General features: G+C 42.6%; 1 protein-coding gene across 1 annotated transcript; it reads left to right on the top strand.

Annotated features, from left to right (window-relative positions):
* Positions 1-24613: 24613 nt before the first annotated feature.
* GHRHR (growth hormone releasing hormone receptor) lies at positions 24614-40606 on the top strand (the record flags this gene model as incomplete). Its single annotated transcript, XM_083879565.1, has 12 exons — positions 24614-24701; positions 25263-25370; positions 26548-26648; positions 29138-29235; positions 30679-30811; positions 32242-32395; positions 33786-33846; positions 33952-34021; positions 35553-35644; positions 36123-36252; positions 38076-38117; positions 40484-40606. Exons 1-12 carry the CDS (start codon positions 24629-24631, stop codon positions 40604-40606), a joined length of 1185 nt encoding a protein of 394 aa, XP_083735691.1. The 5' UTR covers positions 24614-24628.
* Between the last annotated feature and the right edge of the window lie 31483 nt (positions 40607-72089).

Genomic DNA, 72089 nt, shown 5'->3' with positions numbered 1-72089 from the left:
AGAAAAGGTGGGAAATTCTCCAAGTTGTTTCTTACTCCCTTTAGCCAATCTTTGGCAGAATTGTCATGGTCCTTTTGGTCACATTTAGGTTGGGAGCAAAGCCTTGGAAACATTTGCTTTTACATGGAAGCATTGAAAAAAAAATCTTCAAAATTTTGTTATTTTTTCTTCTTTTTTTTTTGTCACAACAGACTTATGAACAATACAACCCTGCTATTAAATAAAGCAGAGGGACCAGACAAAGCTGCAAGAATAGAGAAGTAAAATCCAGAAGAAAGCTTGAAGAACTGGGTGTGTGATTCCAGAGGGAGAGGAAGAATCGTGATTAACTGAGGATGGCTAAAATAGATGTTACATAAGAAACAAGCATCAGTTATTCCTTCTCATCATTACGAGCAGGAGAAATGGGTTTACAAGGCAGCAGGGAGGAACTGGATCAAATATTAGGGTAAACATCACAACTACAAAAAAATCTTCATAACTATGAGGAAAACCAGGCAGTGGAGTTGGTTGCCAAGGGGAGGATGTGAATCACTGTCAGTGAAGATCTCTGTAGTTGAACAGCCATCTGTTGCAGAATTAAATCTCCACTGTAGTGTTGGATTCGGGTTAAAATACTTATTGCTGTTATTGCAGTTAGAGAGAGTCTTGCATAACTGGTACTCATAATTATGGATAATCCAAATGAAATCTGCCTCTTTTTTTTTTTTCCAATTTTTTTTCTACTTTTTTTTCTTCCTTTTGTTATGCCCTTTGTCTATGAAGGATTGTGCAATAAAACAGCTGCTGCATTTTGCTTTTCCTCCTATTTATCCATGACAGGACATCAAAATATGGCAAATATAATGGGATAAATGGGGAATATATCTTGTGGTTCTTCCAGTAAACTTCCAAAATTTGTTTGCATCCCAGGAAGCTGAGGAAGGAATTCCTCGTAAGGAAAAGAGGTGCAGATATTCCTTAGTCTAAATGGTAGTAGGAAAAAAAGGTCATGGTGAGCTGTCCCTTCTCTGTTTATCATAGAATCATTAAATTATATTAAAATTTGAAATTTGTCTTTTCTTCCCTGCTGCAAATATGGATGGTTTTTATCCTTACACTGGGCTTTAGTTCAGGAAGAAACAAACTTCTGGAGGGTACCAGGAGATTTAAGGAGCAAGCAAAAAGAGCAGTGATCAATTCTGATTTTTGAAGGTAGCACTTAGGAGTGGGACAATGGAGAATTTGTGGCAGAAACCCCTGATTTCTCATAGAGAACGACTCTGAGTCTCTGTAAGCTCCTGCTACATTATGGAGTTACTCAAGAGTTAGATAAAATACGGGAATTAGATCATAGATATCCTGATCTGTTTGTAGAGGCTGGAAAGGCTGAAACAGAGGTTTGGCTTATTGGGTTAATTTCATATTTTGTCTTTTTACTGAACCCTGAGTTTTGTTTCAGGATACCAAATATGCAATCTTCAAAATTAAAATTTTGCCTGATCTTTCTAGAGGAAGCAGTTCAACCTTGTGCATGAAATGACATTGAATCTGGTGGCTTGTTGGAAAAGAGTCAGAATTTATTCTTCTCCCAAACTTGAGAATGTATCATAATGATCACAGTTGAACCATTTCCACACTCCTCTATAATTTCATTTGTATATATTTCTTGCTGTTTTCCTTCAAAAGCTTTTATTCCAGTTTTTCATGAAGGGGAACAGTTTGAGCTGAGAACTATTTCCATGGCCCTTGTGAAGAGAGAGCACTTCCATGTTATTTTGTCATTTCCTCAAATAAGGGTCTGTGTTGCAAGATAGAGGAGTTAATTATGGTTCTCTTTTCTCTTCAGTCATTCCTGAATCACCACGTTGTGTAATTACTCAGCTACTACTGTGCAATCAAAATAATAATATGTTTCTTTCTTTTCTCATCACTACTGTAACCAGTTCAACCAGAACCCTTACTTTTTGGCCCAGAATGTGAGAGTGTGAAACCACCTGCAGAAAAACCACAGGCAAAGGCTTATCCATGGCCCATGGACCACCAAGAGAGAAGAGCTGACTTAACTCATCTCGTGGCACTCATAATTAACACCATGATCACCACTTTGGTGTCACTGACTTCATTACTGGGCTTTTTTTTTTTTTTTTTCCTTCCAGTCTGGGCTCCCATTCTGATGGGTGCTGTGTGAAGCTGTCTGATAATTACTTAGTTTTTAATTTAATTTAATCTTAATTTAATTAAATTTAATCTTAATTTCTACTGAGTAGAAGTTAAGATCTCTGAGCAACAGATCTCACCCAAATTTTGACTTTTCTTCTCTCCATTTATTCTAGAAGCAGCATGTCATAAGAACTTTTAATTTAGTGTGATGGGTCAACCCTATCTGGATGTGAGGTTCCCACCAAGCCACCCTATAACTGCCCTCCTCAGCAGGATAGGGAGGGAGGGAAGGAAATAAAATGGATAAATCTCATGGGTCAGGATAAAGCCTGCTCCATAAAGTGAAGACCTCATGCAGAAGCAAAGAAAAACGAAACATTTATCTCTGCTTGGAGTCAGAAGGGGCTGTCCAGCCACTTCCTGGGAAGGTGGGCTTTAGTTCACTTGGTGGTTGCTCTGGAAGAAAAACATTGTGATACAAATACCCCTCCCAGCCCCTTCTCTTAACTTTTATTGCTGAGCACATGTGATACGTGTGGAGCGTCTCTCTGGTCAGGTGCTGGGTTGTGACTTCAATCCCTGTACGGGCCATTCATTTCAAAGTAGGAATTGATGATTCTTGTGGGTCCTTTCCAACTCAGAACATCCTGTAAGTAAGGCTTGGATCAGTTTTCCTGACTGTGCCCTTTCCCAAGATCTTGCCCAAACCCTGCCCAGTGGTGAGAGAAATGTTGGAGAAAGTCATAGAATCACAGAATGGTTTCAGCTAAAGAGAAATTAAAGTTCATCTCATCCCAACTCCCCTGTCATGGGCAGGGACACCTTCCACTATCCCAGGTTGCTCCAAGACCTCTCCAGCCTGGCTTTGGACACTTCCAGGATCCAGGAGCAGCCACAGCTTCTCTGGGCACCCTTTGCTAGGGTCTGACCACCCTCACAGGAAAGAATTTCTTCCTAAAATCTAAATCAAGTTTCCCTCTTTGGTTTGAATCCATTTCCCCTTGTCCTGTCACTTGGAGCTCTTGTAAACATTTTTCTTGCTGGGTTCCTTTTAACACTGAAAGGCCACACTGAGGTCACCCCAAACCCTTTTTTTTTTTTTTTTTTTTTTTTTTTTTTTTTTTTTTTTTTTTTTTTTTTCCCAGGCTGAACAATCCCAGCTCTCCCAGCCTTTCCTCCCAGCAGAGCTGCTCCATCCCTCTGATCATGCTGGTGCTTCCCCTGAAGTCACTCCAACAGGTTGATGCTCAGCAGTAGCCAAAATGCTCTTATATCCCCAACACCTCTCCAGCCCCCAAAACAGAGCTCAGCTGCTCTGTGAAAAATTAATTCCACCTCAGCCAGGCCCAACAGAGTCAGGGACAAGATCCAGACTGAAATCTGGGAACCTTTTTTCCAGCACCTAAACATACGTGTGCAGAGGGAGAAATTTCTGACCTGGGCACTCAATGTCCCTGTCCTGACATGATGCCTGTGGACATTTGAGAAATGCCAGGGTGCTGAAGACACCCATGTTGATGGATTCAGAGAACACCTGTGCTATTCCTGACCAGCTGGGAGCTGGGCAGGATGAACCAGAACAGCTCAAATATCAATAACCACATATGTTCAGGTAACTGAATCCTCTCACAGATGTCTGGGTGCCCATTGAAGTCCACAAGGACATTTTCAGTGTGTCAGGAGGCAATTTTCCTTTAGGAAAATAAAAAAAAAAAAAGTCACTGCCAAAATAAAGATATTCAGCCATCCTTTATAGGTCTCATCACATTGCTGCTCACCCCAGGTCATGAGATGGCTGCACTCTGCTCTTGCATTAAAAAGAATTGGATTTGTTAATGGGAAGCACAGAGAGTGAAGCAGAACCACAGAGCCCTGACTTTTCCAGCATCCATGGTTAATCAACTCCATTTTTTGAATGAATAGTACTCAGGTTTTGCCATGAGTCAGGGAGGAAAAAAAAGACTGAAAAAACCTCGGTGGTGTCTGTCATCAGTCCACTTTTTCTCAGCCTCTCCCATGATTATGATGGTCAGGGATTTACTGATTATCTTAACCTTTGGCCAATGATACAATCAAAAGAACAGCCAGTGCCCTTCCCAAAGTAAAAAAGTTGGCAGTGGAACGGCTTGAAAGAAATAAATGTAATTTTGTAAAAGAACAGGGTTATAATTTAAGTAATGAAATTGCTATCCACCTGCTTAATTAAATGTGGGGGTGCTGGAATGGTATCATAAGTTTCTTAGTTGTAGGTTTGTGATTAGTTGTGATTTGGACTTTAACCCTAGCCAGGTAAAGCTACTGTCTTGGAATGTGCTTATCAGAGGTTGATAAGAGTTGCCAAGGCAACTCTAATCCTCTGCCCTGGGTTTCGATCGTCCTATTGTGTTTTCCCCCATCCCATTGTACTTCTCCCCCACATGTCCACCACCCCCCAGACCCCAGACCTTCAGGAGAGGTGTCTGACAGGGATTGGTGAGCCTCCCAGGGCCACATCCCAAACCCACCTGATTTGTTAATGTTGTGTATTGCATTTTGACCTTACCCACCTGGTTTTGTGTGATTGGTCTCTGTAACTGGTGTCCACCCCTGAGATTTGGGGGAACAAAAACCCCCTGTAACCGAGGCCCAGGGTCACTCCCCAGAGGCACAGGTCTGGAACCAGGGACTTCCCCCTGAGTTACCCGAATAAAACCTTTTCTTCCTGAGCCTGGAGTGTCCCCTCTTTCTAACCACGGCCGAGACAGCTAGGGCAACGGGGCTGCGGAGCCAAAAACCCACGCGAAGGTACTGTTGGCGTATCACAACTAGCAGGGCGGCCCAGCTGGCGCTGAGCTGACCTGAGAGACAGATACGCAAAGCAACAGATTGGCGCGCCAACTGTGGGGCCTGCAGACGCCTTTTGACCCGCTGTGCCGTGGGAGCTGACACGGAGGCCTGAGAAAGACTCGGACCCTGTGACCCAGAGACCTTCTGAGAGGACGTCGCCTTGTCGTGTCCCGAGGTCTTCAGCATTTCACGGAGCCACTGGGGTTGCTAAAAAAGCACCCCTGGTGGAAGAAGGGAACAGCTCCTGCCCAGAGGAGTCCCTTCAGGCTCGTGGTTGCCCCAGCAACGTCTCCAGTGTCCCGAGGGCTTGGTGAGTATATTTCCTCTAAGGGAGGGAAGGATACCCACCACAGAGGCTTGGGGAAGCCTCAGGGAACCCTAGGAGGGACGGGACAGGGGGGGACCGGGGGTCCACCCGAAGGAAGCCCTTACCCCTAGGAAAGGACGCCCACAGGGATTTGGGGGGTGGTTTTGCTGGGAAGGGGTGGTGGAAAAGGATAACAGCTAGTCGGAATGGGAAACGGACTAAACACCACCCAGAAAGAGGTTTTTAAAAGTTTAATTGGAGTTTTAATTGTTGCCAAAATTAAATACTCAAAAAAGGAACTGAAAAAGTTTATTAGGTATTTGTTTTTGCATTTTCCGAATGTTAATTCGGACCAAGTGAACAGCATTTGGTTCTGGGAAAATGCTTCTAAAAAGTTGGAAAAATTAGGGAAGTCAGGAGACGTCCTGGCTGCAAAATTTGCATTCTGGCCGTGGCAAATAAAAGCTGCCTTAGAAGAGATCACAGGAATGCAAGATAACAAAGTTGCATTCTCTCAGAGTGTTCTCTCGGTCCCTTCCCCCCATCCTCCTCCCCCTGCCTCTCCCAAGTCCCCCCAGCCCCCCCGGTCCCATCCCCCGGCCTCCCCGAAATCTCCCAAACCCCCCAGGTCTCCCCTTTTCCCCTCCCCGAAATCGCCCAAGCCCCCCAAGTCCCCTAAAACCCCCAAAACCCCCCCAGGTATTTTAAAAAATGCTCCGGCCCCCCACAGTTCCCCCTCGCCAAGCATTTTGAGAATTCCTGGGTCCCCCGCGCCCCGCAGCCACGGCCGGGCTGTTCGGGGCTCCCGGGGCAGTCTGGCTGGCCAGAACGCCCAAACCCCCCCCACTACCCCCCCGATTTCCCCAGCCAACAAACCCAGAGTCCGTTTCTCATTCGCCGAGGAAAACCGCCAGTCCCCAAATACCCCGGGTGGGTCCGGCAGCGAAAACGGCTGTGAGAAACCCCCGAAGGGAGACACAGAGACCCCCCCCTCCCCAGAGAACAAAGGAAAAGGCCTCCATAATGGCGGCAGCCACGAGGTGCAGCCTCTTGGTGCCCTTCCCCCTTCTTGTTCCCAGAATCCCTTTCAGCCCCCTCCTACTGGCCCCTCCCTGTACCCGCCCCCTTTTTCCTCACAAGACTTGCCTCCGCCCCTTCCCCCGCCCCTCCCCACGCCCCTTCCCACGCCCCTTCCCCCGCCCCTTCCCCCGCCCCTTCCCACGCCCCCTCAGAGCCAGGGGTGGGGTTTACCCCACTCCTACTGTGAGGGCACCGCCCCAACTCCGCCCAGAACCTTCCCCCTGCCCGCCCCGCCCCCGGAGCGGGCGGTTCCTTCCTCCGGGAAGACTCCTTATCCACCCCACCCCCTTTTTCCTCAGCCTGCTTTTCCGGAACCGATTTATCCCGAGCCTTGTGGTCCCGAAAAAGCCCTGCACCCCCCACTTCCCCCACCCCTGCCCCTGGGACCGGGAAGGGATCATGGCGCGACCTCAACAGCGTGGGGCTCGCCGCTGCCCCCGGGGCTGTCGGCTGCCCCTCCCCCGCCGGCACTGCCGGCCCCTCCTCCCCCGTCGGGGCTGCCGACTGCCCCTCCTCCCCTGCCAGAGCTGCCGGCGCCCTTCCCGGAAACGCAGCCGCCCGCTCCCCTCCCCCCACCGAATGCCGGCGCTGCAGCCGCTTTTGCCGGGTTCCCGGGACAGTGGCTGAAAAGACCGGACTCCGTGGCCCCCCCTCCCTTTCTCCCCCCGCCGCAGCAGCACCCCACAGCGCCGTGGAGCCCCTTCCCTCCCCCCCACGGCGTGAGCGAGGCGCCGCCCCTGCCCCGGCCCGCGTTCCTGCCGCCCCCCCACGGCGCGAGCGAGGCGCCGCCCCTGCCCCAGCCCGCCCCCCCGCAGCCACCTCCCACAGGGGGAGCCCCACCGGCACCGCCCCCGCCCTACCCCCCACTCGGGAACACGGTGTCCCCGACTGCACCTTTTTCGGGAAATGCCTTTCCAAGCTTTCAACGGCCACAGCCGCCCGTGCCACAGGCAGGCTGGGAGCAGCCCCCAGCCTACAACTGGGAACCTGAGGCAGTGGCTGGGGTCCAAGAGGGAGGGAAGCAGGAGCTCGGAGGTGCAAACACAGATGGGGTACCCACAGTTACTCCGGTGACATACCGAAGGAGCAGGGGGCAGGGAACCACAGTAGCCACCTGGAAAGCGTTGTCACAGACGCTTGTTAAAGACCTCATGAAGGCATTAAAGGAATATGGGCGACATAGTCCTTATTTCGAAGGCTTGTTGTTTACTTCTTTTGGTGGAATCACAGTTGTACCTTTTGATTTGAAGCAGATTTTCAAGTGCCTCTCAAGCAAAATGGAATTTGAGCTATGGGAGGTCACTTGGAGAAAACTGCTGAAAGCTGCATTGCCAGGTTTGCTAGAGGACCCAACCACAGCAACTGATAATGCAGGCAATCCTATTACCCTAAACCACCTGTTAGGGGAAGGGGATTGGAAAGCAGCCTCAGACCAGGCTACCAACATTCCCCAAAATGTCCTTGAGTTTGTAGCTAATCAAGCATGCAAAGCCTTTCTGAAAATGCGGCCCGATGGCCCCTCACAATATTACTTAGACATTTTTCAGGAACCACAAGAACCCTATGTCAAATTTGTGGAGCGACTTGCTTCAGCTGTGGAACAGCAATTTAATGGAGAGGAGGCACAGAAACAAGTGATTCAGCAGTTGGCTTTCTCTCATGCGAACGAGGAGTGCACTGCTGCAATAAATCTGATACCCAGAGAACCAAGCTCGACACCTCCTCTCAAGGAGATGCTACAAGCCGTCAGTGCCGTCGTCCCACGCTGCAGGAAACCAGCCCTTAAAGAGGGGAAAACGCGCCATAAAATCACCGCTGCGGCTGTGGAAACACCTAAAGCACCAGAACCACACAAGAAGAACGCTCCTGCACGTGCTAACAGCCAGTGTTTTCTGTGTGGAAGAAGCGGTCACTGGATCAATCAGTGTCCATTGAAGGGACAATTTGACAATTTCTTAAAACAGGAAAGGGAACATGAGGGGAGGGAGAACAAAAAGAACACCAGGGTGTCAAAAAACTGATTCGAGAGCGCGGAACTGCCCAGCGTGACGATCCCAATCGGGCAGCCCAAACAACCCAAAAAGAAAAAAGGTTACCTAAATCAGATTTGTCTCTCTCTTCACAGGACCTGACAAAACAAGGGAAACCGAGGCACATAGTATTGCCTGAGCCATCAGGATCCTTGACAACAGCGGACAGGTATGAGCCATTCAGGCTCCAGTTGGCTGAGCCTCTTCACCTGCGGGACAGTCAGTGGCAAACAGCCATGGTCTCAAAGGAACCCGGCACGTGGCACATGGTGGAGACAAAATTTGTAGTCATTGGGGACTGTAAGTTCACCCCCTCAGACATACAGGTCGCCCCTGGGACAATCACAACTGACCCAGAGCGATTTGTTGTGTGGCTCCGCAGTGAAAACCCACCCACCTTCCTACCAAAAGGGCAAATTATTGCCCAGGCCATCCCTGCAGTGCAAGGACTTGTAGTAAAGACTAGTCCAGAGGAAAGTGCCACAGAGAGTGGCAAAGGAGAAAGCGACAAAGACACCACTGTCGCTGTGGTAAAAAAGATAGGCTCAAACAGGCCAAAAGATTTCTGTAAGCTTTCTATGAGTGGGGAATCCAAACTCCTTAAAGGAGCTTGGGACACAGCTGCTGATGTGACGGTCGTCCCAGAAAGGATGTGGCCATCACATTGGGAACTGCAGGACATTGCCAAACATGTAAATGGTATTGGAGGCTTGCAACTAGCCAAGCAGTCAAAAAAGGCAGTGACAATTGAAGGGCCAAACGGGCAAATAGCCACGCTACGCCCATTTGTTTTGGATTTTGATGAACCTCTGTGGGGAAGAGATTTGATGTCCCAATGGGGAGTCACGATTAACATTCCTGACCTTCCAAAGGTTTTTCAGGCAGTGGTCACTGAGGAGCGCCCTATACAGAAACTGAATTGGCTGTCAGATCAACCAATCTGGATAGAGCAGTGGCCACTTTCTAAACAGAAGTTAAAGGCGCTCAATGAGCTTGTGGAAGAACAGCTGAAAAAGGGCCACATTGAAGAGACCACTTCACCGTGGAACTCTCCAGTGTTTGTCATTCAGAAAGCAGATAAGACCAGGTGGAGGCTCCTCCATGACCTCCGCAAAATTAATGAGGTAATTGAGGACATGGGATCCCTGCAGCCAGGGATGCCTGCCCCAAGCATGCTCCCCGAAAACTGGAGTTTGACTGTAATTGACATAAAGGACTGTTTCTTTCACATTCCCCTCCATCCCGATGATGCCCCAAGGTTTGCATTCTCAGTGCCCACCTTGAACCGAGAGGCTCCACGAAAGAGGTATCAGTGGAGAGTCCTTCCGCAGGGTCTAAAAGTTTCGCCAGTGATCTGTCAAAGGTATGTTGCTTCCCTGCTTGCACCTGTGCGTGCAGCGGTGCCCCAAGTGATAATCCAACATTACTTCGATGACGTGTTGATCTCTGCACCAACAGATGACCTGTTGGCACATGCCCTTGACCTCACCGTGGCTGCACTAGTTGATGCAGGTTTTGAACTACAGGAATCCAAAATTCAAAAGATGCCACCCTGGAAATACCTAGGGCTGGAAATTGGGAAGAGGACTATTGTTCCTCAAAAATTGGAAATCAAAACCCAAATTCAGACCCTTGCAGATGTCCATCAGCTGTGTGGAGCTCTGAATTGGGTGAGACCTTGGCTAGGTCTCTCTACCGAAGACCTGGCCCCCCTTTTCAATTTGTTAAAAGGGGGAGCTGAACTGAGTTCACCCAGGGCCCTCACCCCAGAGGCAAAAATTGCACTGGATAACATTCAACATGCATTGTCCACCAGACAGGCCAACAGATGCAAACCTGACCTGCCTTTTCGTTTCATCATCTTAGGAAAGCTGCCACATCTCCATGGGATGATTTTTCAGTGGAACAACAAAACCCTCAAAAAATCAAGGGAGGTCCAAGGCAAAGAAGATCCTCTCTCTATTATAGAGTGGGTCTTTCTGAGCCACCACAGGACCAAAAGAATGACAAAGCCACAAGAATTGATGGCTGACCTGATTAGGAAAGCCAGAATGCGCCTTAGGGAACTGGCTGGTTGCGACTTTGGGTGCATTCACATGCCAATCAAATTGAAATCTGGTCAAATTACAAAAGCTATGCTAGAGCATCTGCTTCAAGAGAACGAAGCGCTGCAGTTTGCCCTAGATAACTACCCTGGTCAAATTTCTATTCATCGGCCTGCCCACAAAATTTTCAATTCGGATGCCCAATTTCGATTGGAATTAAAAAGTGTCCAAAGCAAGGAGCCTCTTAAGGCTCTAACCGTCTTCACTGACGCGTCCGGAAAGTCCCACAAATCAGTTATGACTTGGCGGGACCCCCTCACCCAGAGGTGGGAATCAGAGGTGGTTGAGGTGGAAGGATCACCTCAGGTTGCCGAGCTGGCCGCAGTCGTTAGAGCATTTGAGACGTTCCCTGGACCTTTCAATTTGGTAACAGATTCAAGTTATGTTGCAGGGATAGTTTCTAGAGCAGAACATTCTGTGCTGCAGGAAGTTTCCAATGTCACTCTATTTAAGTTGCTTTCCAAGCTAGTCAAACTGATTTCCCACAGAAAGCAACCCTTTTATGTGATGCACACCAGGTCGCATACAGAGCTCCCAGGTTTCATAGCAGAGGGGAACAGAAGAGCCGATGCTCTCGCTGCCCCTGTGGAGGTAGCCCCTCTGCCAAACCGTTTTGAGCAAGCCAGAATCAGTCATCAGCTTCACCATCAAAACGCGCCAGGTCTGGTCAGGCAGTTTAACTTAACCCGTGACCAGGCCAAAGCGATTGTGACTGGCTGTCCGCAATGTCACAGGTATGCCATCCCATCCATGCCCACAGGCGTGAATCCCCGTGGTTTGTCCAGTTGTGAAGTGTGGCAGACAGACGTCACGCACTTTGCCCCCTTTGGGAGGCAGAAATACGTGCACGTCTCTGTGGACACATTCTCAGGAGCGGTTTTTGCTTCTGCCCACACAGGGGAGAAGGCTGGGGATGCTATCAAGCATCTCATCCAGGCTTTCTCTGTCCTGGGCATCCCAAAGTCCCTGAAAACAGACAATGGTCCAGCATACAGGTCCAAAGAATTCTGCAGTTTTCTGCAACAATGGGGAGTGGAACACAAAACTGGGATCCCCCACTCTCCGACAGGCCAGGCGATTGTAGAAAGGACTCACCAGAACCTCAAAAGAGTCCTCAGCCAGCAGCAACCGATTCTCAAGATTGAGCCACCGTCTGTAAGATTAGCCCGTGCCTCGTTCACGTTGAACTTTCTTAACTGTTCCTTTGAAACCATGAACCCGCCGGTGACAAGGCATTTCCGTGGGAGCTCACAGTTGGAGCCCCGGGAAAGGCCAAAGGTCCTTGTCAAGGATCCAGAGACCTTGAGGATACAGGGTCCCCATGATTTAGTAACCTGGGGACGTGGATACGCCTGCGTCTCCACTCCCACCGGTTTGCGGTGGATCCCCTCCAGAAATGTGAGACCCTATGTTCCCAAGGGTTCAGAAATGAAAGTACCCCAGGTCACTGTGGCCTCCTGGAGAAGGAGGAAAAAGGAGGAGGAGGATGCGGGCCCAGAGGCAAGTCCTCCCAGCCCAATTACTCTTCCCTCCTGGGTTTTCTGTCATGAAGGGGAAGCAGAAGAGCTGTTTCCCCCAGAGGAGTGTTTTCGATGGTTGTTTAACTGACCCCTTTCTTCTAAGTTACAGAACCGCAGTCCAGATGATCAGCATGGAGGTCCGCAGCACAGCAGTTTGTGCCCTTGCAGTGCTGCTCAGCTTCCTGTCGATAGCCACCCCCTGGATTGTTCCACAGCCCAAAACCAATGTATGGAAAACGCTCGCAAAGAGTCTAGGACAAGATCACATCTGCCTAGCCTCAGCAGCAGCCCAAGATCCCATGTCATCCTGCCTGGTAGGAATCCCTGTGAAAGAGAAGGAGTTTCCATTCTCACTCCTCCAGATACAACAAAAATACAACCGAAAACCTGTTGAAGCTAACCACTTTACAGAAATTGGTGATGCCCCTTCTGCCTTTGTTATAAATCCCCTTGCTTTTTGGAAAGAGTGGTTGCAGACACTCCCGCGTGCCCCCCAAGAGCCCCAAGAATTAGACCTTCTTGGGTCCTCAAAAGCTCCTTTTTGTGTTCACTTTCGTTACACCCCCCAAGACGAACACACCAGGTCATTTTATCATTTGTTGCAAATTAAGGATTCTTATATAGCAAAAAACTGGTGCACAAAAATTGCACATGTTACCACTCCTTCCACTGATGCTCACAGTCCCTTTCCCCGTTCCCTACCCAAAGGTCTTTTCCTCATTTGTGGTGACAGAGCTTTTACAGGCATTCCTGCTCGGCTGATCGGAGGCCCATGCACCTTAGGCAAGCTGAGCCTGTTTACTCCAAACATGACTCAAATCCTCAATTGGCACAGAAAAAATTCCTCTCTCCATGTACCAATCCAGAAAAGAGACCTAACAAGTCTCGACCCAGATTGTAATTCGGAAATCATCCACTGGTCCAGGGCAAAGGCCACAGCCCTGACAGTTTTTTTACCCTGGGTCTCGATAGCAAAATCCATGGGAGAATTAGGCCGTTTGGAATGTTGGGTGGCCAAACAGGCAAATTTAACAACTCAAGCTATAAGTGACCTCCTATCAGACGAACAGATTACCAGGCAGGCAACCCTTCAGAACCGCGCCGCGATTGATTATTTACTTCTACTGAACCAACATTCATGTGAGGAGTTTGAAGGACTGTGTTGCTTCAACCTGTCATCTAAGGCTGAAAGCGTCAAAAAATCAATCCAGCAGCTGCGAGGAATGGTCGAGTCCATCAAACAAGAAACAGGGGACTGGTTTGATAACCTCTTTAAAGGTGTTGGACTCTCTAACATCGCCAGCTCGTGGATCAAAACCGGACTGTTATTTCTGTTCATCATCTTAATTGTAGCCATTGCTTCTGGTTTGGTCAAAAGCCTGATCATGAATGCAATTTTCCCCACTACTGCCCCCTCAGTGCATTCAGTGACACCTGCCATCGAATTCCCACCGGACTCTGACTCCAGCAGCGAGTGTGAATCAGATATATACACTCCAGACCAGTGACACAAATAAAAGAAAAAGGGGGAGGTGTGGGGGTGCTGGAATGGTATCATAAGTTTCTTAGTTGTAGGTTTGTGATTAGTTGTGATTTGGACTTTAACCCTAGCCAGGTAAAGCTACTGTCTTGGAATGTGCTTATCAGAGGTTGATAAGAGTTGCCAAGGCAACTCTAATCCTCTGCCCTGGGTTTCGATCGTCCTATTGTGTTTTCCCCCATCCCATTGTACTTCTCCCCCACATGTCCACCACCCCCCAGACCCCAGACCTTCAGGAGAGGTGTCTGACAGGGATTGGTGAGCCTCCCAGGGCCACATCCCAAACCCACCTGATTTGTTAATGTTGTGTATTGCATTTTGACCTTACCCACCTGGTTTTGTGTGATTGGTCTCTGTAACTGGTGTCCACCCCTGAGATTTGGGGGAACAAAAACCCCCTGTAACCGAGGCCCAGGGTCACTCCCCAGAGGCACAGGTCTGGAACCAGGGACTTCCCCCTGAGTTACCCGAATAAAACCTTTTCTTCCTGAGCCTGGAGTGTCCCCTCTTTCTAACCACGGCCGAGACAGCTAGGGCAACGGGGCTGCGGAGCCAAAAACCCACGCGAAGGTACTGTTGGCGTATCACAACTAGCAGGGCGGCCCAGCTGGCGCTGAGCTGACCTGAGAGACAGATACGCAAAGCAACAATTAAATACAAATGTTCCTTTCTGAGTAAATTTTGCTTAGTTCCTGGCCAGGATAGCAACAGTTTATTAGAGAACAGTTAGAAAAAAAATACCTCAGTGCTACTATATTCAATGGAAAGATAAAGGCACCTGATGATTGCTTCAGTAGGTCTCTTTAGTTTATTATTAATATTCTAGTGCTATATGTGATTTTCTGTATGGTGTGTCAAGAACACATGGGTTTGTTCCCTACTGAGAGCATGACAAACATTCCTATTTCCACTGACTAAGATTTTTTTTTTTTTTTTTTTTTTTTTTTTTTTTTTTTTTTTTTTTTTTTTTTTTTTGCCAGGAATTGTTCCATTAATTTAAAAAAATAATATCCCTTTTATATCTTATTCCTACGCATTCCTTCAATAAAAATATTTGGTGATTTTACAAGGTTTGGAACATTTGCACAATAGAGCTCATACTGAAGTTCATCTCAGAGACATGAGAGGTAGTGACAGTTTCTATCTGTTTTCTAGAACAAAAATGGGCAGAAAAATTGTCTTTTCTCTCATCATTTTCTGAACTTAAAAAAAAAATAATAGAAGAATTAATTTTTTTTTCTTGCCAGTTTGACTAGGAAATGAATTCCTGGTGATGGAAGAGAAAATAGAATACTTTATAAACTGTTTCCTCCTCTCAAATTCTACTCACTTTGCCCACCCCTCAAGACAACTCTGTTGGCCGAGCACTTCACAGACCTTCTGTGACTGATAGAATTCCAATAAAATACAGGAAAATGGCTTGAAAAGACTTTAAGACACCAACTAAGCCACTGTCCAGCCCCAAGGCAGTCTAAGACATCACTAACATGATGTTTGGCTGATCTTTTTCAGAACCCATCAAAATGACCAAGATTTTACATTTTCCTCTCTTAATTTATTAAAGGTTTTAACAATTTTTTCCTGACACAGAGATTTTTTCCAGACACCCCATCCACAATTTTCCTCCTGCACCTTTAGCCAGTGTCTTTTTGCCCGATCTGACACAGCAAAATTTTTCCTGTTTCCTTTCCAAAAGAAAGGAATAATCCTTTTATAACACAAGAAGTGTCATGTCGCTGTGGTGGAGTGGAAGGTGTCCCTGCCCACAGCAGGGAGTTGGAACTGGATGATCTTTAACGTCCCTTCCAACCCAAACCATTCCATGATCCCGTGGTTCTGTGATGTATCCACTTCATCTTCTCTTTTGGCAAAACCATTGAGACCTTTCCCCTCACTCTGCATTTTCCTGGCCTCTCCTCAAACACTCTGTCACCTCTGGGTTATTCCCTGCAGATCCAAAGCTTTCTTGAAAAAATACTTCCTAAAAAGGCTTTGTCTTAGACTGGTCAAGTTGCTCTGGCAGTTTGACTACTTACCACTGTAAGTATTGCGTTATGTAGGAAATAAGTGATTCCCTCATTTATACACCCAATCATTTTGCCCTTTCTCTGGTATTGTGACATCACTGACATCATTTACTCACTTTGTGTAGCCATCTCAGCCCATGGGTGCTCTCTTGGAGGCTTGTTGATTTTTGCAGCTGTTTCTGCCATATTTTATCCTGAAATTATTAATCTAGAAAGTGAATTACTTTTCCTTCTCTGATGTAAGGCACTGGTTGGGTGTGACCATCATAATGAAGAATTACAAATTTAAGGACCATTTTTAGAACTTGCAAGGTCCTAATGAGAAACTAATTAATAGAGAACCAAGAGAGGAGATATTTTGGACCAACAGTAATCACCTTCCCGTATTTCTGCATCCAAAAACTTCTGGGGTTTTTTTATCCCCTTAAGAGAAGTGTTAAATGCAGCACTCAAATGGCAAAGTCATGTATCTGGAATTATCACCTGCCCTCTCCTAAAACTGACCCCACTCTCCTACCAGGAGCTGCCTTCTCTCTTCCACTGCCATTTTACAAGGTGTTCTGGGGAAATGATCCTGCTGGGGGGGAAAAAAAATAAATGTTTATTTCTAGTCTGGATCAGCTCCCTGCTCCAGTTCCCTGCAACGCCCACAAATAGCTGTGGCAGGGAGGAAGCAGCCCAAAAGAAGTTGAAAAGGGAGAGGGAAGAAGAGCTGAAGCACTGTGTGGTCAAGGAGCTGTGCCATAGCCTGGCTGCCAAGCTAAAAAAGTTATCCCAGTGGAAATGAAATCAATCAAGCACGCTGGTACAGGCCCCAGCATTCTAGTGCTTAAAAAGATTTAATTTCACATGATAAAGAGTTAATGCTCTACATTTTGTGCTGTTTAAGCAGCTTTAGTTGAAATCCATCAGCCCATTTCATACACGATGTGAGCAAAGCGAGCAAAACGATCAACCTCTTACACACTGCAACGAGAAATTAATTTGGCTGCATGGTTATTGGCTCTGCATATTTTTCAGCCCTAAAAAGTGATGATTCAGGGCCTCATTTATAAAGCTTCTTTAAGCTCTGGGTTGTGTAAAGTTTTGTGCATTCCCTTTTTTCCCTCGGAAACGAAACCTTCATCCGTCACGTCTGCACAACAAAACCGCCTATTCTTGGAGCTGTGGTTAAACGATTTAGGCCCAGCCTTCCTCCTCCCCTCCCTCCCCTCCCACACCTTCCCTCTAAATTTCAATAGTATTAAAGACTCATCATGGCAATAAGAGGCTCTGTGAGACAACGGTAGGGATGGAAATTTCCTTTTATTTTCCCTGTTGATTTGCTTCCAGTATTACAGATTTCACCACAGCAGTCTGTGCCCATCAGGGTGACCTTGGTTCCCCACAGAAGTGTTCCTGGGTCCATTTTCACTTTGGACACTGCTGGTTGCATTAATGACTTCAAGAAAAATGCCACCTGTAGCTTTTTTCCCCCAATGTTGAATTCCAATACATTTTTTGGGCATGTTCCTTGGGAAATATGAAGCTGCAGCAATGTCATCTCAGAAGCTGTAACAATTTAACTCAAATTGTTTGCTTTTAGCTTTAGAAGATTCATGGGGTTTATATGTCAGTGAAGTAAGCTGTTACTCCCTTTTTTAGTTAAATTGTGAAATAATAATTTAGATTGACAAGGTTTCCTCCACCTTTCCATCATCATAAGGAAATGAAAATCATGAATCAGGGACTGGTTGATACTGAAAGGAACTTAAAGATCATCCAATTCCAACTGCCTGCCATGGACAGGGACTCCTTCCACTATCCCAGGTGGCTCCAAGCCCTGTACAACCTGGCCTTGAACATCTCAACTGCAGATTAATCTGTGTGTAAATGTCTTTGTAAGTACAAGAGTTTCCCAAGAGAACTTGTGGAAACCCCATTCCTGGAAGTATTGAAGTCCAGCCTAAATGGGGTTTGGAGCAACCTGGTGTTGTGGAAAGCTGGGACCAGATGATTTTAAGGTCCCTTCCAAGCCAAAGCATTCTGTGATTTTGTGATTAATGGAGAAGTCTTGTAGAGAGAGAAAAAGTGGCAGAAAATACCTCTAGAGGTTTCTGTAAGTTTTGGGATGTTGTTCCACGTGTAGAAACAAGAGTGCAGAAACAGGGATGGCAGGACTGGGAGGAGGCAACAAGTTGTTGTGAAATCGGCCAATATTTTGCAAATACGCAAGCTTTTAACAAATACTAAAACCATCCAACAAAAAGCCGCAAGAGAATCCTTGAGAGAGTCATGAAAATGTCAGGTTTTCACCTTTGGACAGCTCACGGGGAGAAAAAGCAGCTCCTTTTACTGCATATCCAGTGTCTCCTCTGCACCTCTGCCATCCTGGAGGCAAACTGCCACCACTAGAAAACTTGGCAGAGGAGCTGCTGGAACAGGGAGTGTGTTGATGGTGGAGGTGATGAGTGGAGAGCAGATGTAGTAATTACTGATCTACTACGTGCCTGCCTCTGCTCAGGAGGAGTGTGGGAGCAGCCTTGCAGGGGTGGTGGTATTCAAGGACTGGTAGGAAGTGAGAAGTTTGTGCCTGTGGAAAACTGGTCCTTCAGATGTGCTTTTATGGTGAAACGAAGCAGCTCGAAGTTCTGGTGGTTATTGTGGAAACTTTTTTGTTTAAATGTTAAAAAAAATAAAAGAAAAAGAAAAGGCATTTTAATGAAATAATATAATAAAAAAAAAAGACCCATGAGCCCATTATTTTCTTTTAGACGTGTCTTTCTCCTTAACCACAAACAGCTGGAAATTTGCACACAACAGCGACAGTAGGAAGGAACTCATTTTAATGGAATGTCTGCACTGCAGAGTGGCAGAATAAGGCTGAAAACACAGAAAAGCCAGGTTTTCCAAAATGATCCACGGAGATCAGGGTTCTTATATGGTAGATTTCAGCATAAAACCCCTCCATACCAATACTCATTCTGCCTGAAAATTTAAAATAATTAAGATATCTTACACTGGACTTCCTCTGTGTTCCCTCCTGGGATGAGAAGTGGCAGGCAATGCCTTCTGTGGTTTTTATAGGCATGACTTCAGCAGCACTGGATAAACACACGAAGGGCTTCAGATGTGGTGGCTGAAGTGGAAAATTCTAATGTGGACACCAGAAGCTTTCTCTGAGGCAACTTATTTTCCTAATACATGGAACAAAAAAGTGCATCCCCGTGGAATGGGAGATGTTGCTCCTCTGAAATGGGTCTGTTTATGATCCTTTTTCAAGGATGAAATGGTTGAAATGGCTGTAGGGGGCATGATAAGTAGACAATTTGTGGGACAACCCAAAGGTTATTAACCTTGAAGCACTGATACATTGCAAGAAAACTGATGGATGTTCTGTCAAAATTTTTTTTCTTAAATCTGCAATGTCTTTGGAAAGGAGGGGAGAGAGAATATGTCCTGATTCTGGCATGAGCTTGTGATGACAGCACTGGTCACTATGGTTGTATTAGATTTTCTAGGTTTATAATGATATTAAATATTTATAAGGCAGCTAAAACTCCCTGTTTTAGTCTTACTACTGAAAGCACTTTCAATTCAGGACAACCTGAATATTTACACTCTCCCCAAATGGGACTACAAGGTAATCAGCAAAATGCAGGTAAGAACTGAATATTGTCACCATTATTTTAAAGGTATGTGTGATGGTGAACTAAAACTTTATAGGTTTAATTTCCCTTACCTGCTTTTTTTCATAACTTTAATGACTGCAAAAGTAGATTTAACATTATGGGCTGAATTTTTTCCATGCTACACCTCTGCAGGGAAATCTTGCAGTTCTTGAGATTCTGTAGCTTCTGAAATGAGTTTAGGAAAAAAAGCATGAGATTTGCCTGTGGTAAATACATTTACAAGTGTTCATTTACCAGTCTAGAGCTTCCTCCTCTGGAATGAGCTGATGAAAACTGACAGGAACACAGCTCTAATTTTGTTTTAGACAAGCCTTTGAAAGTTTGCATAATTAAGAAGAGTATACAGCTTTAGGGGAAAATGAAATAAATCCTTAAGCACACACTGCAAGGAAAACCTTGCAGCTCTCCAAAGACACTTCCTTGCGTTGAATATTCTTTGTTCCCTCCCAGACCCAACCTACAACCAACCCTTCAATCCCACAGATATTCCCAAACAGGTACAGCTGCAGTTCCTCACAGCTGTGGTGGCTCTGGGAGGTGAGAGGCTTCTTTCCAGGCTCTCAGCATTCCCACAATCTGTGCAGAGAAGCAGACTGAAGATACTTGAAATAATTGGAGAAATACGAGCAGGATCAATGGATAAAGAGCAGTTCCAGAGGTGGAATCAGGGTTGTAGAATAGACCATTGTGGGAAGTTGGGAGCTGGGGTTTATAAATTACTTTAAGGAATGGTGTGATATGAGAATAGAAGAGCAGAGAGCAATATTTGAAAGGGACTTCATACCTTGAGTCTCTGGTCCTGCAATGTTGACATTTGCCTAATGTTGATGGGGAATTTGGAATCCTTCAAGATGGTACTAACTGATAGACAAATGAAATAAATTTTCCTTTGGCTCTGAGTGAGAATGGGTATTTCTGGAGTGGGATTCACCTGGCCTGCCTTGAAGCTCAGGAGGAGATGAATGAGCTGAGTGTATTTCTAGACTTTGACTAAAGAACTTGACTCATTGACATTCAGACACTGAACTTTCAGAAGTCTGAAGCAAACTGGGAAGAATCCTCTGTGAATTTTGCCTTCAACACAATGCCCAAACAGGTACACAGCAAAATCTGTGTTCACAACTGTTTTGCCTGTCATCAGGCTTTGATTTTTCATTTGAAAGTGTCACACTGTGGTCACTGCACTCCATGAAAACACCCAGATACACTGGACCCACACTAAGAAAAAGGTTTCATAATAAAAAAATTGACAGTAACTGTTAGGAGACTCTTTCTCTTATGGAAATCATGAGGATTTAATATAGGATTAATTACATTTAGAGCTGTCCACCCCCCCTAAAACCATTTTGTGTTAAAAGAAAGAAATGAGTCTTTCCAGGAGGGCAGAGAATTCCCAAAATTTTGGCATCAATCACTCAATTCATCCAGTCCAGTCACTGAGCAAAGTTAAGAACTTGCACAGCTTAAACACAGTATAGATAATCGTTAATATTTATCTCCCACTTCACATCCCTGTTACGTCACTTCTGTGCAAAAAGATAAAAGCTTCAAATCAGCAGCTGAGAGGAGAAAGAGAAGTCAAAAAGCAGGTGAAAGATGCGAAGAGAGGCTGAAGAAGTGAGGTCTGGCTCTTGCTTTGGAACATGAACTTGTGCTCTTTATACCACTGTGCTCTGCACACCCTGAGTCTGGCAGTGCTTGTAAGTAATTGCATGGAAAAGAAAAAGCTTTTACTTCATTGTGTTTCAATAATTGTTCATTTCCTTGTGGGAGCAGATGGTCAGATATAGCTTTATTTTTAATTTATTTTTTTATGGACCTCTTTTCTCTCTGTTTGCTTTGGATTCCAGTTAAACAAGGCAAGATGCAACGAAAAGTGTGAACAGCAGCAGAAGGGACCCACATTGTAGGATCTTTATATCAGTTTATTTCTCTTCTTTCTCATGACACACTCAGTAAAGAGAAACACATAATTGGCAGAAACCCTTATTTTGTTTGTGTGTGTGGGCTTTGAAAGACAGTGACAAAGAAGAAAAAGCTGGAGGAGGGCTGTTACACCAGAGGAGCTGAGTTTTGACAGAGTTTTCTTTCATTTCAGATTATGCAGGTTTTTTGTTACAATTTCATCTGCCTTGGTGGTTGCCTTGACATTATTTGGCATGTGAGCAGCTGAGGTGCTGCAGGTGACAAAAGAGTGGAACCAGCAGGGATGTTTGGGGCAGATTTAGAAAGATCCAAAGCCATTCAAAAGCTTGGAGAGCTTGGTGATATCTCACTTTGGACAGAGGTTGGCAAACCGAGGTCCAGGATCACACCAGTATCAGGAAAGGTTTGTGCAAATCTGGGGCAGGATATTATCTTTGCTTTAGAGAATAATCACATTTTCAGCAGCTTCCTTTTGTGATGCCACCTCTAAGTCCTTTTTCTTTTCCTGGGACTCTCTTCTCTGTGGGACATTTCATAAGGGGTGGCACAGCAGCTTGGAGTTTTTTTCTTCATTGAGGAAAATAAACCACTGTGAAATGACTGAGCAGACCATTTACTGATGTGAAACAAGAGATTCCTTTGAATCACCTGTGTGACAAACCCACTTTCCTGCAGTAGGATTGCACTTAAGCACAATATCAGGATTCAGTGCTAATGGTTAAAAATATGACTGAAGGTCTCTGTAAGAACCTGCCTCATTTACCCAAGAAAAACAGATTTTTCTTCTACAAAGCTGGGTTGCTTATTATGTTGTTATATACTGATCCAAACCAAATCTGTGTGTTAGTGTACAATGAAACTCTCCTGTTGTGTGTTGCATATTAGAGGATAGATAAACAACCCTCATTTGAGTATAAAATGGTGGGAAAACAATCCTCTGTTTTTCTTGTTGGTGTAATTGGTTCATTTTCTCTGGAAAATGTGAACTCAGCTCCTGGAGAGATTTAGAATTCTTTAGAGATTGAAACTCCTTAAACTGGTGATCTGCTAGAGGTAGTTTAGTGCTTCGGGGTGATAAATATACCTAAAACACAGCCTGGGAGTGGAATAAATCTTTTTAGTTTATTTAACCTGAGTATCTGACATATCAGATCTGGCACTGGCTGCTCAGGCAGCGCTGACTTGAAAATAAACTGTGACAGCACCTCCTAAGGCCATCTTCCTTCTTCTTGAAGGAAGAGGCAAAAAATTTAAATATCTGGTGCTTGATCAGCCTTATCTTTTTATTGAAGATGTGTGTGCTAGATAAAGTGTTCTCACAATCTGGAGACTTAGAAAGTAGAAGAGGAAAGAAAGGCTTTCCTGGACTTTCCTGGAGTGGCGAATGAGCCAAACAAACTTTGCTCTCACCATGAACATTTCAGAGAGCAACGAGAGTTTTGAAAGGCAAAATCTAGCAATCCTTTTTTGCCAGGAGAAACAATTCAGAATAGTGCAAATGGGTGCATTTCCTCCTGCTGAGGTTTTTCTGGGCACCGCTCACTGAACCAAGAGAATGTTGTTAAAGAGATTTTCAGTAAAGGGTTCGACTGTTTTTTCTACTGACTAATAGAGCTGCTTCTTGCCATAGCTGTCAAACTCCGTGGTTAAGAAGTTTTCCTGCCCAGGGTGAGGACAAGGGAGGAAGGAATGGACAGAGGCATCAAGACAGCAAAGCTTTTCAAGACAGATGCCAATTTTCTGTAATTCTGCCTGACATTGCATTTCTCAGTGAAGAGAATTGAGGGTCCTCTAGACCCCCTGGATTTACTGATCTGGATGACATCCCTGGGACATCCCACATGTCAGATCTGCATCTCCTGGGGCAGGGCAATGTCTGTGCTCTGCTCCATCCATCCATCCATCCATCCATCCATCCATCCATCCATCCATTCACTGCCACCCTCTTCTCACACACCCCAAAGCTCATTCAGCCTGGAGAAGGAGCCCTGCTTTTCACTTCTGCCTTAAACTGATCCATGGCACTGCTGTCTGCAAATCTGGCAGGAAAACCACATCCTCCTAAAAGTGCAGTAAATGGGAAGCAGATGATCTTGCAGGGCATACATGTGGAGATTATGACATTTTTAACCACCAGGGCCCAAACCCCAGAAAAACAAATGCTGTGTAATTAATCCAGCGCCCTCCAGCAGCCTGAGAGCCTCAAATTTTTGGTGAATATGCAGTTCAAATGCTCTGCAGGCCAACACGAGACATAGACATTGACATGGAGGGGAAAGACCAGTTTATTGGAAAGGATACAGTCTGCCCTCTGAATGAACTGAAAGCCAGAGAGTTATTTTCCAAATTCCATGAATATTAACCTTCCCTGGGTGGAAGAAAACTGAGCCATATGCCAGCCACCTGTTTGCCATGCAAGTCTCATCTTGGGTTTATTTTCTGTTTAGTCTCCCTGTTTTTATCTATATTCAACACACAGAGCACACCAGCACCAGTGGTCAGGGCTAGAGTTAAATCAGAGTCGCTGCTCATAGATGATCTTTTGGGACTGGGGACAGTGGTTAAGGCTGGGCAAGGCACATATTTTTTAATTTATGTGAAATTAAAAGGCTCAGTAGGTCCATTCTCAGCAGTCTGGGTGTGACAACCTGGGCAGACTTTATCCTTTGCTGCCCAAAGTCCTCTCGATGCCTTCAGATCCTTCAGTGGTTCCCATATAAGTCTGAATAAGGACTAAACAACTGAATTCTTCCAGCTATTAAAACTCTGGGTGTCACTTGTCTTCTTTACACCATCATACCAAACCAACAAATGCTTTGGTGCAGAATGCTTTTCTCTCCCCAATAGAGGAGTTTTGCCTCCCACCCTGCGTAAAGAAAGGCAGATGGCAGAAGGGAGAGAACAGATTCACTCCTTTTGGAGTGAGGAGCTCTTTCAGGAGACAGTTTTGCAGTAATTGTCTGTGATTTCATGATGATGCTTCTTTGGAGGTTGGCAGGGGTTTGTCTGTGCACGGGTTCTGCAGCATTTCCTGCAGTACTGCTCCCTTCATTGATAAGAAAATGAGCCTGACCAGGTGCAGTGTGTATTTCTGGGGTCAGATTTAACAGGGTCTAGCTAAAATCAGGGTGTAAATGAAGCCTGCACTCAAAGCTCTAGCAAAGAGATCTTTTATTATGAATGTAGCCAGAGGAATCTATAAACTTACCAGTACAGAGCTGTAACTACCAGCTTGTGCAGATACAGATAAGGATGAAAACCCTAAGCACTGTTCTATGTCCTTAAACCAGCTCTTAAACATCTCCTAAACTATCTCCTTAAACCAGTTAGATGGAAAAGTGGGTCTTGACTTAATGGCTGACGAGGCATTAACCCCATCCAGCCCCTTCTAACTAATGCCCCAAAACTCTTCTCCCTGCAGGTTGCTGGAAATGTCCACCCAGAATGTGATTTTATGGTAGAGCTGAAGAAAAAGGAGGCTGAATGTCTGGAGGCCCCACAAGAGCGTGGGAATGCAACATCACCAGGTATCCCTCCCTGTGTGAGGGATGGAGGGAGGGAGAGGGGAGGGACCGGAGTCAGGACATGGTCAGGCTGCCAAAGCACATGAGGGTTTTATTTACAGCCCCATGTGCTGTTTTCTTGTCAGCTCTTCTTCCATCTACTCCCATTCCTTCCCATCCTTCTCTTTTTTTTCACAGTCCTTCCCATTCAAATATGGACAGTCAATTTATCAGAGTGGATCCTTGTGCCCTTGTCCAAGTCCTTGGCTTGCTTGTTTGTGAGGATGTGTTGATCTTTAAAAATACTGCAGCCCCTGAACAATTACAGTGATCTGATCTTTCTTCCAGCATCACTCTTCATTTATTGCATTCTTTCTGAAAACTCACCTCAGTCTAGCACAGGGGTCTAACTAAAGCAGATTAAATAGCACTCTGGGGGTGTTTATTTCTCATAATAAAAACCTGTGGCTAAACTATTTTTGTAAGATATGGAAGGGGTGGAGTGGCAAAGTTTAAAAAGGTTTGGGGTTTTATTTTGCTCAATTTTAACCATGCTTAAAATATATATTTCTCTTTCTGTCTGAGGTTGCAAGAGAACTTGGGACAAATTGCTGTGCTGGCCAGAGGCAGATGCTGGAGAGATTCTTGCCTTACCATGTCCAAACATCCTCTTTCACTTCATGAAGGAGCCAGGTGATGTCTTAGCATGGTTACTCCTGTTGTGTGTCTGGCAAGAGCATTTCTAAAAAGGGAGGGTGAAGACAGAGCATTCTGTTCTCCCATGAGTTGGATCAGAGAAGTATTGCAAAGATTTTAGGAGGATCTGAGGAACCTTAGCAGTTCTTCTCATATTTTAAGAATTGTCCATAACTGGATTTGATTTCCATGGTCTCTGATGGAGATGAGGCTTGGATCAAAATTATACCGAGGTACCAGGAGTGATTCCCTTGATTTCCACATGCTTTAGGATCAGTTTGTTCCATGAGTTTCCTACAAAGCTCATCTGGAGGCTGTCTAGGCCAGAACTTAAGCTTGAGGCTTCTTGAGATTTATGCTGTGTTTCTTGTGGGATGAAATGAAAGGCAGAGGAATGAACAATGTGATTATTCTTTAAGACCAAGGTTGGAGATATAAAGCAGAATTTAAGCCTTGGAGCAGCACATGTGTTTCAAAACTGCAAACGAGTTCCTTTGTGCCTGCTCCCTCTCTGGGTGAGTAACAAACTGTGAGCCCACGAGGAGCAAACCACCTTCCAGGAAAGACCTGGATTTGGCAGCTCCACAAGAAAAAGAAACTGCAAAGCCCAAGCTCTGCCACATCCAACACATGCTGGTTATAAAGGAGGGATAAGGAAAATCCCTTTCATCTGTGCAGATTCATTTCCTGCCCTGGGATTCTCGACTTCTCCTTCATCTGACTCATAAATCTTTTTTTATGGAAGCCTTCTGTCCTCGTGGAAGGGGCTGCTTATCCCAGCCTCTGATCTGCTGGGGAAGAGAAAGCCCCAGGGGAGGTGGGGATGAGAAGGGATATGGTAGAAGGGTGAGTGCTCTGAAGAGCAGAAATATAGGGAGCAGTGCTTCCCAACCTTCTCCAATGTGCCTGATATAATTCCTTCTTTAGTCCTTCCCGCCTCTACCCCTGTCACCTTTGTTCTCTGCCTTCTTCCCATTGTTTGTCTATAAATGAAATACAAAGTTTTGTATGTGATGGCCTGAATGTACACAGGAAAATTGTGCTACCAACTCTGTGAGATGCTAATGGTCCTCTTCTCCTGGTACAACTTTGTAGCAGCCAGAGGTCTTCTCCTGCTTTTTGTTTTCCATATTATCTGGCCCTTCATTGAGAAAACAAAATATTTCTTTTTCAGCTGGGATGATAAAAAGAAACTGCACAAAAAAGGGCTGGTCAGACCCATTCCCTCCTTACCATGTGGCCTGTCCAGTAGAAGATGAGATTCCTCTTGAAGAAGTAAGTTTAATTATAGAAATATATGTGAGTGGTGTGCTGAAGTTATAGTATTCCTTTCTATTCCTGAAGGCCACTGTAGAGGGAAACTCAGAAGAAGCTGAAATTTCTTTCTAATTATGGGATATAATTCTAATTTTTACTCGGGCCACTTATTTTGTAAGATAACTAAGAATGTTCTATAATTCAGGTGTAAAAAATGTGCTATGAATAGACCACTGTTCCAAATTTACCAATACCTAAGGACAAGAGGGGTTTTGGGTGTCTCATGCTGCACAAAATATCTCATTCAACAATGAAAAAAAGTCCCCAAATCTCTGTAATCTCTGTAATGCAGATCAGAATTTGACATATTTCTTCAGCCAGATTTTCACTGTTGATGATATCTCAAGGTTACATGCACAGGGACAATGTAGTGCTCGACCCCTAATTAATAAGGATAAAAACATGGCTCATATCACCATGGAGAGATTTTGCACAGGTTCCCAGAGAAGCTGCGGCTGTCCCTGGATCCCTGGCAGTCTCCAAGGACAGGTTGGATAGGGCTTGGGGGAAATCTGGGATAGAGGAAGGTGTCTCTGTCATGGCAGGGGGTGCCACTGGATGTCCTTTAAGATAATTTCCAACCCATTCTGTGGTGTTTCTATTATTTTACCTAGAGAAAACTCCTCAGGTATCAGTTTATCCACTTAAGGAGTTGATTATTTTCTGTTTTACACACCTGATTTGCTGCCAGCTATGGTCAGCCCAGCACAGTTTTGATGTTTCTCACTGAATGATGCATCCAGACTTCCTGGCAAGCTTTGGAGCTCTGAGGTACTTCTGTGAGCTCTGCTGGAATTGTGCAGAGTCAGGGATTTGGGTAATCATATACAACTCACAGTTCATCCACTAGACAAAAAAAGACAAAAACATTATGCCTGGTTTCCACCCCATTTAACTTCATCAATCTCAAAAAAACACTGTGAAAGTTGGAGCTGAGCTCCTCACTGTGGATCTGTATCAGTGCTTTGGTCAGAAGCAGGTGGGAATTTTTCAGGGACATTTCTTGGCTGTGCCCACTTAGTGCATTCACACTGAGGGATGCTCTCAGAAAGGCTAATCTGGTTTCTTGTGGATAAAACTGAGCTGGAAGGCAAATTCAGGGTGCACCTGCTGTGCTCTGACCTGTGATAACAGTCCAGCCCACTGGATTAGACTGTGGATAATCATAAATCTGCACACAGGGATGAAAAGCCCTTGGCACAAAAGGTTTCACTCTATTAATCCAGGAGCTGGAAGTAGATGATATTTAAAGTCCTTTCCAACCCAAACCAATCAAGTATTTATGATTCCATGGCCTGCTGTTTCTAAGGCAGGTGCAGTGATAGATCCTTTTTGTTGGTAACAGAAACCAATAAGGTCTCATTTTCCAAAAGTTTGAATTGTCTTCTGAGAGTGTTTTCCTTCATTAACTATAAGAGAAAAAGGATGAGAGAAAAACTGGATTGTATTAATAATTAACCAGATCAACCCTGTGCCCAGGTACTTCTCATTCCACCACAGACTCGTATTTAGTCAGCTAATTTTTAAGCACCTAAATTAATTAAATAAACCCTTCTTGATATAAATCTTATAATGCCCAAAGTTCCACTTAAGGCTCAAAAATGAGCAATTCCCCTTCCCCAAGTGAACTGTAGGAATGCACTGCACAGCTGTGCAGATTTTGGGCTATAAAAGCATTGAAATGGGACCCAAGAGACAGACCATGTTAGGCTGGAGTTAGATTTGCAGCCTATTTGGAGCTTATTCATTCTGTTTTCTGCTTTCATGTGTGATTGCTGAAGTCAAGTTATCTTGACTCAGGTATCGTGTCTGATGGAGGAGCCACTTAAATTGAAATAGATTTTGACTGTCATTCCAACTGAGCAGCACTTGAGTTTGGCAGCGAGAAAAACTGAGGAAAAAAAAAAAACAACCCCAGAAAAAAAAAACAACCAAGCCACCACAACACAATAAAAATTGAAAGAAGGAATAGATGGCAAAAAATGGAAGTAAGGAAGCAGATAATAGGAAAGTGGAGAAAAATAATGAAAGGCTGACAGAATTCTGTGTTCATCATGCTGCCAGCAGCGTTGTCCTGCTACTGCTGGGGAGAAAAGATGGCATAAAATACAGCATTTATAAAAATTACATAGGATTTTTAACAATGTGTTTCTGAAAGACTGGTGCAGGTTTTTATGTTTTTATGAATGAGGTCCAAACTACCCCGATCAATAAATATTTCAGCATCAGATTGGGCTGTATCCACACAACTGTGGAATGGGACTACACAAAAGAAATAAAATGAGTGATTCAAGTTGAATTTTGCTGTGGAATTCAAAGAGGGAGACAAAAGGCAGTCAGGGATGTCAACAGAATGGAAGCACCAAGCAAAGCAAAACTGACAGTCAGTAAAAAAATCTGTCATTTAACAGCAACTTGCTGTGCCAAATAATTCTCTTCTTTTATAGCAATCCTACTTTTCCACTATAAAGGTCATCTACACTGTGGGCTACAGCGTGTCCATCACCTCCCTCATCATTGCTGTGACAGTTCTTGTTGCATTCAGGTAAAGGTGTCCTCCAACCTTGATTCTTTTCACAGTTCTTAATTTCTTAGGCTGTAGAAGACAACGTTAGACATAACAAAATAATATGAATAGAAAGTCAGGTAAAAAAAAATTAAATTCCAATTATATTGGTTAAATAATATTAAACTGAAGCTGGAAATTAAAAGGCATGAGAGATGGGCAGGAATAAGAAGATTCAGATCTGGGAAACAAACTGTTGCTGTTTCTTGGCAAAACTCAGAAACTCACTTCAATCCTGAAGAACCAACGGAAAAATTGACTTGCTTTAGGCGGGAATGAAGATTTTTTTCATAAACTGTGTGTGCTTGACTGTTACGGGAATTTTTAATAAAAAATATACACAAAGGACTTGATTCTGAATAGAAGTTCCTGTGGCATTGTATAGATTACTATTGTAAAAATTACCACGAAAGACAAGTTTTAAAGTCAGAATTTGGTTGCATTTTATGAGAATTCTTTCTTACTGAGTTATCCATCAATTAGGTATTTTTAGGTCTAATTAAGAGTATTTAAAGTATTTTATCATTTAATGTAGATTTAATGTTTGTCACCATGTGGGATTTATTTTGTTAATCTTTGTTTATTTCTTTAATCTTTGTTTATTTCTTGTATTCCTGTGAGGCAAAAAAAAAAAAAAAAAAAAAAAAAAGGCAGGAGTTTTATTATTATGCTGTGAGAATCAGGATTCTCTAGGGAAAATTTCTTGACCTCTGCTGGTTCCTAGTTCATGTCTGGAAGCCACCAGATATGTTTATTGACATCCACTCTGACCTCAGGAAAACAAACCAGCCCAAATGAGGGGAAAGAAAGAAACAATGGACATAAGGAGACGTAGTAATAGGGAGGAAAAAGTCATAATTAACAATGGGCTTGACATTTGAGGTCAGCAATAAAATTCTGCACACTCCAGGTGAACTTTAAGATTAGGTGACCCTCCGATTACTGGGTCTGGATGGAATTCAGCTTTGAGTGGAACTTTTTGATTATTAACTAAAGTCCTCATATCCAAATGCAAACATGAAGCTGCATAACACCCTCAAAAATCTGTATTTAGTAACAGTAAAAATTTATTCTTAGTTAACTGGGAATTTAAGGTAGATGTGTAAATTGAATTTAAATTAGACGTGCCAAGCTGCCTTAAAGCTCTTCTGTGCTTTTGCTTAATTCATCAAAATAACTTTGGCAGAGTAAGGAAAGAAACTGTAATTCTGGTCAAGAAAGAGATTAAGATGTAGACTGTGGCTGATTTGCTTCACATGAGGAAGTTTCCTGCCTCTCTCTGAAAGAGCTCAGTGGATCAAAATGTTCTCCCTAAATGTGTCTGGAAGTACCTGAGATAAACCAAGGGCTCATTGTTTATTTTAATTACTGAGGCACGAGTAAGTTAATCACCTCAGTGAGACCTCTCTTCTTTTCTTCCAGGAGGCTTCGCTGTCCCAGGAATTTTATCCACGTGCAGCTCTTTTTTACATTCATCTTAAAGGCTGTTGCCATTTTCATTAAGGATGCTGTCCTTTTCCAGGAGGAAGGCATTGATCACTGCAGCTTCTCTACAGTAAGCACATGAAAAGCAGGATATTGTTGTAGTGGATGTTTTTATGTACCATTTATTTATGGTTTCACTTTTCATGCCACTTTTTTAACACTTATTGGGTTTTTTTTTTTCCCTTCTAACCTGGTAATAAAATGATATAATTATTTTATTAAGTATATTTCACTTCCATAAATGTGTACATTGTGCCCTCCTATGTTCTCAAAGAATCAATTTGTGGTGTTGCAGTACTCCAGATGAAATCTGGACTTTCACATAGCAACAAAGCAGTATCATTACACTGTTACATTTCAATAAGCTGAAGCTTAAAATTGAAGATCTCTGAGTACATCAAAGGACAACTTTTAAAGCTCATTCTTCTGGAAACGTTGGATTTCCTGCTCTGGTTGGAATCTCTGATCTGTAAACCACAAAGCACTCAAGGTACCAGGCAATGAACTCAGCGTTCATCCGGCCCCAGATCTTGGCAATGGTTTTCAGAGGTTCAGAGGATGGTTCTGCGTTGCTCACAGCCACACAGAATTTTAGTGCTGAGAATAAAGAGAAAACTGGGTCCTTGAACCTTTATTCAAGAGGCATTTGACACTGAAGGTACACTCAAGGCAGTGCATTTGTGAGAGAACTCACACACTTGAGAGCCCAAGTTACATTTCTAACACAGACATAAAACAAAATGCAGTGGAGATTCCAAGGTGCTAGGATGGCTAAAGCCTTACTACTCAGAAATTCATTTTACTTTGAAGCTCTTTTTGGGATTTTAAGAGAGATGGGACCACAGAGAGACGTTTTAAAGCCTGATTTATTGCTCTTATCTTTTACAGTCTCAGAGAAGGGTGAGAACATCTTCACCACATGAGTCAGAAGTTGGTAATCTGTGGTCAGTGGTCACAAGATCTCTAGCTAAAATGCCTTTTAAAGATTTATTAGCCAGTAAACTACTGCCACAAAGTTTGTTCCTGTTTTCACACCAATCACTGATTATTTTGTTTTACACATTTTGCTGCAGTGTGGATTTTCTTAACCAATCATATAATGACACACAAACCTACAGTACTACACCTAAAATCTTCTTACTACTTTTGTAACTACGTTTATATCCTAAACTTTAAACTCTAAAACTTTCCACTACTGAGTTTGATATGTTTCAGTTTAAACTACAAATTCACATTCTTGCTCCTGGTCTCTAAATCTGGAAGCCTTTTCCAAGATCTTAAATCAAACCCTGAATTCATTTCTTTGTCTGGGCCTGTAGGCACAAGGTTTTGAGAATTTTCTGTGCCTTGATTTCCCACAGCTCTCAGTTTAAACATCAGTTAATAGTGAGATCTTGCTCTTGGTAGAACTCAGCCAATACTACAGGTGTCTACTCTGTGGTCAAATCAAAGAGATGTATCTCCAATCCATGAGTAAACTATGACTTTCCTGTTCCCCAGACTGAATGCAAGATCTCCGTGGTTTTCTGTCACTACTTCATGATGACCAACTTCATGTGGCTGCTGGTGGAGGCTCTCTACCTAAACTGCCTGCTGCTCTCGTCCCTTTCCCATGGGAGAAGATATTTTTGGTGGCTGGTTCTCTTTGGCTGGGGTAGGTATGGATTTTACAGGAAGTTAGTTAAAGGAAAGGTTAAAGGAGTTTGGAGAAGATAAGGCTTCACAGAGACCACAGAGCAACTTCCAAGGGGCACAAGAAAGCTGAGGAGGGACTTTTCCCAAGGAATGGAGTGATGGGACTTGGAAATTCTGTACTGTGAGGGTGCTGAGACCCTAGCATAGGCTGCCCAGGGATGTTATGGATTCCTCATGCCTGGAAATGTTCAAGGCCAGGTTGGATGGGGATTTGAGCAACCTGGGACAGTGGAAGGTGTCCCTGTGGGTTGGAACCAGGTGATTTTTAAGGTGCCTTCTTCCCCATAGAAGATCATAGATCCATTCTATGGATCTATGACTCTGTGACTCTATGATTCCATGATTCCATGGTTTATGATTCTATGAGTCTATGATTCTATGAGTCTATTATTCTACAATTCTATGACTTTGTGATTCTATGGTTTTTTGATTCTGTGATTCTATGATTCTATGATTGACTCTATTATTCTATGATTTTTTGATTCCATGATTCTATGACTCTATGATTCTATGAGTCCATGATCCATTCCCATTAAAAGTACTGGATGTGGAACCCAATTGATCTAACTGAAGTAGAACATGGGTGTCGCTTCCCTTTTATTTTTATGCGAATAGTAGCAAGCAGCATTCAAGTCTTTTATGGCAATAAAGCCCCTGTGAAAGAGGTGGAAAATCCAGTATATTTGAGAATGCACAAGGAGACATCCAGTCTTACCCTTCTTCACCCCACTGAAAACATGGCTGCCTCTAAGGAGTTATCACAAACACCAGAGTTCAGTGTGCCTTGCTCCTGTTTGTGCAGAATAGTTACACAGCTGGGGAAAGGGAATTGTTTTCTCTTAATCAGGAACTTTTTTTATTCCTGGTATTTCTCCCATGTTTTGCAGTGAGCCATCATAGGAATGAAGCACTTCTGTCCACTAAATAACAGGACAGGCAGTGAAACAGCAGCATCTCCCTTATGATTTTGTTGTTGTTTTCTGGAATAAATGGAATTGTTCAGACTTAGAAACCTTAAACCAAGTGGGTCCCCCCAGAGAGTTGCTGCGGGAAGGAAAAAGCAGAGAACTTCTCTATGGCAGGTGGATGCACTTGGCCAGAGGAATTTTTTGTTGGTTCAGGGAGGGAAATCCATACCTGTTGCCACCAAAGGTTAAGGCAGTCCTGAAAACTCAGCAAACAAAATCACTCTTTGTGTTTTAGGGACTGCCTTTAAAACAATTCCTGTTATGGGAACTGGCCCCAAAAGATAATTCCAGCTCTCAAAAACGCGTGATCTGTATCACTGAAACAGAGTTTCAGTGGACAAGGTTTGGATTAATTATACCTTATTTTGAAATTTCTGACAGGTTTTCCAACACTTTTCACCCTTATATGGATATTGACAAAATTCTACTTTGAAGACACAGCGTAAGTCATTGTTTCCCACATTATTCTACAGTCTTGGGTTATATTTTTATTTGATTGCAGTGATAACATACATGTTTTTTTCTAAACTTACTATCATGTTCACAGATGCTGGGATATTAATCAAGGCTCTCCTTATTGGTGGCTCATCAAAGGACCAATTATAATTTCTGTGGGGGTAGGTACTTCTGAATTTGCTGATATTACTTAGAAATAAAAAGGCTTTTGTATTAAAATTGGGTTGCTGTTTGCTGAGTTGTAAGAAGAGGAATGGTGAATTTTTACTTTTAACTGCCTGTGTCCAAGGCAAACTAAAAACCTTGTCTTTCAAACAAATTACAACTATCCCAGAATTGTCAGTTTAATTGAAATTAATAGTGAGTGGACTAAACCCTACTTATAATATTTGAAAACAAAATTTTAGCAAAAGAGCCCAGGGTCAACCATAAATTTTTAATACCAAAACTTTCAAGGGCAATAGATTTCTGTTCAGAGCTGACAAGTGATAACTGATAACATCTCTTGAGCCTGGCATTTGTTGAATAAACTGATGGGCTTTAAATGATTATCATAGATGATTGCTGCCACAAATCATTAAACCCAGTGCTTGAGAAAACAATTAATGGATGATGTTAAGGCCAGCTATAAAAACCTTAATTTAATTAGAGGACAGATGCATGCAGATGAGGGATATGGAATCACAGGATGCTTTGGGTCAGAATGGACCTTAAAGCTACACACAAACCATGTGGGTGAAGAATCTCAAGCTGAATTCTGGTCAGAGCTCACAGTGTCTCAATAAAATATTTCATGTCCTCCTACCTCTGTTATTTCCTCTGCTGGGATGCACACAGAGCATCACTAATGGACAGAATGAGGTTGGACTTTCTGGTAAAACGAGGACATTCTTAGGCAAAATTAAACCTTCAGCCTCACCTAAGGAAGAGCTGGTGTGTAAGACACTCAAAAAACGCACGTGGAGAATCTCTCTGATGGTGGAAAACTGAGCAGCCCCACAGACTTTGCATAAAGCTGTGCCAAATTGCAATTGTGGAAGATTTGATTTGCAAGTCAGGGTTGACCTTAACTGCCTTGGAGCTGAGCTAATGCTCCTCAGAGGCTCCTTCAGAGCCAACAAAGGGAAATATACACGTTTGGCAAGTCATTTCCCTGATTTAAACCAAAGATCTACCTTGGGAGGAGGTGACCTGCCCCCAGCCCCACCTGAAGCTCCATTAACTCTCCTGGCTGGTTCTCCACTGGCAGCAAAGGCAGGACAGGGTGATCAGCTCTGATGGAAATATCTCATTTTAGAGGTATTTAGGCAGAAAATTTCTACTATTAATGCCCAGAGAGATCAGCCAGAATTTAATGCAATATTCATCTCTAAGGAGAATCCAACTGATTGGAGCTACAAAAGGTAAAAGAGAGTTACACAAGCTATTAATGAAAATAATTTGCTGAACAATGCGAAATTCTCAAGTTTTCATCTTTAGTCATTTCTTCAAGTATAAATGCAATTTATTTGAATACTTGAATGCTGCCAGTAAGAATAGCATTAATGACCTTACATTGAAACTGCACAAATTACTTTTGTAACTAAAATGATAATAAAAATAGAAATCTCACCAGGTTTTCACTGCAAAGTTTTACTTCAGAAATCAACCTTTTCTTTTTCTTCCCTCCCACCCATCAAATGTTGCGAACAGGTCAATTTTGTCCTATTTATCAACATCATCAGAATATTACTGAAAAAACTAGACCCTAGACAAATCAACTTCAATAATTCTTCTCAGTACAGGTAATGTATGGAATATTTTTTTAATAAATTATTTTATTAATTTATATATATATATATTTTTTTTTTCTAAACAGAGAAGTACTTGCTCAGTATCACAGACAGGCTCAGTTTAAGTGGTATTAAATTTTAGAATTCCCAACCTTATCCCATTCTAAAGGGAATTAGTCAAAGAGTGAGACTCAAGTCACCTATTATTGGTCAGTGAGATGTATTCAGATCAGCTCAGATGTCTGTGTTCCATTTAAAATCAGTTGAATAAGAATTAAATCTCTTATTTAGGACAAGAAAAATCACCCTCTATAGATGCCTTTCTCTGTATGAAAACTGTAAAGGAGGCCAGCATATTTATTTCTCTTATATATCTTTTTATGTATACTAGTTTATTTTTCACTTGTGTTCACTACTGTGTCACACTGAGTGCATTAGTTTTCACTCAGAAAAATAATATTACCTTATTACTTCTCATGTCCTGTGCCAGACGTCTCTCAAGGTCAACTCTGCTTCTAATTCCATTATTTGGAACCCATTACATTGTCTTCAACTTCCTCCCAGAATATTCCAGCCTGGGGGTTCGCCTTTACTTGGAGCTCTGCATTGGATCTTTTCAGGTAAAATTACCCCAGATCTTTTGGTTCCCTCTCATAAGTTTTTCTATTTTAGCCCTGTGTTCTTATGACAAGTATTGCCCAAAAAAAATCCTCAGTTCCTGAAACCAGCGTCTGCTCACAAATTTCCTGGTTCTTTGCTGAGTTAAAATGCCTGAAGAGGTGACAAATCCTACCCTGCCTCCAGATTTTCCAAAAACAAGGCCAAAAATTTCAGATAAATGTGTAGGTTGGATGGGCGGGGGGGGGGGGGGGGGCGGGGGCAAAGTCAAGTGTGGAAAATATTCCTTGCTACCAATACTTGTCCACCTGCCTTCCCTGACTTCACTAACCAATTCAAGCTGATTTGGGCTGATTTAAATAATCCAGAGGAAATCAAAGCTGTAGGTCCAGCCCCCTTGCTCATTTTTCGTCAAAGAATAAATTGATAATTTAACATAAACATCCAGCAGTGCCTGGGGCATGTACCATCCCAAGGAATGCCACATCCTTTCCCCTCCCTGCAAATATTGTCCTGATGCCCCCCAGTGCTCCGGGGCATGGGCAGCTTGAAGAGCTCGATGCCAACAAGAAAAACTCCTGCTCTGATGTCCCCTCCAGGTTTGGTCCCTGAGGTATCAGCTGGTGTCCTGGTTCAGGGCAAATTTGGGAGCAAACCTCCAAATGGGGTCCCTCTAGAAAACAAATTCAAGTAGCCCTCTCCCAGCTATTCTGGGGAAAAACAAAACAAAACAAAACAAAACAAAACAAAACAAAACAAAAAAAAAAAACCAAAAACAAACAAACAAACAAACCACCTTCCTTAGAAAAAAGCGGAAAAAAAGTATTTATTTAAAAAGCAAAGTTCCCACAAGCACAAAACCAATAAACAATATCAAACAACTAAAGGATTCAGCCTTCTCACCAGGTTCGATTCCCGGTCAGGGAACCAGTCTGAGGGGTGTAGAACTCAATGTCCAGCACAGACAGAACAGACAACTGGGGATACAATCATCACAAAGTCACTCCAGGATAGGGGTGACCCAACTGGCAGGACCCAATTTCCCTTTGCTTCCCTCCCATTCCCTGTGCTGCACCTCAAGCAGCAGCTGTGGAAATGCCACCAAACACCCCAGGGAACAGATCACCCTCTGGATGGTTCCAACAATCCATGAGTTCTGTGCTGGTTTATTCCTCTTGAGAGTTTAATCTATTGTATCAGCCCTGCCCAACAAACCCTGTCCGTTAACCCTGACCCTCTGTACTGGGAGGAGACCTTCACTGAGTTAATGAATAGTTAATGAATAATTTCATAGAATAAAAGGTTGAGGTGTTGAGCCAGGATCTGGTCATGTAGGTCCTTCGACATCCTAGGATTGTCCTGGGTTTATCTCAGCTCAGAATCTTAACAAATATATTCCAGAGGCCAGAATTTGGTCTCATCTGGTACTCTACAAAGCCACAGAATTTAACTGGAAAGCTGTGTGAGCTGCATCCATGGATCTCCTTCTGCAGTCTCTGTTTTACTTTCTTCAGAGTGCAAAAAGAATCAGCTGTCAGTGTGTTGGGCTGGAGTATGGGACCACACTTTCATAATCATCAATTTCATTTGGGAGTTCATAGCATGTGACAGATTTTGATGAAATGCCACTAACCAGGTGTTCATCTTTAAAGCTGCTCAGCTTTATTGGAGATCCATAAACAATTTTTCAACTTCTAGCAATCCTCCTACCTATAGTGATACTCACTAATTCATATAACACAACACCACCATGAAGTCAGACAATGCCAGTGGCTTTTTCAAGCTGTGTTAACCCTCAAAACTTTTCCTTCTGGTCTTTTTTCAGGGGTTTATCGTGGCAGTTCTCTACTGTTTCCTGAACCAAGAGGTAAGGAAGATATATATCAGATATGCCTTCTACAATATTGCCTTCTGTGGCAAATATACAATTAACAATCAGTTTCATACAAACAGATAATCAAATCTTTCATTTTCTTGTGACTGTTATATGGGTAACAGAGTTGATGAATTTCATTTCAATTATCTTCATGGGAATGAAGCCATCTAGTGGAGAAATGAACTTTTACTCCTTTGCTATTCTGTCAAGTATTTTTTATCCTTTCTGTATATTTTAGTCCTATAGCAGGGCTTGGAAAACCCCTGCTAAGTCCAGATGTGAAAATGCAATTTTCTTCAGTGATGCAGAGAGATCTCCATTTACTAAAGGTCTATGTTTAAATTGGGAAGAATTTAAATGCATAACTTTGCCCAACAGTGAAATACAATTTTTCAGTATTTTTAAAAGTCTCATGAAGTATCTCAGTATTTCTTCATGTTGGTAAATCTGGTTTTCTGTTCAGAATGTTTAAGTCAGAATTTTACTGTTGATAGGAGTCTTTCCTTTTAGCCTAGTGTCCAGGTCCATTTACACAGTCTAGATGTGATAATAATGAATCTTAAAGGAATTATACAGAAAACATGAAAGATTATCCTCCATATTTTAGAATATGTTGAAACTCTGGAATTCTCCCTCATTTTCTGACTCCAGAGTAGCTGAGGTTGCTCCTTTGGAATATGACTGGGATTCAGTTTCAGACTAACATTGCTGGATTCTGCTGAAAAGGAGAATCCTGTTCCATGTATGCCCACCCTTCTCTCCAGAAAGCGCATCCTCTGGGGTGTCAGAAGTGTGTTTAGGAGATGAATCCTGTCCCTGATCACTCTAGACTCCCTGGGCTGTGTTGACTAAATCTTCGTTTTCCAAGTTTAAAGTTTAGGGCTGATTAAGCTTTCAAGCAATGTTTAATCGCCTAGATGTGCCATGGGCCAAACTTTCTGAATTTTATCAGAAATTTCCAATATAACAAATTAAATATTTTAAAATATAATAATATTCTTAGCCTTTTGATTGAATTTATGGCCATGAATTACTGGCTGCCCTAATGATTCTTGTGTTTAGATAAAAATCCTGTCATTAGTTTATTAATAACCATAATCCCTTCTAACCACAGACCACAGCTCTGCATCCAGCTCCACTTCCCAGACACACAGCACTTCAGTGCAGAAATTCCCTTCCTACTAAACATCTGGGGAGGCACGTTCCCAACAAGAATCAGATGTGACAGGAGTCTTTAGTGGGTGGCCTGGACCCACTCTGTGCTCCTGTGAACACGCCAGTACACGATCCACAATGACACAGCTGTCAGCAACACACAGCAAACGTCTCCTGACTGCTGCTGCCTTTCCCCTCATCATCTCAAATGGCACAGCAGCATTATTTCCCAGCCACAAATTGGTGAATGCTGATTAAGAAACTTGCTGCAGATTATACTTTTCTAGAAGCAGATGGAACCAAGACAATTTATTTTGTTGGATTGTACCCTTTTCTGACGCAGAGATGGGGCAACTGAGAGGCATTTAAAAACTTATTCCATTTTCAGTCTCGTGTGAAGGGTGAGACAATACAGATGTTATAATTCATGCCATCACATTTAGAAGCCAAACTATTTCCTAATTACAATACGTTATAAACGTTTCTTGGCCCATCAGCTTTTGCCACACAATGCTGTTAATGCCTTAAAGCAAATAATCTAAAATCACCTCTCGTGGGTCTTTCTGCAATGTACCTTTCATAGTTCTATTCCTCCAGAGTATCCAGTCCTATTTACAAGGTCATCCTTTGAAACTTGTTTCCAGTTCCATTTTTCTCTCAACAATGTCTGTCTTATTCCATGGCATTTCTATGTCAGCATTTCTTATCTCAAAGTTTGCACACAGGTACACACTATGTGAGCCTTCTGTTACCTTTGAGAATATTCTACAAATCCATTTCCCACATTTTCTCTAAGCAACTGAGGAAGAGCAGGCAATGTGGAGAAAATATTTTTAATTGTGTAGACTAGGTTGGTGAGATCGATAGTAGAATAAATATTCATGGGAATATAAAAAAAAAAAAAAAAGGAGAAGCTATATTAAAAAAGCTGATAAGACAATTTATGGAGAAAATGGTTTATAGTGCTTGAGACCTCAAGCTTAGTAATGATAGGACTTCAGGAGAAGTTTTCATCAGTGCAGAAAGATGGTCATGCTGAGAGAGGATTCTACTTCTCCCTATCCGCTGGAAGGAAACTAACTTGGACAGAGATGTCTAAAAACTTTATTCTTTTCTAGCCCTTCTTTCTCTGCTTCTTCTTTCCCGCTGGTCTGCTCCCTAGCAGTATCCAACCACAAATTTCCTTTTCCTTTGTTCCTGAGGTACAAACGGAAATCGGCCGGAGGTGGCACGGGAAGAGATACGGAATTGTGCCGGTGTGGAGGAGGACCAGGTGGACTGTGCCATCCAGCTCTGGGGTGAAAATGACCACATCTGTGTGCTGAAAATGACCTCAGGCTCTGGAGAGAAAAACACCCCAACCAACCAAATAAAAAACCAAATAATTAACAAGCAAAACTTTACCAAACGCAACTATTGCAGTTTATCCTGAGCAAATTGGAGGAGGATTCACTTCTACAGTTCTGACCATGGGGCTGTTTTGTAGCACAAGCATTGTCAGACAGATTAAACCCTGACTGACCTTCTAAACACAAAATAACCTTCTCAGTGGTAGCTCTGCACCACAGCAAACATAAAAATCACCTATTCTGGTTCATTTCTACACTTTCACTGATAGAGCACAAAGTGCTCGTGAATGGAAACCAGTAGCACCCTCCAGTGACACCATGGATGACCATCTTTGGAAAACAGAATTAAATTCTAATTCAATGGGAGCTGGAGTTTATATTCAAGTTTTGTTCCATGTTTTGATTCTGCAGACATGCAAATAAGGAACGCAAAGTCTTGCTAAACTCCAACACATTAACTACAAAAATCCTTTAATGTTGTCTTTTTACATTGTCTCTTTGAATCTTTCTTCTATTAAAATTTACAATAAAACGTTCTCAGGTTCTGATGTTATTTCAGGAGTTACATGTTAGAAAATTTCTGACAGCCCAGTAGCAGGGAAGGGAGGCTTTGGGAAGGCCAAGGCTCCATATGATAATCATTAAGGAAATTCTTTGCAAGGAAATGAAAAGAAAAAGACAATTTTTCACAGAAAGAGAATGAGACCCCCAGGAGATGGACCAGGAGACTGCTGGGAATACTGCTAAATATTTTCTTATGTGTGACTGGTTTTGCTCTCCAGTGTTGTAAAAGATTCAGAAGCTTGAAAATAAACTTGGATTCCCAGTGTTTGTACTTGAGCAGTTTTGTTTTGTTTTGTTTTCGGGATTTTTTTTCCACAATGGTGACTGTAACCTGTAGATTAAAAGATTGATTAAACTTTTTGATAGGAACATCAGGGCTTGGAAAAGAGTGAAGAAAGCTAAGCTGTACCAGCCAGTGAGGATCAGTTCATCAATAGACTTTGCCCTGCTCTTCTGAACATTTCAGTGAGCTGCCAAGTCTGATTAAAAACCAGAAATTTCCCTTTGCTGAATCCAGGTAACTACAGCTAACCTGAAGAAATGGAATGTTGTTTCACCTAGCTTTTGTATGAAAGTTGATTGCCCAGGAGGCATTTTCCTCTTCCAATTAAAAAAAAAAAAAGAAAAAAAATGTTCTTTTCCCTTATTCTTCTTCTACCTGTGAAAATTACATCAACAGCTGGATTCAGACCTGAAGGTGGGAGAAGGTGTTTATTTCCATTCCTGAAGTGACTCCTTGGAACACATTTTACAATGCGGAGCCCATAATATTGTTTTTACTGGCTTCCTTCCATTACCCAGAAGAATTCCAGGTGATCTGGGTGGAGAGTAAGGGACCAACAGAGAGAAGCCCTCACACGGCTTTCAGTGTCCCACAGCACCCAGCTCAGGTGGAAAAGTGGCATAACCAGTAAACATGAGCTCTTTCCTGGAGAGGAATGTTTTTCAGCTTCTCAAAGACCATGATCTCTCTCAGCTAAAATGAAGTCTGGGGTAACAACCCAGGAAAGACAGATACATTTTACCCATCTCTCCCCATAAATGTTCAGATAGAAAATTCCTTGCTGCAATGCTGCTGGTGTGAAAATCGGCAAATTTACTGTGAACACTATCATTCTATAAAAGAGTAAGATGAAAAGTAATAAGAACCAAATAAAATTCCTTCTTCTGCTGAACAGATCAAGCACTGTGGGGCTCAGCTGATTTCTGAATGTGTGATGGCACTTTCTGCTCTCCCTGTTTCAAACAGTGTTTTAAAGTGTCATATTAAGACTCTTGTACGTCTTGACCATATCAAATGGATTTTCTGAATTTTAATGAGGGCCTGAAATTCTGAAATGGGATTTCCATGTTGACTCTGACTTTAAAAAGATGGGTTAGCAACAGATATGAAGGCACATGAACACAGGGACTTCCCAGGGCTCTTTTTCTATGCTTTTAGAGAAGTTTGGATTAAGAGATTGACCCCAAATGCCTCTGAATCAAAAATAGCTGGTCTGCCCCAATAATTTTTATTGGCTTTGTATCATCTGTAATAGGCACAATTATTTGGCTGCATTCCAGTACCTGTGGCATCCATTGTCACCTAAACAGGGTTATTACACACTCAGTCTTTGTCCTTCTCCAGTCAGCTCAGCTTCTTCTAGCATGAAAAAGAGCAGGAATCTTAAAGATATCATTTTTGTCTCTTCCTGAAATAAACCCTAGCTACCATCCAGGGAATATTTTCCTCAGGGATGGCTGAAACTGGAAACAGAAGTGGTTAAAATCACAAGATACGACTCAAACTATTTAATTAGAGTATTAATATCAGTTATGACAAGGCATGGAATGGAGATTAGGATTGCATTACATTTTTACTAAATTCTATATTGAATATAAAATGTCGAGCAGGATTCAAAAACTTGAGCAATTCAGCTTTTCAGGATGGGAATTGCATTGAATTTGGATTATTTTTACTGGTCTTAACATGAATTTAGGAGCATGTGAACACTTATCACATAAGATTAATTTTCTACATGTTCTTGTCTGTCACATGCAAGATTTGATAACACAAGTATGAAAAGCATAAGCAGCAGAAACTCCTTAACCTTTGAAGAATAAATTTGACTAAGTGTGATTTACTTTCACTTGAAGTAGGGCCAGAGCAACAAAAAACTGGGTTGAAGACAGAAAATTATTCCCAGGGTGTGCAGATTGCAACAGGGTTTACAATGCAATGAGTAAAGACAGAAATAAAAAGGTTCTTCCAGGTCTGGAGACATGAGCTGATCTGACTGCAGGCTACACAACTGAAAAAAAAAAAAAAAAAAATCTGTTTTAGGTGTTAATTTTCAAGTTTCTGCCAGCTTAGGTACAAATTAAATCACTTGGTCTCCAACTTAGTGCCTTAGCACAACTCATTGTACAATATTGGTTAACTTTTCTGCTCCTATCCTCAAAAACACGTGCCAGACACCTAAAAATAATCAATACCTTCCAGTTAGTTTTTTTGAATGGAAATCTCTCACTTTTTTATGTGCGAGCACTTGATTAGTTTCTTCTACATTCACATTCAGGTGGCATTTTCTGTTGGGCATTTGCCCACTAGTTTTGTCATCATTTTTTCATCTCCCCCCAGTCAGGCAATAACCTTGCTACACTGATTTTTTTCTGTCTAGCTTAGTGCCTTACGTGCTTCCCCACACACTATGACTGTTAAGTTTAATAGCAAATTCTCTTCTACTAACAGTTTTTATATGAACAAAATTAAACAGTGTATCCCATAATGACTATCAGAGAACACTCCTGGTTCTTCTGTCTTTATCTGACATCAAGGAGAGGTCGTTATTATTGTTTTTATATCATGAAATAATTTAAATTTTCAGTGAACCAAGAACAGCTGTTCAATACTTTGTTTTTTTAAAATTATAATTCAATACTCTGGTACAGTACATCCTTGGTACCTCTTCCAAGGGATGTCCCACAGTTATGACACTGACTTTAGAGTAGGACACTAGAGAAGAGAAAACTTAAAAATATTAGAAGTGGCCCAAAGTGCCTTTTAGATTAATTATTGTGATAAAAATTATCTTGGCAAAATTTGCTATCTGAACTAATTTGCGTCTGAAATCCTTCCATGTCAGATTCCAGATCTGCTGTGATGCCTGGAGGTACCTGTAGGAAAAGGGAGCTGTCACTGTCTGTAACGGGTTGGGAACCCATTACCCATCATCCTTTAATGATGATGGTGCTGTTCCCTGCTGCTCAGGGAGAGCTGTCTTGGGTTTTCTAACTAAAAAAAAAAAAATGTTTATTCTATTCCATCTGTTGAAACCCTGTTGGGGAGATGTTTTTCCTTTATCTGTTGTAACTCCAGGAGGGAGAGGGCAGCTGCCTTTCTGATAACAAGCCAGCTGTTAAAACTGGGTGGGGCATTGTTTCTTATCTCTGCTCACCCTCCCATTACCTCCACAGGGATATCTTCTGTTAATGGGCCATTAAAGCTCACCAATGACATCACACATTACATCATCCCAGTGTTCCTTATCTCCTCCATGGGGATATCTCCTCTTAATGGGCTATCAAGGCTCACCAATGACATGACACATTACATCTTCCCAGTGCTCCTTATCTCCTGTTAATGGGCCATCAAGGCTCACCAATGACATCACACATTTACATCATCCCAGTGTGAGATGCTCTACCCAGAGAAGAAGAGCCAAGCCATTTCCACCCAGATAAAAAGGAGCCACAAGTGTCTCCAGACAGCCAGTGTTCCCACAGGACTCCTGAAGGAAGACCAGACCCATCTCTGGACCTTTTTCTCTACGGGACCATCTCTACTTTCAACAGGACCACATCTGCCACTCCAGGAGGGCTTATTTTTGGACTGTTTCCAACATCCTGACCAACAGGGCGCCAGGTTGTATTCTGACTCTGTCAGTGGTCTTTTGTATTATTGCTTTTATTTTATTTTACATTTTTTTTCCTTTTCCTATTAAATTGTATTTCTGACTTGGAGTGTCTCACTGGTTTTGCTTTCAAACCACTACAGACCTCTGAGAACTGAAACTTGTGATAGCAAGAGACAATCACATTTACACCATCACTGTCTAGCTTGAATTGTGTTCTGGTATTATCAAATTAAGATATTAATATGGTGCTCTTCAGTCCTGCTATTATCCCTAAAGGATAAAGCTTTTTAATCAGACCCTGCCCACTGCAAAGTTCATCAGAATGATGGGGAAGTTTTTGGTCAGTGGATATTGTTTTATGATACACTATGAAAATCCTGTAAATCCTGTTAAAAAAAAATAAATTGCAGTTTCTATGAATATTTCATGATTTTTGGGCTTGCAGAATGTAATCATGTTCAGCTGAAAATATAAATATATCATGTTCATATTTCATGACATAAATTAATGACTGGAATGTTTATTTCTACTATATTTTTCTTCAAATACCATCAATTTTTAATATATATTAAAATTTAACAGTATGACAAAAGAATGTTAAAATATTATTTATAATTTCATGGAGCAAGAGGATTTTCCTGTAATTTTGGATGTGATTGAACAAAACCACTGTGTCAAAGTGGGCAATAAATACCTTTCTTAAAGCAACAGGAACACACACAATAAATCTTTAATTTTTTTAACACAAATGTCTGCAATGGGTCAGTGTTTCTTTATTTCCTCTATTACACTCAGTTAATTTTTCAGACCATTTTATCTGTATTGTAGCTGAGCCTGTGCAGAGCTGGTCTATGGAAGGTGTCCCCCACCATGGCAGGAGGTTGGAACTAAACGGTCATTAAGGTCCTTTCCAATTCATTTCAGGATTCTGTGGTTCAGGAGAAATTAAAACCACACCTTTCAACTGGGAGTGGGATTTATCTCCAGCTGTTTTAGCTAAATCAAATTTAGGAAAAGATGAGAGGGTGAGGTAATGCCTCTCCTCCCCTTCCTAAGCACAAGCTTTATTTTCATAACTCGTGTTTCCAACCAGAGAAAGTCCCAAGTTCCAGTGGATTAAGTCTACAGGAAATTGTAGAAACACCTGTTTTTGGTAACAGGGTTCATTTCTGATGATTTGAAGGGATTTTAGAAATTAGAGAAATACCCACACCTAATTCACAGAGTGCTTTAACAAGTTAAGGATTTTCTCCATCTCCTGACTGAACAGATAATGACAGTGAGTAAAACAGAACTCTGACTCCAAATCAGCTTGATGGGAAAACAACCACCAGATATTCTGTTTATTCTGTGTTAACTGTGCTTTCTTAGTCAGTGGGACCTACAGAGATAAGGTAAAATACCATGAGGAAAAATATAAATAATTTTAAAGGAAAATGAACAATGCCAGGGTGGAAGTGAGAGGGGTTTTTCCTTGAAAATTTCCCTCACACCCTGCCCAACACTGAAAGCATTGCCAGACAGGCAGAGTCTAACTGGGTTCATGACAAAGTTGGAGAAATGAATGGAAAATTTGGAAAAGGCCAGAGTGACAAGTGGGAATCTGGGAAGCAGATCACATGGCTGCCCTAAGCCTCCCCTCTCCTCTGAGTGTAAGGTTTGATCATTGTCAGTGATGAACAGAACAAAGTACTGTCAGAAAGTTCCAAAGTGAACTTCCAGCTGAAACATCTGTCCCCTTCCCTAGAAAAAAGTACAGCTGTGTTGCAAAGAGCACACAGAAGAGAACAAACTGGGGTTGGGGAACTGAAATTTCACCTGATTACTCTGCAAACAGCCCAAATTTCTTTAGTTCGAATGAAAATCCTTGTGTGGTTTTCCATGGAGGTGAGAGGGAGGACACAAACTCTTCCAGAAAGGAGTGACAAGTAGTTCTTTTACCTCCTGATCTTTCCTCCCCTGTTTCCTGCCATTACAATGTGGTTGTCTCCCCAGTTTCACTGGTTTCTGGGCTACTTTATGTTTTATTACTTTTTTCTCTGGTCAAGATGCAATTTATCCTACAGATCACAGATTGGTTTTCTGTGATTTGTGCTATCTCTATATATATGTTTAGTCTAAAGACACATCCCTACTCCACTAGATGGCAGCCGGGACCTTCTCAGACTTCATCCCTCTGAAACAGGATTCTCCTTACACCGGATTCCCTCGGCACACACCAGTTAAGATGTTCCACTCAGAGGGTGAATTATCTCACTGCCTTTCCAGTGCCACCCTCGGCATCCCATATCAGTGAACTCCACCATCCACCCTACAGCCAGGACATCACATCTTTCTTTCCCCTTGCTGCTTGTCCATGTTGGACTCAATGATTTGGATCTCTTTTCCAATCCAGACCGTTTTACGGTTGCAAAAGCACCTGGAATTCCCTCTGGAAGGTTGTGCCACCGATTTATGCTGGACATCCCTTGGTGGAGTGAGTCCACGGAGCCCTTGAGGCCAACCTGCCAAGCCTTGCACAGGTTGTGAGATTCCCAGATGTGGATTTAGGCATGGCTGGAGGACCTCCTCCTCCCTGAATAAGATCCAGAGTCTCCTGCACCACCCAGCACCTGTCACCAGCTCGGGGACATGATGACTTTCCACAGCAGCAGATAGACAAATCCAGGCATGGCGGGAATAAATTGCACTCAGCTCCACCTGGGAGCTGATTAGGAGAGCACTGGTTTAGGAGTGCACCCCACACCCAAGCAGGTGTTTCCATATAGGGAAAGGTTTAAGACTCACCCCTTGTTGTTCCCACAAGGTAAAGGACACAGAAATTTCAATTCTCTTATCCCAGTAATTGGCCAGGCACCCAGCAGAGGTAGTGGTTACAGGGCTGGACCTGCACCTCCAAACTTGTTGCCAATTTCATTGGGCAAGGTGCCAAAAAAAGCCCACCTAAACCATTAAATACTTAAAAGACTGTGCAGAACTGTTCAGTGATTTCTTGGACTGTCTTAGCGAGTGCAAGAGTCCTCTCTACACTGTGTTCGACTTGTATTTTTTTTTATTTGATACTGTTTGTTATTTTTGTCATTATTAAAACCTGTTTTTTTTACAAAGCACATCCAGAGAAGTTGTCTCCCTATTATTAAGCCACTCTCTGGGAGGCTGGAGGTCAACTCTCAGACTTGCTACATCTTCAGGGGGTTCATTACACTCTGCCCATGTGTAAGACTGGATTACACTGGTGACTGAGAGCCAAATGGAAGATGTGGCACTTCACTTCTCCAGCCACGCTGGAGCCCACCCTCAGGGACAGGATGACTTTCCATGATTTCCAGACAAATCCAGGCACGGTGGGAATAAATTGCACTCCCTGTGGGAATACCCTGCATTGCTGGTGGTGTGTCTGTGAGGGGACGGTCTGTGGGGCCATCCCCCTCACTCTAGAGAAGCAACAGATGGCGAAGTTGCCAAAGCAAAGGCTGAATCACTTGGGTGGATTAATCAGTGCCTCAGAGCTGGTGTTTGAGTTAAAGCAGCTCCTGCCAGGAGCAGGGCTCTCAGGCTACATCCCCACACACAGCAAGGATGGATTGATTTGGAGCAAAAGCCTGTAGCTCAGTGCAGGCAGCAGGGTTGTTGTGGTTATACAGAGCTCAATTCAAGCTTTAAATCCACCTGAGATGCCAAGAAAAAAAAAAAAAAAAGGAATTAACAGCTGGCCTGGGCTTAGTGCCACAGCTGCTCAGCTGTAGGAAATTCATTCACAGTGTCCCCTTGGTGACTTGGTCACTTGGTTGTGACAGTAGTGAACACATTTATGATGCCAGCTTCAAAAACCACAGAATGCCACCATACTATTGTGACAGAATCTCATCAGTTCCTTGTTATTTTGTTTCCTTAGGGATTTTATGTTATTCAAATAAATTTCCATGGATTTTTGTTTGAAAACTTTGTAGGTTTAAAGCATCTTCTGTCAGGATCAGGTTTGGTAAAAGCTAGACTTGAAGTGAAGAAGGATTCTGTTTTTGGTAGGGGGTTGGATATCTCTAGGTTTTATTGAAGAAAAAGTAAGTGGATTTTTTTGTGGATAGGTGGGGAAGGGAGGGGAAGGGAAGGGAAGGGAAGGGAAGGGAAGGGAAGGGAAGGGAAGGGAAGGGAAGGGAAGGGAAGGGAAGGGAAGGGAAGGGAAGGGAAGGGAAGGGAAGGGAAGGGAAGGGAAGGGAAGGGAAGGGAAGGGAAGAGAAGAGAAGAGAAGAGAAGAGAAGAGAAGAGAAGAGAGAAGAGAAGAGTTTTACAGCTAGATGAATGTTAATGGAAATATTTTCCACATACCGCCGTCACAAACTCCAGAGCTCTTGTATTTTATACAGAGGATTAAAAAATATCATTCCAGTCCTGACTGAAAATAGCTTTGCAATTTCCTCCTGGTAAAAAAAGGGCTGCAACAATGCAGGTATTGGCAAAAATAACTTACTATTAGTCTCATACCCAGGGCTAGATGGAACACTTGGGAAATATTGATATTTTATTGAAAATGAGCATTTTATTTTCAATGATTTTAGAGTCCCTGTAAGGTTTCTGAAGAGTTGTTGCATCTTTGAACAACAGCCCACACCAGCTGTGGGAACCAGATTGACCCATTCCATGTTCAGTGCTGAACATATGTTTAATTCTATATTATTCTAAAGCACTCGTTTGGTTTCATTTTTATTAATATTAAATTTGCACTAGTATTTTTAATCAGGAAATGCAGAAAATATTAAAAATCAAAATACATTACTCATCTCCTGCAGAAAAAAAAATCTGGAGTTCCATTTCGTTGGCCACCTTTTATTTTTTTTCCTGCTGAAGAGATGTCTGGCAGAGGAACTGTGTTTCTCATGTTTTTTTAATAGGATAATAAAACTTTTACCCTTTTTACCATCTAGGAATGTGCAAAGAGATGGGATTAATCTGATAATATTTAGTAGTCTAAGAGGTAGGTGCCTAAATTCAGTCCAGGCAACCCAGGCTGTCTTCGTACTCAGAAGAGAACATTTTGAGGTGTGATTTACCTGATCCATTTTAAACTTTCAATATAAAAATGAGATGAACGGCACAGTAGACTCCCCTTGCTGAGTCTCCTTGGCTTTCAAATGAATCCCATCTGGATCAGCTGTAGATGTTTTGGCAGATGGCCCCTCCCAGCACACTCTGCTCCACATGGTGGGAAATGGTGGCTGACATTGCACCACAGCCTGGAGTGACAGGTCCAAAAAAAAAAAAAAAAAAAAAAAAAAAAAAAAAAAAAAAAAAAAAAAAAAAAAGGCTTCAAACTGACAGACAGAAAGGTTATTTGGGATATTAGGAAGAAATTCTTTGTTGTGAGGGTGATGAGGTACTGGAACAGGTTTTCTAGAGAAGCTGTGGCTGCCCCTGGATCCCTGAAAGTGTCCAAGGTTAGATGGGGCTTGGAGCAGCCTGGGATAGTGGAAGGTGTTCCTGACCATGGCAGGAGTGGAATGAGATGATCTTGAAGATCCTTTCCTGTAGGAGAAAGGAATACAGGTGACCTCACCCCTGATAAGTAACAGCTGTGTTAATTACCCAATTACAGCCTTGCCCCTGATGAGTAACAGCTGTAGCCAATAAGGATGACTGAGATAAAAGAGGGAGTTGGCTGGTGAGGGGAGGATCATCATGGAGGAGGAATTCTGAGGGTTATAGACTAGAGAATCTTGCAGTAGGATTCAGGGGAGAGAGAGGATTGCTGCTGTGAGGTCAGTTTGAGTCTGCAGTTAAAGGCTGTTAGAACCTGCAGTCACAGTCTATCTGGGTAAAAGCCTGCAGTCACAGTCTGCAAACCAACCCCTGCAGTCATAGTTCAGCAGGAAATAACCGACAGTCAGAGACTGCAAAGGAAACGTAAAGTAGGAGTTTGCTGCAGCCAGAGCCAGTGAATGGTTGGAGTTAAGATGACTAAGCCATGAAGAGGAATAAACCAGGTCCCTTTTTATGTGTTTAACAAGAAGTCCATACCTTGGCTCATTTTTACCCTCTAATAAGAGAGCTGCTGCAACACCTTCCTGCCCAAACCATTCTACAATTCTCTGGAAGTTACAGTTTTCCAGACCACCCTGGAGTCTCCTCAAATATTCCCAGCAGCTGTGATCAGTTTCACCAGTCAGCTCTTCTGTTTGGCCCCCACAGGGCCCCTCCTGCATCCACAAGCTCTGCACTAGGATGTGTCAGCATCCCACAGGATGTCTCAGAGCTCACATCCAGGATACTCCCAGAGCCCTGCACGGCCATGCGGACACTGGGCTCATTCCTTTCTCTCTGTCCTGGGTCCACTGCTGCTCAAGAGCCGTTTCTTGGGGCAGCCAATTTTGTCACAGACTAAAAAGTGGTAGCCCAGCTCTCTCTCTCTGTTTTCTGCTCTTGGTGTTGGAGAAGTTCTTTCAACCATGTTAAAAATGAAGTTATGCCCCAGTCTTGGTTCCCAGTGTGGTTGCAGGCTTGTTTTGAGATAAATAGACCCAATGTTCTTTCAAATCCTGATTTCTCTGACCTAATTACACAATCAATCCTGAAGATTTTTTTTTCAGTACTAAATTAAGCATGTACTTACCTGTTTTCCGGCACACGGCATTTGCTTTGTTTTTCATGACATAAACATGGGCAGAGGACAAAACATACTGAAGTGACCAGGTGAAAGTGCTGTCGGTCCTCCTCCCTCAGCTTTTAATGCATCTGTTTCCTGAATGCTCTTTCAGAACCTCAGTAACAAAAGGAAAGTAGCTTTTAACTACTGGTTATATTTTCATCTCCGTCTGCCTGTGCTTTAAAAGCTTTGGAGAAAAAATAGAGTAGCTTTTAATAAAGTAGAAGCTATTGAAACACCAGTAATTTTCTTTCCTCCCAGAGACTCGGTGGAGGACATTTAATTGGATTAATTCACTGTTCACATTTAAAATGTTGGGTTCTTTTTGGTTTTCTTTCTTTCTTTTTTATTTTTTTTTCTGCCATTCCCCCTCCTCTCCTTCCTGATGCTTGCATTTATCAGCTATTTCACAACAATTCAGATGCTTTTAGAAGGAAGTTGTTACCTCTGTACCCAGCAAGAGAACTGCCAGAACATTGGTAGCTCAGCTTCTGATGTGTGATGGACAGGAATATTTGGTGACTCATGTAATGGCAGACTGAGACAACAGGAAGTTAAATTCCTCTAATTTTTCTGCTTTTTTGCTTCACAGGGAACTGCTCAGCTTTTGGTCATGTATGACTCTTCTATGAATGCTCCACTTGTCTTTCTTTATAGCCACATATTTGAGCAATGAAATATAAAATAACGAAAGAAAAATTAAATGTTCCCATTACAGTTCAATGTGTGTGTCAAAAATCCCTCCTTAAAGAAAGCAAGGTGATTTTCACAGATTGTTGATTTTGAGGAAAGGTTATCAAGTCTATGCTGAAATGTTTGATCTGTCTAAAAAACTAGAATTCAGATGCAGATGTCTGACCTGAACAATTCAATGCAATTTAATACCATGAATAATTATGAACATCTTACTTCTGCATTTTCCTTAGGGCTCCTCTGAGCAGTTGGAACAGGTATTTGCTTAATATTGGTTTTGCTTATGACACAAAACCAGGCTGGATGTGGTTTGAAAAAATTTGGGATTGTGGAAGGTGCCCCTGCCCATGACAGTGGCTGGAACCAGATGATCTTGCAGATCCCTTCCAACCCAAACCATTCCCTGATTCTGTGATTCTCTAATTCCACACTGTTCTTCCTTTGTGTGTTTGTTTACCTGAGCATCTATAAAATAATTCCAGGAACTGAAACCACCTAAATGTCTCAATAAAGAGATTATAACCAGTGTGTGCCATCAGCAAGAGTAGATACAAGCAATGATGGAACATATGCTGATAAAAGAGCCTCATAAAAAACACGAGGCTTTTGAGATTTGGAGTGCTGAGGGCTCTTTTTGATGAGAAAAACAAGGCTTTTAGCAGCAGAATTGGGCAAACAGGAAGCAGCTGGTTTCCCACTGGGCAAACAGAGGAATCATCAGCAGGGCAGCCCAAGGCCTCCGTGGCTGCTCTGTGCTCACCTTAAAAGCCAGAGAATTGCAGGGATTGACACATGCTAGGGGAAAACCCAGTGTGAGAGCCCATTTCTGGGGGTGTGTGCAGCAGGGGAGCCTGGATGAGTAACCCAGAAGGGCGAGGAGGCACAAAATGCTCTGCTGAGGATGCTCAGCTGTGGACTTGTGTGGAGGTGTCTTGTCTCTGCCTCAGCCAGCCCTGACACCTCAACAGTAAAGGGCACGGCTTGGTAGCAGGATGAACCTCACCGATCCCTGTGAGTTCTTGTTTGCCCGAAGGAGTGAAGTGATGACATCAGGAAAGAAAGAGGGAGTCTGAACAGGGTTTATCCACTGGCTTTATTCCTTCCCCATTGGGGATAATCTCAGTTTAGGGTATCTGCCTCAGCAGACACCCCTCAGCAGAAGTGACCCCTTGGCAGAAGCAGTGGGAAAAAGAGTGGGAAACTCCCCCAAGTAACATCTTTTATTGGGGGGGAGGAACTCAGGGATGGGTTTAACTGAGGACAAATCAGGGACCAAGGGGGTATGGCTCTGCAGGTAAATGACATATTACAACAAATCAATAACTTGCTTGGGGAGACAGCCAAAGTCTTGTCTAATCACTTGGGGTCCTCACTGGAACTTTCCAGACTTTTGGGAGAGACCCCAAAGTGACAGACAAGGCCCAGGGGCTGGATAACTCATGATTGACATATAACTGGGGTTGGGGTAAAACCAAGAAGGGTTGAACATGGGTGACATGGGGCAAACCATTACACCTTATAAAAAATAATACAAAACAAAGAACAAATACATACATAAAACTGATAAAACCAAAAACACACCACTACAGACCTGATATTTTCTGAGCCTGAGAATTGCTAGCTCTTCCTAAGGGAAACTTTTCAACAGTTTTCTTTTTCCCAGAACAACCTTGTATAAACAATATTTCTTTCCCATAACAACAGGTGTTGTTTGCTATTTCTGTTCCTCAGCCAATGAGAGAGGTGTCAGTCCTATGGACCAATAAAGTGTTTTTTTAGCACGTTATAAAAGGGCTGAATGAATTGTAAATAAAACCTTCTGATTTCTACTGCCTTCTGACTAGAGTCAAGCATCTTTATTTCATGTCCTATTGCTACACTCAGTTGCAGAGCAGGAATCAGCCCTGCAGCAGTGGAGCCAGAGGGGTGCTGGCAGGGGAGCCACAGGCTCAGCTCAGCTCAGGTTGTTAGTGCTGGTGAGCAGCTGTCATCTGCAAGGGGTGATTAAAAATCTGCCTGAGGTAGAAGTCACCAAAAGCTCCAGGAAAAAAAGTCCCAGTCTGGCCAAAGCTGCCTTCCCATTCTCAGCACAGGCACATCAGGGATTCAGCTCTGAGGTTCAGGATGGATCTCTGAGCCAAGGTATGAAATATAAATAAGATCAAGCCTCAGAAGCAGAGTGCAACTCAAACTCTTCCTGGTAAAAGTCAGCCAGGGAAGGCAGCTCAGAAACACAGGATATTCTTCCTTTTGCAGTTTAAAAATGTCTATCTCAGACCTTCTGACTCATGTGTTCCCTCTTCTGATTTTCTTGACAATATTTCAGCAAAACTAAACTACAGTGGCTAAACTTTGGGAACATAATAATTGTTAAAAACCTGTCTTGGATCCTAAATACTGTCCCACATTGTTGGATTTTCTCTGATCCAGATCAAGGTGTGTGTCAGAGGCTCCCTAAGGAGTCAGCAGGGTATACAGGCACCTCTAGAGGCTGGTTGTTTTTTCCTAAGCAAAATGTGTAAGGCAGTGAGATGAACCACACTGCAGATGTGTTATCACTCAGCAGTGGCTTTTAAATTGTTCTCTGTTTAATTTAGAAGTTTAATTTTTAGGCATCTGACTTTAAAAGTGTCTAAATTGCAGCATTTGAATCCCAATTCAAGAATCACAGCTGAATCCTGTCTCTACTGCATGCATATGTAAGTGATTTTTTTTGCAACTGAATTGCAGCTGCAAGTGGGATGGATCTTTTCTATTAAATAATTTAGGAGGGGGAGAAAACCTGCTAAAACGGTTGAGTCCAACCATTAACACAGAACTGTCAAGACCACCTCTAAACCACATCCCCAGGTGCCACATCTTTTTACACACCTCTGGGCTGGGTACTCCACCACTTCCCTGTCCAGCTTGATAACCCTTTCTGTGGAGAAGTTTTCACTAATGTCCATTCTAAACCTCCCCTGGTGGAGCTGGAGGCCAAATCCTCAAGTTCCTCAGGACTGTGGAGGAGAAACTGTCCCACTCTGGCTACAACCTGCTTTCAGGTGGTTGTAGAGAGCACTAAAGCCTGGCCTGATCCTTCTTTTGTCCAGGCTAAACACTCCCAGCTCTGTCACTTGGTCCTCATAAGATTTGTGCTCCAGACTCTTCACCCTTTCAGTATCCCACTTCTTTCTGAAGAAACAGGACATGCAGGATACCAAGAGTGAGAAGGAAAGTTAAGGAAGAAGCAGAATGAAGAACAGAAGTGCTTCTGTGAGAATTGCAGGCACAGAAGCTGAAAAAGAGATGCCAAATGGAGCTGCCCACCAGAAAACCAGAAGAGACAGACATATAGATTATACAGAATATCAGGGCAGTTTCTCTGCAGCAGGTGAACTTGCTGAGAAGCATCAAATCCTTTTCCGTTGCTCCTCTTTTTTTGCTGTGCTGCTTGCTTCAGTCTCCTCTGCAGGAGGCTCAGGAGACAGCCCTGGACATGTTCAACAGGTGAAATGTTTGATTTACTCCCCTCATGTCTCAGGTGTTCAGGGCTGTGAAGAGGAAAAACATATTGCTGCATGCTCTGAATTTTTCCAGAGAGCAAACTAAAAAGATCAAGCAGATCTGCAACACAGTCCTTAGAACTGATTTTTCCAATCTGCTTTTCTCTACAGCTCTGCTTGGTCAGTGCTCATGAAATAAAGTTTTACATGAACAAAAAGCAATCAAAGAAAACCTTATAATCTGTTTTATGAATTCTTCAGGATTTCAGCTGTCTGGTTTCTGGTTATTCTCTAAATTAAAGTTGCCTTAGAACAAGCTTTTCCATACAATCTTTCCCTGTATATTTCATGTATGAGCTGTATCAATTTTCACATGAAGTGAAATATTTGGTTTGCACATGAGGTTTTACTGGTGAGGGTGACAGAGGTGGCTTCAGTGAGAAGCTGTGAAGCTTTCCCCAGGTCCAATGCAGCCAAATTGGTCCAACAGGGACCTGCCACTGTCCCAGGCCAAGCCCACCAGTGACACTGGGAGTGACTGAGTTAAAAAGGAGGCAAAAACATCACAGAGCTAAAAAGGAGGGGAAAACCATCCGCAACTCCATCCAGAGAAAGGAGTGGAGATATGTGAGAGGAACAGCCCTGCAGACCCCAAGGGCAGTGCAGAAGGAGAATGGGGCCCACAGAGACTGATCTCAGCACTCACCCAGTGACACTGTTGTTGCCATGGAAACAGGGTTTTGGTGTTACAGTAAAGAAAAATTTTATTTTATTTTATTTTATTTTATTTTATTTTATTTTATTTTATTTTATTTTATTTTTAATGCCAGTTTGGAGGTTAGAAGCCACAGGCAAGCCTTGATTCCGGTCTCTCTCTGCAGTGTCTCCTCAAGAGAGTGGAAATGAAACCACGGAGACTTCAAGCATTTCAGAGTCTCAGGAAAAAAACAAAGCCTGAAAGAACTGGAACAGCAACACTTGAAGAAGCATCATCTTCTTTTACAAAATGTTTCTTTTAAAGTTAAAAAGCAGCTTTGTAAAGGGAACCAAACATAATCCCAAGAACTTTTGGCTCAGATGATGAAGGAAATCTGTTTAGTGAGGTATGCAAATTGTGGGGGAATTAATCAAAATTCATGGCCCCATAGAGCATCTCTGTAGTGTTTGGTCCTCTTAGCTGCTGAAAGGCCTGAAAGCAGAAGAGAGTTTTTGTGCATATTTATTGCTTAGGTGGAGGGAAAGGTTTTTCAAAGGTGCATAACAGATGATGCATAAATCTGACTGCATGGCAATTAAACCTACATGGCTAATTGCTGGAGCAAGCTTTAAATCCCCAATTTAGGCATCACTGTAACTCTTAGACATTGTCTCAGGGGAGGCTGTGGGAAATGGTGGCAGGAATATGTTCAGGAAGCCTTCAGAGACATAAAAAGAAGTCTCAGTGAATGATGGAAATAAATTAGTGCAGACAAAACAAGTAAACAGATGAAGTTCTCCTGCCTTCTATTAGCCAGCCTGAAGTTAGGAATCAGATCTCAGCTGGTTGTGCAGAAGATCTCTGTTGTCATTAAAATTAAATCCAGTGAGATGGAATCCAGAGCTCCCCACCTCTACTTCCTCCAACCTCTGTTGGCCACATCTCAAGGGAGATTCAACTGACATTTGAAAGAGTCTCTGTGTCTCCTCTGACCACCTACAAATTTAGCTTCAAAAGTTGAGTAGAATGGTATAGAATGGAATGGAATGGAATGGAATGGAATAGAATAGAATAGAATAGAATAGAATAGAATAGAATAGAATAGAATAGAATAGAATAGAATAGAATGGAGTAGAATAGAATGGAGTGGAATAGAATAGAATAGAATAGAATAGAATAGAATAGAATAGAATAGAATAGAATAGAATGGAGTAGAATAGAATGGAGTGGAATAGAATAGAATAGAATAGAATAGAATAGAATAGAATAGAATAGAATAGAATAGAATAGAATAGAATAGAATTTCTCCACTGGAAGTGATCTACAATGATGACCTAGCCCAATCAGCTGACAAATCCACTTCAAAAGACACTTTGCTTTTAGATAAAATTGATCCTATTTCATTTGTCTGCCCCAAACAATGGGTTTTTCAGAAGATGATTGTTCATCCACACGAGCAGTTTGCAGTGCAGAACAGTGGCACATACAGAGAACTCAATTCCTTCTGGGTGCCGGAGAATGTGAATACAGAGATGAAGAATTGACTCCAAGTTTATTGCTTTCACCTTTAGATGATTGACATTTTCCTTCTGAGCTTTCACAGATTTTAAGTTTTTATTTCTCTTAATAAAGAAACCCTCACTGTGTATCTGGAGTGAGAGTGCTTTAGAAGCCAGGAAATTCTGCAAAGGACAACCAGAGGAAGATACATCCATAATTTATCTTCCCCTGGGTGAGAGTATGAACCAGATTAATTACTTTTCATGAGCAACTGCTGGCAGATTGACCCCAGCTATTATTATAACCATTAAGTCTCGAGGAGGAAGATAATCAATCAGTCAGTCTCTTACACTTGGCATCAGAAACAATCAGGCAGCAGCAGATCTATTCATCTGCTGCCTTGTCTGACTGTTTTCCTACGTGTTCATCTCTTCCAGGCAGCAATATCTGTCCATCATCTGACAGTCACTGCTCTGCAGGACACGTTGTCAGCTGGTAGCACACACAGAGCTGCTCAAACCACTTGAACATCAGCAGTTTTCTTTCCCTGGTGGAACAGCCTGGAATTATTTCTTCCCCGTTGAGGGAAAGTTGGATGGAAATGAAAGCAGTTCCGAAGAGCTGAGTCAGGGACAGCTGAACCAAAGAAGCACAACAATAACCCAGCATGGGAGACGTGTTCTCTCCATCTCCAGAAGATTTTAGGCGTATTAAAGATGGATACTTGATTTTTATTGTGGTCAGGACTCAACTGCAGATGCAGCCACTAAAAATACCATGGCAAACAGCTGTTGCTGTTAATATATTGCATAAATCATCTCTCCACACATTAATCAAGTGGATGGGGCTCTGCTCAGAAGGGACTCTTCCTGCCACCTTTCCTCTGCCACTCCACACCTAAAGCCTTCCAGAATGTCTTTTGTGGAAAACACAGGAGAGAAAAGCTCAGTGACTGTTCCCAGCCTGGAATACCAGCAAATCTTTTCTCCCTGCCATTAATTCATGAGAGAAAAGAGCCATTTCCACTCCTGTTTATCCATAGCACCTGCTGCTCCAGGAAATCAAGCATCTCCCTGTCAAGCATCTTCCAAGTAGCCTAAAAAGGAGCCAATTTATTTGTTCTGTGCTGTTAAATTATTGAAGAGGCTAACAGAGGAATAATAACATCAGTCTGGGAGATCATATAAACATGAAATTTGAAGCTGTAAAGAAGCTCTGAAATGGTCATTGTGCATTTTGAGTCATGTATCACTAAGAGGCAGCTCAGCTGGCTGGTTGGAACCTCTCTGTGCAGCCCGTGTCCTGATTTCCTTCAATTTCCTCTCAATGAAAGCCACGTCCTGACAGACACGCTCTCTAGTTTTTTCCTTGCAGCCAAGCACAAAACCAAAAGATGATTGGAAAGCAGCTGGGGATCTCTCCTCCAGAGGTTGCCTATATTCCTTCTCCAAGGGAGGCCCTGCTTGCCTGAAGAATTATTTATGTATTTGTACAGTCTGCCCCTGCTGAAATCCAAAAACAAAAAAAGCCGAATAAAAATATTTGTGTTGTGCTCTTCTTTGTTAATTGACCACATAAATGACAGAAAATGAAGCTCACAAACCCCAAAACTTTCACAATTGTATTTTTTTCTTTTTCTTCTTGATCTTGCTGTCAAATGCAAACCACAAGATCTTATGCTTCCCCAAGCTTTAGAGAAGGGTTCAGGTTGATATGTTAATTGATCACAATTAATTTTATCATGAGAGCTCTCAATTTAAGCAACTTAAATAAGCAACATATTGAAAGTGGTTTTGCCTGAGGTCCTACTTATAAAACATGAAACTCACCTCACCTAATTATGAATATTTAAAAATTACATCTCTCAGTCTATGCAAGTCTTCCAGATTTTTAGAATGGAGAAATATAGGCAGCTAAGAAGGTAATTTTTATCTTAAAAGATGAGCAGTTCAGGCTTTGACAGGCAACATGCCTACCTTCCATAAATAAATCTCACCTAAGACTAGAAACAGAAATAAGGACATGAGACAAATTAAATTTAATGAAAATTTTCAACCAACAAAGATAAAATCGAAAGGGGATTTACCCAAAACCATGCCACAGTTCAATGGCAGAGTCAAGAAGAGTCAATTTTCTTCAGAGAGTCCTCCTGTTGTGCTACAGTGCAATAAGGAATTGTGAATCCTTGGCACTACAATGGGTTGTTACTCCAGAGTGAAACATTGAGGTAGGAGGAAGTGAGATGAGAATTAAAAGCTGGTGCTAGACTTTAGAAGCAGTTGCCAAAACCAGAAAGTGAAAAACTAGAAAGTGACTGGGGCAGTAGGATAAATGTTCTTTAAGAATATTATGTGTCTCAAATATTTGAGACAAATATTTGTCTAATATAATGCTTTGGGGGCTGGAGCCCCTCTGTCCTGGAGCCAGGCTGGGAGAGCTGGAGAAGAGAAGGCTCCAGGGAGAGCTCAGAGCCCCTTCCAGGGCCTGAAGGGGCTCCAGGAGAGCTGGAGAGGGACTGGGGACAAGGGCTGGAGGGACAGGACACAGGGAATGGCTTCCCATTGCCAGGGGGCAGGGATGAAATGGGATATTGGGAAGGAATTCCTGCCTGTGAGAGTGGGGAGGTCCTGGCACAGGGTGCCCAGAGAAGCTGTGGCTGCCTCTGGATCCTTGGAAGTGTCCAAGGCCAGGTTGGACAGGGCTTGGAGCAACCTGGGATAGTGGAAGGTGTCCCTGCCCATGGCAGGGGATGAAACTGGATGAGCTTTAAGGTCCCTTCCAACCCAAACCATTCTCTGATTCTGTGACCTTTTTACCTCTTACATAACCTTCCTTCTTTCTTTCACTGCTCATTAGAGAAGAGAAATCTTGTAGCCCTCCCTGTAAAAAACTCTCAGCATAATGTACCCTCCGGAATTTATGGCCAGGAATACACAAAGCAAGACCTTCAGTGCTCACATCCTGTCCCTCTTGTAGATAACAGCAGCCATTATCTCAAAATCAGAGTGACCTTTTCTCCCTGCTCTGCTGGAGAAGGAAATTGTTCATCCCCAAAGAGGCAAATGGCCTGCAAATATTTTCCCATGTGAAAGCAGATAGTTTGTATTTCTGATCTCTCTCTCTTAAGAGCATCTTGTTTATGCACAGTGGACTCTGTGTCCAGACCCCACTCTTGATTCAGTTGTGGTAACACAGGTGTCAAGAGGTCCTGGAGATACCCTGAGTCACCCACTCTGTGACTCACTGCTGGCCCAAGGGGCTGACAGGAAACCTGCCATGGGGTGGCTTTTTCATGCTTGTATCCCCAATTGTTGTGTTTATGCTGGATATTGGGTTCTGCACCTTTCAGACTGGTTCTTATGGTTTCTTCTGAGCTGTCCACCACCCAGCCTGCTCTTCAGATAACCATATAAATAAGTTTTATCTGTGGGTCTAAATCCCAGACAGAGACAAGTTTCCTGCTTGGAAGAAGGAGTGGACTCACACTTGGGGACCAGGAAGGTTTTATTCAGGCCGAAGCCCAGGTGCAAGTGAAGATTTCTGGGGCTTACCTGCCCTTAAGTACAGGGGGAGTTACCTTTGGGAATGAAGGGGAGTGACTTAGGAACAGGGGGCATTGGCAGGGATATTTTAGGGCAAAAAGGGAGTGGGAAAGCTGAAGCCTGGCTGAGTCACCAGCTTTTGCCAGAGCACTCAAGCCTTAGGGTGTGGCAATGGGTCTCATCAGGGAAGAATTACAATGGACTGGGAGAGGGCTATTCTAAGGGGAAAGGACAGGGATTTGGGAAAGGGGGGTTGGTAGGGGTAAACTATTGCAGAAACTTAATAACAGAAACCATACAGAACTTTAGAAAACCTGAAATGCGCACTGCAGCAGTTCTGAGAGCAAAGGCCGGGGCGGGGGGGGGTGGTGGGGGTGGGTGGGAAGAAGAAGTGCAGAGTTTGTGTGCAGAGACGTTCACTTCTCTGCATTCTGCTCCTGGACTGTGTTTGATTGAGGCCCGGAGAGACAGCAGGACAAAAATCTCTTTGCTTTTAGTGAGTTTTAGCTAGCTGAGGCAGAGAAGCTCCCTGGACTCATTTTTTTTCCCTGTTTTTTTTGGGACTGTTTAACCCTGCTCTGGACTGAAAACCTAAAAGAGCACCTGGATCTCAGACCTGTGGCCCACCAGGGGCTGGGCCTCAGCATCTTCCAGTGCCAGAGGAACTGCTAAAAGAGACTGAGCAAGCCAAGTTACACCCTCAAGGACTTTCTCAATTTCTTTCTCTCCAGAGTATTGAGAAGTTTCATTTTTTTGTATTATTAGTTTTCTATGCTTGTGGTCACTTTGTTTGTTAATAAATATCTTTTTCCACTTTTCTCCAAGGAAATTCTTTCCTGGACCAGCTGGGGGAATGGCCATTTGGGTTTGCTTTCCAGAGGGATCCCATTGGGAGGTTTCCTCCCAAATTTGCCCTAAACAAGGAGAAAACCAAACTCAGCCTGCTGAGGGAGGTACTGGAAGGTCCATCCTGGTGTTCCATCCTCCACCTGGTGCCTGGAGCAGCCCTCTAGACTCCACATGAACACTCAGATACTTTGCACACATGTAGATATCTGTGCTTAGACAGCTGAGTTTGTGTGTTTTAAACTACAGAACAAGGTTCAAGCTTTGCCACTGGATCAATGGGTAGTGATATCTTGTGGTGGTGCTTAAATTCAATTCCAATTGGGTTTTCACTGCTCCAGTTTGGTTTTATAATTTGTGTTTTATAATTTTGTAATTATTACTATTGTTTAAGATGGCCTCTCCTTCCCTCTCCTTCTCTCCTTCCCTCTCCTTCTCCCCTTCTCTCCTTCCCCCAGACTTTCCCGCCAAAACCTTGGTTGTCCTGGTAACCCTATCCCATAATAGTTGTTTATCACTTTTCTGTTAAGTGTCAATCTTTAAGTTATATAACTTCCCCACCCCCTCATCATGTATTCCTCCTCCCCAAGTTACTTATTATTGGTTCAAAAGTTGTGCATTCCCTCATTATACGTTGGCAAAAGGTTGTGATTGGTCCCACGCAATCCCACCCCTGTAACCCACTCAATAAAGAGCTGTGGCATTCCGAGGTCAGCGTCTCTCCTCGGAGCGCTGCCTTGGGAACACGCATCCCTTGGTTGCACACCCTGAGAGTCCCGCCTTTCTATTCTGCGCACTATCCGCACCGTGGTCGGGTTTGCCCACGCCTCTGGCAAAGTGGCCCCCTGGTTGTAGTGGCGGCAGGGCTGGCCGGAGCTGCACCCATTGGAAAAGCCGAACCACTGCAATATCTTTCATCTGCACTGCTCTTCCTTCCTTCCTTCCTTCCTTCCTTCCTTCCTTCCTTCCTTCCTTCCTTCCTTCCTTCCTTCCTTCCTTCCTTCCTTCCTTCCTTCCTTCCTTCCTTCCTTCCTTCCTTCCTTCCTTCCTTCCTTCCTTCCTTCCTTCCTTCCTTCCTTCCTTCCTTCCTTCCTTCCTTCCTTCCTTCCATGTGCCACAGTGCTGGTTGTGACAGTGTCCTCAGGTGCCAGGCTGCTGAGCACAATCCAAAGGCATCCAAGCTGGAATTGCAGCAGGAGGAGAACTAAAACAGCCAGTCCTGCCCATAGGAAAACTGGCTGGGCAAAAAGTAACTAAAACAGCCAGTCCTGCCCATAGGAAAATGCTGGCTGGGCAAAAAGTAACTCTACAGCAGGGTTTTCCCTTGAATTGTATTGCCTTGGAGGATTTCAGTGGTTTATGCTGAACTGGAAGGACCTGCTTTCTCTTTGTGGGGAATTCACAGTTATGTATCCCCTGGCATTAAAAAAACTTAGTATTTTGTTCATACAAAAAAAATCAAACTGACAAACAAAAAATAAGTCCCAAAATAGAGAGGGATCCTTTCTTCCATGGAGGAAATGTTGCCACCCTTTACCTGGGAGCAGAACTAGCAGAATTTCCCCCTTGATGGTGAGAAACCCTGGTGTAATCCCAAAGATGAGCCCTCTGTGTGTGCTCAAGATCCTCCAGCCAAAAGGCTCCCAGCTCCTGAGGACTTGTCTGGTGTGTGGGAAGCAGATGTTTGCACTCTCTCCTTAAGCTCCACTTTGCATGAAATAATTCAGCATGAATTGGACCACTGAGAGAGAGAGAGAGATTAGTAAATGTGATTTTGAGCCCCAGAGGTCAGTTACTTACTGGAGGAAAGGGAGCAAGGTTTCAGTCCCACTTCCAATTAATATGTGTAATGTATGCATTCATCAGAGCATGGTGAACATGCAGCTCTCTGTCTCCTGGGTGCATCAGCTAACCACAAATCCTATTCCTCTCTTGAGCATGGCTAACTGGTAATTAGCATGAATAACAACAGAAAAATATTGGCAGAATTGTAGAACCCACCAGACTTCAGCCTAGTGGTTAGGAAAGATTTGCATGAGTTTAGCTCTCCTTGGCTGAGACAAATTTTAAATCTCACCACTAACTACTGGATAAAAAGGAAAAAAAAGAAAACACCTCAGTTTCTGAATAATTTCAGCAAAAAAAAAAAATTCTTCTTGGATGTCTTTTCACTGAATTGGGAGAAATGATTGGTTTTTAAATCCTGACAGCACATAAATATGAATTACATGCTCGGCTGCTCTGTGCCATCCAAGAGTACATGGCTGTGGGCATGTCCCAAAGGAAGCATTTATCTGCTCATGGAAGCTGACTGCTGGAAGTGCAGTCACTTAAGGAACTGTTTCTGGTAGTGGGAAGGCTGATGGTGGTTGCTGCCTGCTGCTTTCCCCAAGATTGGCTGTTTGGGAACCAGAGGAATGGCTGATTTCCCATGTGGAATATGGGTTTTATATGCAAAGTGTATATATTTATAGTTTCAATATTTATATTTGACCCAGCACCTTTGACTTCCTCTGACAGTGGAGATTCAGTCATCAGAATCAGTGGATTGTGTGACCAACTCACCCCTTGCCAATGTTTTAAAGGATAAACATTTAAAATAGATAAAGCATGTCCTGAAATAACTCTCTTTCCCTGTTAACTATGAAGGAAGCCAAATTGGCTTCTTAAAAAAGAAAACACAGATTTCATCTGATTTCTGTGGAGTTTTAGGTCGGATATCAGGAAAAGACTCCTTTCCCAGAGGGTTTCACACCACACCTGACAAAGGAGCTTGTACATGGTCATATATCCCTTCTTGACTAAAGGGCAACATCAAATGCTTCCTCATCTTCATGTTGCAGCCTTCAGTTTGCAGGAAAGCAAAAAGCCTCAAAAAGGATCATGGAATGGAATTTCACAGAATCAGAGAGGTTGAAAAAGTCCTCAAAGACCACCAAGTCCCAGCTATGCCCAATCCCAAACTTTTTACCCAGCCCAGAGCACTGAGTGCCACGTCCAGCCCTTCCTTGGACACCTCCAGGGATGGGGACTCCAAACCTCCCTGGGCGGCACATTCCAATGTTTAACAACCTTTTGGTGAAGAAATTCTTTCTGTTGTCCATCTTGAACCTCCTCTGTCACAGCTTGAGGCCAGCTCCACTCTTGCTGTCGCTGGTTGCCTGGGAGAAAAGGCTGATCCACCCCTTGCTACATCCTCTTTTCAGGTAGTTGTAGAAAGTGATAATTTAGACTTCTGTCCCACAAAATAGGAGTAATTTCGGCAAGTCTGTTCCTTCTTTGTTATGCAGCTCTTATCAAAGGTGGTTTAGAAGAGACTTTAATGAGTATGAAGTCATCATGTGATGGTCTGATGCTTTCAGGTGTCAGGGAAATTAATATGGACTTGTGGTTACTGTCAGACAGCTCTTCAACAGCCCAGCAACTCCCGCCATGGAGCTGTTACATGGGATTCATTTTAAGAATGAAGGAGCTCAATTAATGACCTTGATACTTTCCTGCTCCTTTTCACACAATCTGTCACCAGTGTGGTTCTCCACATTCATTGCCTCTATTTTCTTTGAAAATCAGAGACCTTACACTACTGACTCTGACTGCACATTAAAATGTTCTGCTCTTTGGTTTCAAGCAATCTCCACAGACAAAAACTGGAGGGGGAAATGCTGTGTGATTTAAAAAGCCACAGAATTTTAATAAATAAACACAATAGACAAGTGTAGATTTGACCATTTCTTTGCAACAATGGGCTATTTAAATTATTATCCCTCAGATGTCATAAAACGTGATAAATTTTTAGGGGAAATCCCCCAATCAGTAACTGTATCTTCCTTTATCCATTATAAGCTGAGATTGAATTGTCCAAACTTGAAAAATTTAAGACTTTAAGTGAGACTGAGAGAAAATGTCTTCTTGGAAAAAGAGGGACAAAAGGTATGGTGTTTGTTTTTAGGGGTGAAATTCAGGTCCTCTGTCTAAAGGCTCTAGAACTGTAAATTTAGGTGTTTCAGTCTGGATCTCCATAAAGGAGTTGGATGCCTCAGCTACTGTCCAGGTACATAAATACCTCTAAATTAAATTAATTAATTCAGATTAAATTAATACTGCAAAAGAGATTTTATCTATAGGCATTTCTTTGAACATGGAGCTTTAGAGACTGCAGAGCAAGCCTGCAGTTCTTCCCCTTTTTAGGATCTAATTTTGTCTTCAGCAACTGAATTGTATTGAAATATTCGTAATTTTCACCTGAAGTAAATTAGCATAGCAAGCTAATGGATAGAAAAGAGGTAGTGATGTCCAGCTAAGGGTCTGTCCCTCCCCCAAAAATAATTCAATATTAATAGAAAAGTATTTTAAAGATCTCCTTGATGAGAAAGCCAAGAAAAATGAGATTTATTAATAGCTCCCCATTTCAGAAAAGCACTGAAGAAGCCATATATTCTCATTGCATTAAATAACAAAGTAGGTTGAAATTAAATAACTTGGGGCTTATCAACCAGCACTACTTTATTTGTAACAGAGTACCACTTGGATTTAAAAAAAAAAAAAAAAAATGATAAAATGCTTCTAGGTAATCTAATGAATTTCCTTATTAAAACTAATGTGCCTAACTTATGCATATGTATTAGCCTCCCCCTGAGTATTAAACTGTGCTCCTGAAATCTTAATTCCAACTTCTCACATTGCACAAGCAGACAGAGTAATGCTCCTCGGTATCCAAAGCAACTATCAAGGGGTAATAGCTGGCATATGGCTTATTTTTCACTCACTGTACTTCATGCTCTAAAAGTCCTTCCCCTTCCCTCTCAGCTGAAGGTTATAGTCTGCTTGTTTACTCTCACATATTTGTGTTTCTCCAACAGGATTATTCACTTTGCTAAGAAATTAACAGTTGCCCATGTGAAACTGATTAAAATTAGAAGAGCATCACTTCCGAGTGGTTCACACTTATTAATTTGTTACTGCGCCAAACCCGGTTCATATTTAATGTGATTATTGAGAGAAGTGGATGCCTGTGCTCCTAGAAGAACATCTTCCAAAGTTCATCTGAAAGAACATTTTTCCAGAACTTTGCTTCACCTTGGGTCCTGCCTTCATGTACAAAACTATCAGACATCTAGTAATTTAGGAGACTGCATGAAATTCTGGTGGAAGTAGCTCTTTTTTTTTTTTTTTTTTTTTAAGAGTTGTGGAGCAGACATTAAACTCCTTCCTCTTTGTTTTCTCTGACAAAGACATCAATGGTCACCTTCTGCTCTCTTCTGTCACTGGAAGCAGTTTCCTTCAGAGCTCGCTCATCTGATGAATTTTTATGATTCCATGGAGGTGTTTATTTCCTTCCATGGATGTCAAAGGCAGTGACTGTCTCAAGATTAGACCCCTGCCTTTTAAAGGATTAAATTAGGACACATCAATCACATCCTGAACTCTTCTTCTCCCTCCTGTTATGAGTTAAGGGGGAGTACAACTCTCCCCAGAACATGCATCAAGCTGCATGCTTCCACTGTGCCTTTGTATGTGCAAACTGCTGCTCTTTTACCTTTTTTTAATGGGTATGGTTGGTTTTAAAAGAAAAAAAAATAAAAATAAATACACCCCCAAAATAACCACCCAAACAACCAACCAGCCAACCAAACAACCACCCAACCAACCACCCAACCAAGCACCCAACCAACCAACCACCCACTTAACCAACCAACCAACCAACCAACCAACCACCCAACCAACCAACCAACCAACCAACCAACCAACCAATCACCCAACCAACTAACCAACCAGTCAACCAACCAGCCACCCAACCAACCCCCCAACCAACTACCCAACCAAGTAACCAACCAACCACCCAACCAACCAACCAGTAAACCACCAAGCAACCAACCAACCACCCACCCACCCAGGCAACCAAGCAACCAACCAACCAAAAATCCCAACAAAAAATTGGTTAAAAGTAGAGAACTTGTTTCAAGGTAGGGAACTATTTTCCTTCCTTTTCAAAGAAAAGCTGGATTTCACCTCATCTCCTTATCTCCTGAGTATTTTGGGCCTTATCCATATCACTGGGATCATCCTGTGGGGCTATAGTTTAGGATTTAGTGGATTATGACCTTGTAGCACAGGCTAGGGTGGTGATAGGTTCATCACAACATGGGAAGGATGTGGACCTGTTGGAATGAGTCCAGAGCAGGTCACAAGGATGCTTTGAGAGCTGGAGGACTTTGCCCTGGAGCCAGTCTGGGAAAGATGGGAATGTTCCCCTGGAGAGGAGAAGGCTCCAGAGAGAGCTCAGAGCCCCTTCTAGAGCCTAAAGGGGCTCCAGGAGAGCTGGAGAGGGACTGGGGACAAGGGGAAATGGCTTCAAACTGAAGAGGGAAAACTTGGTTTAGAGTTTAGGAAAAAAATCTTCCCTGTGAGGGAGGTGAGGCCCTGGCACAGGGTGCCCAGAGAAGCTGTGGCTGCCCCTGGATCCCTGCAAGTGTCCAGGGCCAGGTTGGACAGGTCTTGGAGCAGCCTGGGATAATGGAAGATGTCCCTGCCCATGGCTGGGCGTGGAACTGGATGCTTTTTAAAGTCCTTTCCAACTCAAACCATTCTATGATTCCCTGAATTTCTGGATCCTGTACTTTATACTTCTGATCCTCTTCTCCATGACATTGTGCCTTTACATCCATAGGAGTTTTCCAAAGGTTGTTGACAATTTGATTGATGGAGTTCCAGTTTATACATTTCTCAGCATGAAGTTATATGACCTCTGCACCTTCCTGTAGATGCTGGTATTTCTCTCCTTGTTTTTCACTTAAATCTCTTATGAATTCCTTCAAAAAGTACAAACTGTGGCCATTAGGATGGAAATTGTAACATAAATCACCCTTGAAAGCATGAAAACGAAAACTGAAAAAGAAAAAAACCCTTATCAGTCCCACACGTTGTTTTGATCATTGGGCAGATGCAGTGCATTTAAATTAGGTTATTCAAATTGTATGAAATCTCTGCTTTCCTGGCTCTTTTGATGTCAGTCATAATAAGCTGTAGAAAACATTTCCTGTGTTTGCTTTGGAGCATTCTATTACCAAGTGTATAATGACTTTGGAGGAGCTTTGGATCCTGAGAATGAATGACACTGGAGAGTAACTTGCAGAATTTCTGCTTTATATTTTTTGCTGTGTGCATATTATGCTGCTTTAAGGGTAACTTAAGAGCGCTTTTGGTTTTGGTAGACATAATAACACCTCCAGGCAAGTGAGCTGGGTTTTTTTTTTCCTATCAAAAATACTTTCTTCTCCAGCAAAATATAATTCATTTCCTGCTTTACATTCCCAGGATATCAACATTTCGCATTCAAGTGAAAAATAACATAGAAAATGGCTTTCTGATTTTATGGAATCTGAATAGTATAGATTCACCAAGACACGTTTGAGCTTTAGCAGGGAAAAATGCACTCTGCTTTAAAATGTGCGTGGAAGTGGCTGTGTTTTAGCCTGGTTGTTTGCTAATGTCTAAGTCAAGAACCTGTGGGCAGTTCTCCTCCAGTTCTGCCAGAGGCTTTCAAATAAAAAAAAAAAGAGAAAAAGAGGGAGAAATTCTGCTCTGGGCATTGCTCTGGGTGTCTGTAACTACAGGAGGCATCTGGAGTGCAGGAAAATTTGCCATTGCTGCCCTGCTTGGCAAATACAAATTCAGGATGTTCCAATTTACCAGCACAAGCCGGGTCCCTCAAGTCTTTTGAAAGTGCAGGAGGATAAATATACAGATGGCATTTGTTGTCTGCAAGATTAAAAACAAAGTGAAGAATGTGGCAAAATCTCAGTAAATCCACTTCTGCTACCCCCAAATCATTGTACAGTGAGAGCAACGAGAAGATTCCTGTTTCTTTGTATGTGGAGTTTGAAGAGAAAACAAATTTAAGTGGAATCTTGGTTTTTAGAGCTGTTGGTGTTACAACAATGACAAAACAAAATAAAACAATCCAAAATGAAATCAAAAAGCAGAACAGTGGATGGAATACATCAGTGTTGGGGAAGTTTTTTGAAAGTTCTCTCCTCACAGTGACAAAACTAAAAGGAATAAAAGCTAAAAGAAAGCAAAAGTAATTTGTTTTTTCTTCCATCAGGTCTTGCTGAGGACGAAAAATAAAATGAGGCCTCATTTTTGTGTAGCAACAGCAGAGAACTGAATGTTCCTTCTTGGACAATTTTTTAAGTAGAAAGATTCATATCTTACTGAAAATTTCACCAATCTGCTTTTCTCTCTGATCCCCAGCCTGCAATCAAGCAAATTAGAGAGCCCTATGTTGTTACTATAGTAATAAATGTGGCAGTGCATAAAAAGAAATTGGGCAGTCTCAGATACATCTCTCCCAGGGAAAATGGAAGACAATTTTTCATAATTTTGGCCACCCAGTGCTTTTTTAGCTGTGGGTTCTAAGAAACTAATGTTCCCATGTCAGAGCAAATGTTTTCCTACTAATTTGTCATTTTCTAAATGAGCAGACATTTGAATCAAAGCTAAAAGTTGTTCCCAAATTGGTGATGTAAGGAAGGAGACAGCACTGACAGTACAATTTACGTTGACTTGTGCTAGACATATCTCAGTGTATTTGATGCCTTCTATGCCAGCTTTGTTTTCAAGCTTTGAACTGAATAAATTCAAAAAGAAATAGAAATAAATTTACACTTGGGTTTTTAATCTGCATATTTTTTTATGCCTACACAGATGGATTTTGTCCACATTTTTATATATAATAGATTTGTGCTTCTGAATTTTCATGGATAGTTTGTGTGTTCAAAGAGTTGTGTGCTTATACATAGCAGTCAGATTCTAAGGATAAATTAGTCTGGGTTGAATTAAAATTAAAAACTATGATGATGTTAAGTAGAGCTGAAACATAATACAGCAATCCTTATTCTAAAAAATAAAATGAATAAGGAAAATCTAAAAATAGAATTTAATACACAATTTGAATGACAACTCATTAATTGCAAGTATAAGACTAGAGGACTAGAGGCAAGAGTGAATTCCAGTCTTTATATTGAAACATGAAAAAAACCCCCTCCTTTTGAGACATATTTTTTAGTAAAGATTGGCCCACTAGGACCATGAACCTCTTTGGATTAGAGTGTCTGTGTTTGGCAATAAATACAGCAAAAGGCCTCAAGCAGGGATTATTTCAGAATCCTGCACTACAGCATACTGAGCTTGTCTCACCCTTTGTCCATCACCCTTGTGAAAAACAGAGTTTGGTTTGCATTCACTTTTGGTTTTCCATCAGGAGATGGAAAACCTGGGTGACCTACCTTTGCAATGAAACCCCCAAGGTGAGAAAAGCTCCATGAACCACCTGTGCCTCTCTGATCCTCCTCCCGTGTTTCAGAGCAAGAGCAGAGCTCTGCCTCCCACAGCAGCCCCAGTGCAAATCACAGAGCAAAGGTTTCCATTTGCTGAAGTGACTTTTTGCAATGCTCATTCCCTTGGTTTGCTCCACCCTGCTGAAGGTCTAATTCTATTTTACGTTACAGCAAATTCCCAACATTTTTGCCTGTGGCACCTCCACCTGTTCTTATCCAAAGGCATGAACAGCATCATCCCTACATCCTCCCACCCTGCCT

This window comes from Zosterops lateralis (genome assembly GCF_965231275.1).
Source record: "Zosterops lateralis genome assembly, chromosome: 1".
Classification (NCBI taxonomy): Eukaryota; Metazoa; Chordata; class Aves; order Passeriformes; family Zosteropidae; genus Zosterops; species Zosterops lateralis.
This window is presented reverse-complemented; position numbering and strand designations above follow the sequence as displayed.